This window comes from Crotalus tigris, unplaced genomic scaffold (genome assembly GCF_016545835.1).
Source record: "Crotalus tigris isolate CLP2741 ecotype Arizona unplaced genomic scaffold, ASM1654583v1 scf7180000023675.2660513, whole genome shotgun sequence".
NCBI lineage: Eukaryota > Metazoa > Chordata > Lepidosauria > Squamata > Viperidae > Crotalus > Crotalus tigris.
Window position 1 is genome coordinate 1,551,179 of NW_024100112.1, and position 72,089 is coordinate 1,623,267.

The 72,089-nt window shown below is 39.1% G+C and overlaps 1 protein-coding gene across 1 annotated transcript; it reads left to right on the top strand.

The window, feature by feature from the left end:
* Nucleotides 1-38,477: 38,477 nt before the first annotated feature.
* On the top strand, nucleotides 38,478-56,793 carry AGA (aspartylglucosaminidase). The gene is made up of 9 exons (XM_039320635.1): nucleotides 38,478-38,793; nucleotides 40,285-40,438; nucleotides 43,736-43,848; nucleotides 45,702-45,814; nucleotides 49,905-50,022; nucleotides 52,105-52,180; nucleotides 53,251-53,358; nucleotides 55,473-55,606; nucleotides 56,235-56,793. Exons 1-9 carry the CDS (start codon nucleotides 38,493-38,495, stop codon nucleotides 56,333-56,335), a joined length of 1,218 nt encoding a protein of 405 aa, XP_039176569.1. The 5' UTR covers nucleotides 38,478-38,492; the 3' UTR covers nucleotides 56,336-56,793.
* Nucleotides 56,794-72,089: the final 15,296 nt, after the last annotated feature.

Sequence of the window (72,089 nt, forward strand, 5' to 3'; positions counted from 1 at the left end):
TTAGAATTTATAATTGTAATTATAGTTATAGTTGCCTACACAATCTATATGCAATAGCATATAGTGGAACATACATATGTATGGATATTATTGCAGCTATTGTAAATTGTATAAAAAAAGAGTGCAAATGGAGAAATTTGAGTCTAACTAATCTGTATGCTATTCAATAGTCCAGCAGTTTGCTTCTGCTCACTTGTGAACACTAAACTGAAAAGTTCCCAAATTTAAATGCTATTCTCTTTGGTCAATTTATTTTGGAATTTTGTGACTAATGTCCAATATAGCTCATTATTGTATGAAAAATAGGAAAGTAGTTAGGTATAAGACTAAAACAAAGCATCTGACCAACACATTTAACTTATATGAAAAGTTTTAAAAGAACAGCAAAGAACTATTTGTAATTAATGGAATGCAACCCAGGTTTAATTACAGCAGCAGTTAGGCTATGTTTATCTAACCTACAAATGGACATGTCAATACCTGTAATTTTTAAGTAGGTTTGTGTTTTTTTGTATTTTATGACTTGCCCAGCATAAAAAAACATGTTGTAATTATGCCTGTGGTGAAAGGTAAAAGCTCCCTTGGCTCGGACTCCTTATGACACGAGATTTACTTGCAATTGCCTTCTTCCACAGATGTTCATGAGATTTTCTAAAAGTTCAAGATGTATCTATTATGCCCATTAGCGAAGAGATCCAGCAAAGAATCATTCCCAGAGAGAAATCATCCAGATGCCCCAAACTCTATGGTCTCCCCAAGATACACAAAGAAGGAACCCCACTCAGACCTATAGTCAGCTCCATAGGCTCACGTCTACAAAACCTAGCCAAATTTCTCGCCAAACAACTACAGCCCTATGCAGAATCCATCACCTCACACGTAAAAAACTCATTCCAGTTTATAGAGATCATAAAGAAACAAAACTTACAGCCCAGCGACCTACTAGTGAGCTTCGATGTCATATCCCTCTTCACCCAAGTGCCTATCAAAGAAGCCTTGACAGCTATCCAAAACAAATATAACCCCCCCAAACACATCTTAGATCTGACCAACCACTGCCTATCCAACACATACTTCATCTATAATGGACAAAAATACAAACAAACAGAAGGAGCACCCATGGGATCACCCCTCTCACCTGTCATTGCCAACCTCTACATGGAACACTTTGAAACCCAAGCTCTAGAAAAATCGGATCACAAACCCAAACTCTGGCTCAGATACGTAGACGACACCTTCATAATCTGGCCACATGGGAAAGAAAAACTGGACAACTTCCTCACACACCTCAACAGCCTACACCCCAAAATACAGTTCACCATGGAAACAGAAACTAACAACCAACTTCCCTTCCTGGATGTCTTAGTCTACAAGAAATCCAATGGCTCCCTAGGACACACCATCTACCAGAAGAAAACACACACAAACCGCTATCTGCACGCTCTCTCACACCACCACCCAGCACAGATCAACTCTGTAGCCAAGACACTCATCTCCAGAACAAAACGCTTAGCTGACGAACAACACCTAAAACCCGAACTACACACTCTCACCAATGTACTAACATCCAATGGATTCCATAGAAATAAGATTACAAACCTAATCCAAAAAGAAACCCCCACTAAAATCCAAGACAAAGAACAAGAAAACGGCAAAGCCCTCCTCCCATACATAAAAGGCACCACAGACAGAATCAGTAAGATCCTCCATAAACACAACATCAAAACAGCATTCTGCACAAACAGAAAAATATCCACCATCCTTAGAAACCCCAAAGATAAAATTGAATTAGAAAATCAAGGAGTATACGAAATCCCATGCACCACTTGTCCCACCACATACATCGGACAAACCAACAGAAGAATAAGTGCACGCATTGAAGAACATAAGAACTCAGTCAAAAAAGAGGAACCAACATCTTCCCTGGTCCAACACCTTAAAGCCACAGGACATGAAATTGACTTTAAAAATACCAGAACCATTGCCAAAAGTGAACATTTTAATAACAGAATAATCAGAGAAGATAGAAAAACGCCCACACAGCATGAACAAGCGAGATGATACCTCCCGCCTACCAGCCATTTGGAAACCCGCCCTTATTGACAAACGACTCCCTAACACAAAAAATGATACCAGACCCACACTCACAAAAACCACACAGGATGTCACCACCACACATCCACGCAAAAAACAAACCCAAAGCCACACCGATGATGAGGCACGACCACAAACCAGAAGCCAGACCACAGCTGCATCATTAGCCACTTTAAACCCCTCCAATCCATACATAAAGCAAACTGACACCCTCCATGAAGAGGAGGCACGACCACGAACGCGAAGCCAGAAAATAGCAAGGCAGCCCAAAATCTTAAACCCCTCTGCAACTCAGACTAACCTGAGCACAACCAAACAGAACACTCCCCCAGCCAATCAGAGCACAGCCAAGCCCCTAACCATTCAGAACACACCTCCACCCAATCAGAACACAGCCAAGCTCCCACCCAATCAGTTCATACCCCCACTGGCAGTTAAAAGGAATAAACAGCTAAGACCACACATTGCTGCTCAAAGCACGAAGCTGAAAGCACCAGCCTGAAGATGACGAATGGGACTTCGTCGAAACGTCGCCAAGACACTTCCAATTTTACGCGGGAGAAAACCCGAACAACCAAAGACCTATTTTATTATTTAACATGAATCTACCCAGGAATCACCGTTTTGTTTTTAATATTCTTAAGAATATATATATATATATATATATACATATATATATACATACATACATACATACATACATACATACATACATATATATATGGCAAGAAATAAAATGCCTTTGATTTGAGTGCTTTTCAAAAATCGGGCTTGAGCTGCGCTAATCGGTTCCTAAGACCATCGGAAATATCTGTTTTCCGATGGTCTTAGGCAACCCCTGTGAAAGGATCATTCAACCCCCAAAGGGGTTGCGACCCACAGGTTGAGAACCGCTGTACTATATGATCTACTTTGGAAGTCACTTTTCAAGAAAGAGTTGGGCCAGGATAAAATAAATTAATATTAATTGAATTAAGAGCCACTGAATAAAATTAACTGATTGTGAAATAAGATATTGTGTTTATAAAATTAATTGATTCAACCATCTGTGCATAGATTCACAAACTATTATCTTTTTCAAATGCAACCATTTTTAGACACATGCCCACAAATATACACCCTCCCCTCTTCCATAAAAAATAGCAAAAGCAGAGAATAGAAAAGGGTTAAGGGAGAAAGGTAGCTGCCTGGAACAGGAAAGACAAAGTAAGGGACAAAAATGAATGGACAATAGCATGGTCCTTGATAGACAAAATAAAGCAAAGTAAAGCAATGTCTTTACAGTTAAGATGCTGGGTTTGTCAGCTGGAAGGTTGGCAATACGAGACCACGTGATGAGTTCCTGTTCTTGCCCCAGCTTCTGCCAGTCTAACAGTTTGAAAGCATGCAAATGCAAGTAGATAAATAGGTACCACTTCAGTGGAATGGTAAAAGTGTTCCATGTACTTTGGTATATAGTCATGCTGGCCACATGACCACAGAAGTGTCTTCGGACAATGCTGGCTCCCTTGGCTAAGAAACAGTAATGACCATTTCCCCCTAGAGTCTGATATGACTGGACAGGAGAAATCTTTAACTTTTTAAAGTGTGAATATTTACTCTGCAATAAGTCTAAGTTCAGCAGTCCACTGCATTAAGTATGTTTTAGTACTATTTTTGATTGATTGATTGATTAAATATGTTCCATCAGGTTTGTAGAGACTCTTAATTTCCATATAAATAGATCTTCTCCGGAAGGATTTCTTTCCAAACTAGTACTTTTGGTCTTCCAATGGGGCACCTGTTCCTGTTCATCTTGCTGTTTGTCATCCTCTTCCTCTTCTTATTTCTATTTTTTCCATCCTTCTGGGCTTTTCCAGAGAGCTTATTCTTTACATGATGTGTCTGAAATAGAATAATTTGAACCTAATACTGTGTGCCTTGAGTGAGATTTTTGGATTGATTTGTTCAATGGTCCATTTTATTTATTTATGTTTCCTTATGTATCAATGGTATTCTTATGAGTTTGAAAGCATTAATACTTTATGGAAGCTTTCACTTCCATAAATCACCACAAGGAAAACCATTATATGCACAATTCTGATCTTTTAGTTCTGTTTAGTCATTATGAAATACTGTAAAATCTCTTTGCATTTGGCTGGAGAAAAATAGTTTATGAACGAATGAAGAAGCCTTTGTGAGTGACCTTTCCCAACTGTATCCTAGCTACAGTATTTGCCACCAGATTACTCTACTTCCTATCTCTTCCTTCCAATACTGACTGCATACATTTGACAAATTAAGATTCTTGTCCAACTTCAAAGTTAATTCTTATTTGTGTGTCTGTTAGGGAGATTTTTTCCCTTTTGAAATAAATAAGATAGATCTGAACATTAAAAGAAATAAGACAACGGTTAATGAATCAATTAGCATGTAATTTACTTCTTCTTCCTTAGCTATTTAGTAGGAAAAAACTTCAAAAAGTGAAAAATATTACTTTATCTTGGGAACGTGGGTTTGTGGAGCAGAAGCCTAAAGAAAGTTTATATTTAGAACACTGCATTAGAACACTCTTCAAGAGAGTAGGCTCCCACTGCAACACTGCTAAGGCTAGGATGGAGGAAAAGAAGCACTTTTTTAAGGTATGCAGGTACAATGGCTACCCCATGAAGTTCATCAGGTGCCATGGACTACCATCCAGACCCCCCCTCCCTGTTAGGTCTCAAATAGAAGAACATACATCACAGAGACTTCGCATTACTCTCCCTTACATTAGCAACATCTCAGAAGCCACAGCTAAGTTATTGGCACCCTATGACGTGAGTGTGGCACATAACCCCAACCAGACGTTGCGATCTAAAGTGATGAGATTGAAAGACCCACTCCCCACTATAGAGAAATCCAGTGTCATTTACAGGATCAACTGTGAAAGTTGCCCTGCTCATTATGTGGGGGAGACCTCCAAATGTGTCAAAACTAGAATTCACGAGCATAAGTTGGCGGTAAGGAGAGGTGATCAATATTCCCAAATCGGAGCGCATATGCTGGAATCTGGGCATAGGTTCGATTTTAATAATATGCAGGTGATGGCCAGTGACAACACGAAGGGGGCCCGGCTCCTTAAAGAAGCTTGGCTCTCCAACGAGGAATCCATCAACTGACATGTGGACCTATGCCCAGCACACGTAACATTAAGAGCATGGGCAATGCATGACCGTTCCTCCGGAGGAAAAGAATGTAATATTATAACATGCCTTCAGCAAAGAGGGTTGACGGAGGAGACGAGCCTTGGAAATGCCCGGATAGGGAATAATCAGCAGCTGAGTAACTCTCCGCCTGCGGAAACATATGCTCATCTCCCATGGGCGCAGGAGCGTATTGACAGCCAAGAGCCAACTGGCGATGAATCGAGGGTCTCCCCAGGAACAACGAGGAATTTGGCAAAGAAGCGATCTTGTACGGACTCCGGACTACTAAACAACCATGAATTGAATGATCGGAATGTCACGTGCAACTCCACCGGGGACTCTGCAACTAACTCCGCCCACGACATTTCCCTATTGAGTTGCTCTCATCTTGGGAATGCAGGAGAACTACGGGAAGATGGGGAGGCTGTTTGTTATAATCTTAGAGTCTCTACACGCTCCCACAGACATTTGAGAGGAACGAACCCCCATAGGAATGTACAAGGAGATGCAAATCATGATCGCAAGGACCCGCCTCTCTCCCTTTAAGGAGGGTTGCGCACCCCCAAGTAATGCATGAATGTATAAACAGCAGTAAGGGGACAGCCCCCTTGGGAGAAGAGGTTAACAACCAACTTGTGGGTGCCACGAATTCTGGGGAGGATGTTAACATTACCCCCGTTGAAGAGAAAATAGAAAGGGGAGTTAACAGAGCGATACAAGAAATCGGGAAACAGGATGATACGAACACAATGGAATCCTGGGCTACAGAGATGAACAATGAGGATATAGTTGTGAAGGAGGATCGTAGACAGAGAGATAGGGGGAGGAGAAGATAGGGAATACTAAGAGGGAGGATGAGGAGAATAAACAACATAAACAGTGCACATTTAACTATGTAGAATTAAAGGTTCCCCCCGACTTACGGTTATACGAAGAAGGGAGGGAGAGTTGTGGCCAAGCAAGGAAGGTGAGGAAATTACAGCTTGCAATACAGAAACTACGATCAAAACGCAGGTGGATTGGCTGGGACCTATGACGAGGTCAAGAAGCCGGGCGCAAAGAGCGCCACATTTATAAATAGCTTCTCCCATCGATTGGACGCTACCTTGATGATGGTGGCAGTAGCCAGCGAAAGCTTGGTTTTATTCTATTAAAACTTTTTATAGTTTTATAATTTCCTGGTGTTCGTATATTTTATTATTTAACATGAATCTACCCAGGAATCACCGTTTTGTTTTTAATCTTCTTAAGAATATATATATATATGTTTAAGAAGATTAAAAACATGAATCCTGGGAATATTCATGGCAAGAAATAAAATGATCACCAGGATAACAAAAGTATAAAATTTATTTAAAAAGCGCCTAGCTTTCGCCGTCACCTGCCAGCATCCTCAGGGCTAGTGCGCCAGGGAGTGAGAATCGCTTTTAAAGGTGTGTCAAAGTCTGCGCGCGACTCCTCAGCCTCATCATCGGGCCCAATTGGTATGACTGCGCACAAATGGTCTGTTCTTTCCTATTGATTTCAATTGCGTGTTTATCATCGTCCATCCTTCTTTCTCTTGGTCTTAAGGTGGGTGGGTGAATGTCTCTCTTATTATGGTGGTCCCTACGTTTTAATCTTTCCTCCCCGGGTTCGGATAGTAATAAACCTTTCATGTTTGTTTTATAACCCTCCTTCGTCCCATTATTCTTCCTACGGCAAGTTTTTCCTTTGATTTCAACACTTTCACTCCCTATGCAAACGTCATCTGGATGATCTTGTAAGTCCTTCCGAAGTGGATGCAAACCATCGGTGGTCTGGGGCTGGAGGGTAAATTGTTCAGTTGCAGGAAGAGGGGGTGGTTCTCTAGCTGTCATCGCATCTAGCTGCTTAGCGCGTGCTATACAGTGTTTAGTCAGCCCGGGGGTGGTGGTAATTAGCACTACCAAAGCTAAGAGAGAGGAGAGGAATTACCTCTTTCAGATGTGTAAACGTAATGGGTACCCGGCCAAGTTCATTAATTGGGTCAATAAACCATCTGGACCCCGGAGTGACCCCACACCTCAAGGATTGGCACCTCAGACAACCACACGGGTTGCCCTCCCCTATATTCATAACGTCTCAGAGGCTACTGCAAGAATTTTAGCACCGCATAAGATACAGGTGGCCCATAGACCGAATCAAACACTGCGGGCAGCTTTAATGCGCCCTAAGGACCCACTCCCCAACATTGAAAAATCGGCAGCCATCTATAAAATCAATTGTATGGACTGCCAATCTAATTATGTTGGGGAGACAGCCAAACGGGTTAAGACAAGGGTCCATGAACACAGATTAGCAGTGAAAAGGGGAGACCAGCATTCCCAAATATGGGCACACATGGCGGAGCTAGATCACAAATTTAATTTCAGTGAGGTTAGCGTACTGGCTAGCGACAACACCAAGGGGGGCCGCCTGCTTAAGGAGGCATGGCTCTCGGACAGTAATTCCATCAACCGGCACGTGGACCTGTGCCCGGCATATACGGCTTTAAGGTTGTGGAGTATGATCAATCAACAACAATACCCCCGACATCCCAGCAACAACCCCAACGGCATTAAGGAGGAGCAACCAACCCCCCAATTGATCAGGGGCAGTCCGAATGAGGAAAGACAATTGGAGAACACCCCTACTACATCTGTAACACCATCACAGCCCCAAAGAGTTAAGGAGGTGGTGGAAACCAAAATCCAGACTTCGGGCACTATGAATACCCGAGATGGTGCGACTTGTATAAAGGAGGACATAACCAATGGAAGAGGAGAGGGAGCCCTGGATGTGACAGTTCACTCATATACGGGGAAAAATATGATGACCGGTTCGGAAAGAAAGAAAAAGCCCCCTTGTGGGATTAGGATGGCCGGATTGAGAGAGAAAGAACTACAGAGCGCAGCTGGAGGTGGATCCACGAACAGTATTAGAGAGGGGGAGAAAACACAGGAGACCGGACCATCACACCCCCCATCTGCACATCCCAGAGAATTCCGGAGGACTCGTATAGATAATAACGATGTAAAAGGGAGGAGGCGTATCGAAGAGAGACGCTGCGATGATCAAATGGAACATGATCCTACTGTTACCCTCCCCGGACCGATCACCTGCAGCAGGGGGCGTATAAGACAGCTGTGCGCAGTGACGACCAAGGAACCACCTCCCCCGCCCATGGTTGAACAATCTAGCCCCCAACTTCAGATCGTCAGCAAATTACACCCACCCCGGAGGGATTCACGAGATCGCTCAGACGGGGTTTGCAGAAGTGATGAAGCTAAGGGAGGGGCCCTCCGTAAGAGGAGCCATAGGATGAAGGGGGAGCGTAAGACAGGGATGGGATGTGTATTGCCATCTGAACCCAGGGGAGACGAGCGAAAACACAATTCTACCACCACCCCCGGGCTGACTAAACACTGTATAGCACGCGCTAAGCAGCTAGACGCGATGACAGCTAGAGAACCACCCCCTCTTCCTGCAACTGAACAATTTACCCTCCAGCCCCAGACCACCGATGGTTTGCATCCACTTCGGAAGGACTTACAAGATCATCCAGATGACGTTTGCATAGGGAGTGAAAGTGTTGAAATCAAAGGAAAAACTTGCCGTAGGAAGAATAATGGGACGAAGGAGGGTTATAAAACAAACATGAAAGGTTTATTACTATCCGAACCCGGGGAGGAAAGATTAAAACGTAGGGACCACCATAATAAGAGAGACATTCACCCACCCACCTTAAGACCAAGAGAAAGAAGGATGGACGATGATAAACACGCAATTGAAATCAATAGGAAAGAACAGACCATTTGTGCGCAGTCATACCAATTGGGCCCGATGATGAGGCTGAGGAGTCGCGCGCAGACTTTGACACACCTTTAAAAGCGATTCTCACTCCCTGGCGCACTAGCCCTGAGGATGCTGGCAGGTGACGGCGAAAGCTAGGCGCTTTTTAAATAAATTTTATACTTTTGTTATCCTGGTGATCATTTTATTTCTTGCCATGAATATTCCCAGGATTCATGTTTTTAATCTTCTTAAACATATATATATATATTCTTAAGAAGATTAAAAACAAAACGGTGATTCCTGGGTAGATTCATGTTAAATAATAAAATATACGAACACCAGGAAATTATAAAACTATAAAAAGTTTTAATAGAATAAAACCAAGCTTTCGCTGGCTACTGCCACCATCATCAAGGTAGCGTCCAATCGATGGGAGAAGCTATTTATAAATGTGGCGCTCTTTGCGCCCGGCTTCTTGACCTCGTCATAGGTCCCAGCCAATCCACCTGCGTTTTGATCGTAGTTTCTGTATTGCAAGCTGTAATTTCCTCACCTTCCTTGCTTGGCCACAACTCTCCCTCCCTTCTTCGTATAACCGTAAGTCGGGGGGAACCTTTAATTCTACATAGTTAAATGTGCACTGTTTATGTTGTTTATTCTCCTCATCCTCCCTCTTAGTATTCCCTATCTTCTCCTCCCCCTATCTCTCTGTCTACGATCCTCCTTCACAACTATATCCTCATTGTTCATCTCTGTAGCCCAGGATTCCATTGTGTTCGTATCATCCTGTTTCCCGATTTCTTGTATCGCTCTGTTAACTCCCCTTTCTATTTTCTCTTCAACGGGGGTAATGTTAACATCCTCCCCAGAATTCGTGGCACCCACAAGTTGGTTGTTAACCTCTTCTCCCAAGGGGGCTGTCCCCTTACTGCTGTTTATACATTCATGCATTACTTGGGGGTGCGCAACCCTCCTTAAAGGGAGAGAGGCGGGTCCTTGCGATCATGATTTGCATCTCCTTGTACATTCCTATGGGGGTTCGTTCCTCTCAAATGTCTGTGGGAGCGTGTAGAGACTCTAAGATTATAACAAACAGCCTCCCCATCTTCCCGTAGTTCTCCTGCATTCCCAAGATGAGAGCAACTCAATAGGGAAATGTCGTGGGCGGAGTTAGTTGCAGAGTCCCCGGTGGAGTTGCACGTGACATTCCGATCATTCAATTCATGGTTGTTTAGTAGTCCGGAGTCCGTACAAGATCGCTTCTTTGCCAAAGTCCTCGTTGTTCCTGGGGAGACCCTCGATTCATCGCCAGTTGGCTCTTGGCTGTCAATACGCTCCTGCGCCCATGGGAGATGAGCATATGTTTCCGCAGGCGGAGAGTTACTCAGCTGCTGATTATTCCCTATCCGGGCATTTCCAAGGCTCGTCTCCTCCGTCAACCCTCTTTGCTGAAGGCATGTTATAATATTACATTCTTTTCCTCCGGAGGAACGGTCATGCATTGCCCATGCTCTTAATGTTACGTGTGCTGGGCATAGGTCCACATGTCAGTTGATGGATTCCTCGTTGGAGAGCCAAGCTTCTTTAAGGAGCCGGGCCCCCTTCGTGTTGTCACTGGCCATCACCTGCATATTATTAAAATCGAACCTATGCCCAGATTCCAGCATATGCGCTCCGATTTGGGAATATTGATCACCTCTCCTTACCGCCAACTTATGCTCGTGAATTCTAGTTTTGACACATTTGGAGGTCTCCCCCACATAATGAGCAGGGCAACTTTCACAGTTGATCCTGTAAATGACACTGGATTTCTCTATGGTGGGGAGTGGGTCTTTCAATCTCATCACTTTAGATCGCAACGTCTGGTTGGGGTTATGTGCCACACTCACGTCATAGGGTGCCAATAACTTAGCTGTGGCTTCTGAGATGTTGCTAATGTAAGGGAGAGTAATGCGAAGTCTCTGTGATGTATGTTCTTCTATTTGAGACCTAACAGGGAGGGGGGGTCTGGATGGTAGTCCATGGCACCTGATGAACTTCATGGGGTAGCCATTGTACCTGCACACCTTAAAAAAGTGCTTCTTTTCCTCCATCCTAGCCTTAGCAGTGTTGCAGTGGGAGCCTACTCTCTTGAAGAGTGTTCTAATGCAGTGTTCTAAATATAAACTTTCTTTAGGCTTCTGCTCCACAAACCCACGTTCCCAAGATAAAGTAATATTTTTCACTTTTTGAAGTTTTTTCCTACTAAATAGCTAAGGAAGAAGAAGTAAATTACATGCTAATTGATTCATTAACCGTTGTCTTATTTCTTTTAATGTTCAGATCTATCTTATTTATTTCAAAAGGGAAAAAATCTCCCTAACAGACACACAAATAAGAATTAACTCTGAAGTTGGACAAGAATCTTAATTTGTCAAATGTATGCAGTCAGTATTGGAAGGAAGAGATAGGAAGTAGAGTAATCTGGTGGCAAATACTGTAGCTAGGATACAGTTGGGAAAGGTCACTCACAAAGGCTTCTTCATTCGTTCATAAACTATTTTTCTCCAGCCAAATGCAAAGAGATTTTACAGTATTTCATAATGACTAAACAGAACTAAAAGATCAGAATTGTGCATATAATGGTTTTCCTTGTGGTGATTTATGGAAGTGAAAGCTTCCATAAAGTATTAATGCTTTCAAACTCATAAGAATACCATTGATACATAAGGAAACATAAATAAATAAAATGGACCATTGAACAAATCAATCCAAAAATCTCACTCAAGGCACACAGTATTAGGTTCAAATTATTCTATTTCAGACACATCATGTAAAGAATAAGCTCTCTGGAAAAGCCCAGAAGGATGGAAAAAATAGAAATAAGAAGAGGAAGAGGATGACAAACAGCAAGATGAACAGGAACAGGTGCCCCATTGGAAGACCAAAAGTACTAGTTTGGAAAGAAATCCTTCCGGAGAAGATCTATTTATATGGAAATTAAGAGTCTCTACAAACCTGATGGAACATATTTAATCAATCAATCAATCAAAAATAGTACTAAAACATACTTAATGCAGTGGACTGCTGAACTTAGACTTATTGCAGAGTAAATATTCACACTTTAAAAAGTTAAAGATTTCTCCTGTCCAGTCATATCAGACTCTAGGGGGAAATGGTCATTACTGTTTCTTAGCCAAGGGAGCCAGCATTGTCCGAAGACACTTCTGTGGTCATGTGGCCAGCATGACTATATACCAAAGTACATGGAACACTTTTACCATTCCACTGAAGTGGTACCTATTTATCTACTTGCATTTGCATGCTTTCAAACTGTTAGACTGGCAGAAGCTGGGGCAAGAACAGGAACTCATCACGTGGTCTCGTATTGCCAACCTTCCAGCTGACAAACCCAGCATCTTAACTGTAAAGACATTGCTTTACTTTGCTTTATTTTGTCTATCAAGGACCATGCTATTGTCCATTCATTTTTGTCCCTTACTTTGTCTTTCCTGTTCCAGGCAGCTACCTTTCTCCCTTAACCCTTTTCTATTCTCTGCTTTTGCTATTTTTTATGGAAGAGGGGAGGGTGTATATTTGTGGGCATGTGTCTAAAAATGGTTGCATTTGAAAAAGATAATAGTTTGTGAATCTATGCACAGATGGTTGAATCAATTAATTTTATAAACACAATATCTTATTTCACAATCAGTTAATTTTATTCAGTGGCTCTTAATTCAATTAATATTAATTTATTTTATCCTGGCCCAACTCTTTCTTGAAAAGTGACTTCCAAAGTAGATCATATAGTACAGCGGTTCTCAACCTGTGGGTCGCAACCCCTTTGGGGGTCGAACGATCCTTTCACAGGGGTTGCCTAAGACCATCGGAAAACAGATATTTCCGATGGTCTTAGGAACCGATTAGCGCAGCTCAAGCCCGATTTTTGAAAAGCACTCAAATCAAAGGCGGCGACATCACGAAAGCAAAGGTGGTGGGAGGCGGGAGAGGAAGAGTCAGCGAGCCCCAGCCAGCGAGTAAGCCGAGTCAGCCAGCCAGCCAGCCGAGCTGAAAAGAAAGAGGCGGAGCCTCCCAAACCCCAACTTTCTCCCCCTCCCCTCCTTTCCTTTGCAACTTGCAAAGGAAAGGGACCCCAAGACTGAAGCCCGGGAAGGCTGGAGAGCTTTGCGCTGGATCCTGATTCCCCTTTGCTCCACTACCAGCACCGCTGCCAGACCAGCCAGCTGCTGGGGAGAATTTCCCCTTTTTCCCCCTTCCCTCTCCCTCTTTTTTTAGTGCAAAAAAGAAAAAAGTCCTAGTCTCTTTTTTTTATCCCTCTTCTCAGCTTTTTAAAAATAGCAGCCGGGGGATCTTCAAGCCAATAGTTATTGCTGGGGAGAGCTGATTGGGGGGGGGGTCCTAGGAAGAAGGGAAAGACCCACTGGAGAGGTTTGGCTGCTTTTCTGCTCAAGCAGCCAGCAAGGAAAAAGCCCCGAAGGGTCGGGTGTCCGGGTTTTTTAATCCCTTATTAAATAGGCAAAGGCTTGGCCGTTTAATAGTTTGCTCAAACTTTTTAACCTCCCAGATTTATTACCTTCAAATATCAACAAATAAATGGCATATTAAAAAAAGAAAGAAGTAAATCATAGGAAGATCCCATTTAGGAACGCAAGAGAAATAATATTCAAGAGGAGAAGATCAGGTGAATTTGATGCCCCCTAACAGAAGGTGGGGGAGAAAAGTTGGAGACCGGTTTGTTTTATTTGTAGGAGGCGGTGCTATGTACCTTTTTGCTAGGCTCCTGGAAGAAAGGCAGAATATAAATCAAATGAATAAACAATAAAATAAACATATGTAACAATGGTGCCTTAGATCTGATTTTGTCTTGGAATTGAGCCAAAGTGAGTTTGACAAATGGTGGCTGTCTCTGTCTCTTTTACACTTTGATTCACCTTGACAAATATGGGAGTCTCATTCTAGTCCAAGTAAAACATGCACTGACAGGAATCAAGGAGAAGCACATAGTTAGTATAAGCTTTTATTCCCTTATATTTTGAAAACTATTGATCAAATGTGCGGCTGGTTTTTCTCATCAGTTCTACACCTTCTACTTACATGCCTGACATTTTAGTAGCTGCTTTTGTTAGAGATGCATGACATCCTAAATAGATTTGTTTGCATACTGTGCTATACTGCTCCATGAAATGCAGAAAAGGGTTTGCAAATTGTGTTTCTAGGTGCAATATGCCATGACATCCAAAGATACTTTTCCTCCCAACACACTCAAAGAGAAATCATATATTTCATTAAATATGTCCTGACAAGCTTGATCAGCAGGCAAGCAAAAACAAACTTAAACAACAACGCACTTTAGTCCTGACCTCAGATCAATGACAGACCTGACATTATGCTTTCTGTTGGTAAAGTGCATTCTAAAACTGCAGGGAAAAGCAATGTGGCACCGTGATTTATAATCATAGTTCTGAGCAAATGAAAGCCCACCACTTTTACATTTGAGTAAAAATTGGGCTGGGACAATGGGGAACCAAAAACTCATTTGGATACATGTGGAGTTCAAAAACACATCCCCTGGATCTTACAATCAATATGGTATCTAATTGGTAGGCAGTACAAAGATCTTTGTGCTAAAACATGTGATGACCAGCTACTGTGCATACTTAAAATTACAGTACTGAAATTACTCTCAATGCCATACTCCTCAGGAGAGTGGGTCAACTGATACTTGCAAACTGTGAATTACAGTCATTTAAACAGTCACAACAGCAAGAATTAACATTTTGGTATCTCTGCAAGACAAAAGTCTCAAACTTGCCACATTTCTAAGCTAATAACAGGAGTTTTCTTCTCCTAGGATGCACATGATCTTTAAAGAAAAGCCCTCAATTAAAGTTTACTCCAGAACAGATCTAGAATACAGCCAAAAAAAGAGAGGGGGAGGAGATGGGGATTTTAAAATAATATACTTGAGCTTGGGTTTTAGATTTTGGCTATGGTTTGTTCTCCAAGATTCTTTCAACATAATTACTGAACATTTCGTTACCAAACTAGATAACATCATCAGCAGGATTTTCTTGTCCTATTCTCCTTAGCTTATAAATGTCTTGATTGTTTGTTTGGAGCTATATTGGGGACTTTCTTTCTGATTAGCTGTAATCTCAGAAAAAAAATTAACAATAAACATTTAATAAGATACATGCTTAAAGCAGTAAGAATTTCACTCAACATGGGAAGGAAGACACAATTCCAACAATATATAATTAGCAACATAAAACTGGAAAATATGCAACAATGGAACTGTATTTGTTCATATTTATATGTGTAAGCTGTATGTGTGTAGGTTGAGAAAGAGACAGAGAAGGAAAGAGAGAGAGAGAAATACACGTTTAACTAAATTTAGGCAAGAATGTTTCCATATATACAATGCATCACACAGTATTTCAAATATAATCACTTCTAAGGAGATCTCAGAAAGCCAATCAGTTTTTTCTCTTTTCCTAATTTTTTTGTATTTAATTATTGTTAAATATGCTTGATTTATCTATTTTCTCTCTCTCTCTCTCTCTCTCTCTCTCTCTCTCTCTCTCTCTATATATATATATATATATATATATATATATATATATATATATTACGTAATGTGTCAAGATTGAATTGCTATGAGACCTGCTAACAGTATTGCTAATCAACTTGCCATAGAAAAGGGAGGAGGGATAGAAAACAAGGGAGGAAACAGGATCCCAGAAGCCATCTACAGACCGTAAGAGCCTGCAGGAATGCCAAGTTCACTAATGCAGGTGGCCTGATGGAGAAGTGGACCATTCCCATAACAAGCCGAAGTTCTATGATTGGACAATGGGAGCAGCTGGTGGGTGGGGCCAAAGGAAGCTATTGTTTAACTAAGCAATCTTTTGTATGGGAAAACCAGAGCTGGTTTTGCTTCTTCAGGTCCGAGATGTGTATTCAATAAAGTTTTATCTTTTATGGCATTCCAAAGACAATTGACATAATGTTTAAGACTGAAACTCTATTATACAGCAAATATTTCAATGTGAGTCATTCTGATCTTTTTTCAATTTTATACTCAATTTTTGATGAAGCCAAATAATTTTATTTTTGTAATAATGACATCCTAAATTGTAACTAGTATTGACAGAATATTTTTCTTTCTTTTCCTTATTCTCAGTACTTTAAGCTATCTGCATAACAGAATGATAATAGTATATAATCATTATAAACGCCACTGTATTGAAACAATACAATGTATCAAGATTTCTAACAGCATAATTATAATTTTAAAAAACTATTAAGGCTCATCTTTTCCTTTGTTGAGGCTATTCTCAGGTACAAAGAGCCTGAAGTAGCCAGTCTGCACAAGATAAGGGAACCAGATGCCACTACTACTTCTGTAGCAAAATAATTATTATTATTTCTAGTACCAATGTCAACTTTTCCACTGGACTGTCTATATCTTTTCCTCCTCATCTGTCTCAACTATAATACCAAGACAAAAATATAATAATCCAAAATTATAAAAAGCATGCAATGAAGGTTTCATTATTCACTATTTTTTCTAACAAAAGATAGCAGCAATTACATTATTCTGTGAAGTCTAGACAAAATGTCACCAGAAGAACAAATATTGAAATGAATATTTCCTAAGCAAATCTGTATTTTGTCACTTTCTCAATCACATACACAAACTTACTAAAATGCATATACCGTAAATGCCGGCGTATAAGGCGACTTCTGCGAGCGCTGAAATCGGCGCCAAAGACGGGGTCGTCTTATATGCCAAGTCATCTTATACGCCGGAAATACTGGTAGTTTCCGGCGTATAAGATGACGTTCTAGGAATGCGGCCCGGCTATAAAGACGGGGGTCATCTTATACACCGGGTCGCCTTGTACGCCGGCATTTACGGTACCTTTGCAGGACTGGGAAGATTTCATTAGGCAAGAGAAACAAACTTTTGACCTGAGTGCTCTTATATAGTAATTTATGGCAGAAACTATTTGCAAAACAAATTTATCTAGTCACATTTATTTGGACCCAATTTGCACAACTTGGGATTAAAACTCTGGTCCATCATGTGAAAGATGATGTTCTAACCATTGTAGGAAGAAAGAAAATCTCTTATTCCTTCCAGACGGGACGATGTGATCAGCTCTGATGAACAAAATGAGAAGCCGGAAAACAAGCTGCCAGAAAGGAGTTTTTATTTTGGAAGGCAGAAAACTGTAGTGCAACATTGGGTTCTGGGCCAGCTGGCTGATTAGAAGGGTGAGTAGAATGATTGTTATACCCTTCTGGACCTTTGTAATTGAGATGCCAGATGGGGGATTTGATTAGTTTAATAATGTGTTTTTGGGAATTCTGATTGTCCCTATCTGGTTTTCTGGGTGGTGGACGGGGTCAAGTCTAGCCTTTGGGAAGGGAGGAGAATGCAAATCTAATGGATTTTTATGTTCATCTAGTTTAATCTCTTCAATTCAGCCTGGCTCACTTTAAAGTGGGGAAGCCACTTCTGGTTGCATTCTTGCAGTTTTGTTTCTAGTCATTGGATACAATGTATCCATTTGTGGAATGCTCTTATTGGGTTACCTGAGGCTATTCCGCTTGGCTGGGAGACAGGGCTTTTCTTAACCTTTGTGAATGGTTCTTTTCCTTTTTTATTTTCCTAGGACTTTGGAATATGGGAGGGGGGTGTCTTAAAATTCTTTCTACACCACTACACCATACACCTGCTGCCTCTATATAACAAATTTGCTTTGTGGGAAGAATGAGTCTGCGCTTGAATTTAATCTCATTATCATTATTATTATTGAAGGAAAGACTAAAAACTTTCTCTCCTAATATCTTTATATTAAGAAGCTAAAATTTAGAAGCATGTAGGCCTTGATACTTAGTAACCTGCTAGTGTGAAGATGGTACTATCGATGGAGTGCCCTTTGCACTGGCCCAATGGGAGTCATTCCCGCTGTGTCCTTTTTGTGTGCAGAATAAAGCCTTTGCAATTTCCACCTCGGTGTGTATTTCACTGAGTGTGGCACACCAGGTACGAATCCAGCTTTTTGGTAGGCATTTACCCATGTGTAGCATACCATGACAAACTTGAGCTTCATATGCAGGATATTATGATTTTAGCAAAATTAGTGCCCAAGCTGAGCTGTGTAGCAAGACCTCTTCTGCTTCCTTTATCATCAATCAAAAAACAAGATCTGTATTAGGGCTGATGCTCTTTACCTGTTCAAAAAAGATTTCAGGTTTAAAGATGATGTTTTTAGGAATAGAAAAAAAATGGAAAAAGCTCCATAAATCTGTCCCTCAATTGGGCAGATAGACAAATACAATATTATTTCATCTTTCTGTCTAAAGTAATGTAATATATAATTTAAGTATGTAGTGCAGTGGTTCTCAACCTGTGGGTCGGGACCCCATTTGGGGTCGAACGACATTTCACGGGGGTCACCAAACAAGGCTGTCCGCCATTTTTTCCCCCTTTTCTTTGGCCACACCCCTGGCACCCGGTGATGTATAAGTGGTTGGGGGTCACCACAACATGGGGAACTGTATTATGGGGTCGCAGCATTAGAAAGGTTGAGAACCACTGATGGAGTGATATACATGGGAATAGCTATCACAAAAACAATCCTACCTATTATAGATAAGATAATGAATCAGATGTGACCTTTCATTTGGTTGCTCATGCTATAAAAGAGGGCATTAGATAACTAAACCTTTGGTATTTTCCAGCAAGTTCTGCTTAAGATCTTAATGGATTTTTATGATGTTTACCTTGTCTTTCCTTCAAGAGTTCAAGACAAAATGAATAGTCTTCCTTTTTTCAAATTAAATCTTCACATCAATCATTCTGAAACTGGCCCAATGAGCCAGAGAGCTTCTATAGTTGAGTATGGAATTGAACTTAGTCCAACATTCTTACACTCCATATTAAATATTATATCATGAATATTTAAAACATGTAAAAATATTTTCCATTGGACTGGAATTTACCAAGCTAAGAATCATCCAACATATACTTGTGCTTGGGATTTTGGATCCCTAACTGAAGAAAATGTATCTTGTTTCTCTTAAATCTCAATTCTACTAGTTTCTGTTCATTTCCTAATCTATCAGATAACTTAATTTAGTTTAGGTTATTAGATTTGTGATCTAGTTTTTAAAAACCCACATTTTATCAGGAAGGCAGCCAAGTGGAGATATGGTCATATTAGTTTCCACTAAATAGAAGGTACATCATAGCATTCTAGCTTTATTTAAGACAACATTAACAGTCCTAATAAAGTGTAAATCCTCTTCTTGAGCTAATGTTTTTTTTAAAAATACAAGTAATCATTATTTAACTTAAGTGTCACTAAGTGACATGGTCATTAAGCAAATTGTCACTTAGCAACAATTACGGCAATCCCAGTTGCTGTCATTGAGAGAATCCCATGCAGTCATTAAGTGAGGTTCTACCTAACCCAAAGTAGTTCTTGGAAAAAGGAAAGGGACTGCCTCTACCTATCTCCTGATCTCTGCCCTTCATTGACTTTCGCACTGCTACCATCTGCCCTTACTATCCAACCCTATCTGCCACCACACTCACCAGGCTACTGCACTGTGTGCCACTATCAGTCAATCCTTTTGTGCTGCCTTTTTTTTTTTTTTTGTTCCAGCTTGAGTCCTTCTTTCATACCCTGCACAGTCAGGGCCTTCTTTCATAGCTGCCTTCTTTCATGTACTGTTTGGGTGTTTCTTTTGCAAAAGGAGGATCTACCCAGCATGTGAAAGGAAGACCCAGATGACATGTTTAAGAAGTTGGTGTACGAAAGAAGGACCAGTTGTGACACTTGACATGGTTACTGAATGAATGGACCTTGAATGAGGATTACCTGTATCAACTGCTTTATTTAGGGTCCATGCTGAATCCATACTGAAAAGTTTTGTTTCAGAAGCACTTTAAATATATGATTGCCATCCAAAAGGAAAAGCTGCTTGTGTAGCCTGGGCTCAGCTGATAGTGACAGGTAGGATGAGATTCTGCCAAATACCAGAAGACAAATTGTCATCATCATCACCATCATCATCGGCAAATTAATCTTTTTGACTGTACTGTGGAGAATAGAGTTCTCCACAAAGCACTGTTAGATTTTTTACGCTATTTTCTCATACATTTTTATTTATTCTTTTATCTGTCTTATTGTATTTAATCTGATCGTTTTGATATGCATATTGGGTTTGTGACCTGTAATAAAAAAATTGAATTGCTTAGCTGGTTAGTTCCCTTATGGATCATCTGCACATCTGCTCAGCTTTCCATCTACCAAATAACCCAAGTTGTTAATAAAAAATATTAAAATGTACAAATAGCCATCCACAAGTATAGCAATTATACAGGGAGAGAGGCTCTATCTCCTCAGAGTAGTCATTGAGAAAAATACATTTTCCACATAATGTCAAGGAGCAGAACAACCCAATGAGTGATCTTTTCTCGCCCATTCAGTCCCACCCTGAGTGAATGAGGAAATAGAACAGTACAGGGCCAATTATCATTCTGGCAGAGTGAGACCTCCTTCTTGCAAGAGTATGGAAAAGGACCAAGAAGAATACTAGAATTTTTGTTTATTGATGTCATTGAACTGCTGAAAAAGACTATTCCTGAGTTTCCTGAGCCAAAGGTAAGATACTTTTGGAGAGGGTTTCCGAAGCAGGAGAGGGAAAATGCTAGGTACCATTTTAGTCATACACAAAAAGGGCAGATACTATTGTGCAGGTACACAAAAGAATGACTGATCTCTTTGTCCTCCATCAATCCTGCAGATTCTATAACTCACAGAAGTGGAAATATATTTGTGAAGTCCTAATAAACCTTTTAAAGTTACTCTTCAGGATATTGGACATTACGGGCAAAAATGTTAGTGGAATTAAAATCCAGAGTACTCAGAAACTGCATAACTTTTATAAAAGGTTAAGTACAAATAGCTTTAAACCATTATATTTCTAAAAGAACTAATCAATAAGCACTAAAAACTTGATCATGTACCACAGGCCCAGTCTAACAGTAATTAAGGGGCCAGACACATCAAGGCCACTGAGGAATTAAAGTTTCATTTGACAATTTTAATAGGGGCTCAATTCACCAATGTAATATAGGCCTAATGGAAACAATTTGACAAAGCATTAATTCCAAACTAACACTGGGACAAGCAGAATGGAAAACCAATGTTGTAAAGTCCTCAAAATAGCTTCTAAACATAAACACTATGTTTCTTTTGTCTTAGAATCAGAAATGTGTAATTTAAAACAACCTTTTAACCAGCAAAATCACATATTTCAGAAAGCAGAAAAATAGTTACAGAAGCATAGGCAGTCATTTATTTGCCTACAAATCTAAATTTAAAACAAAAACAACCTACAAACAATTTTTACATCTGTTGCTCCTGCAGCATTTTATATTATACATAATATCAAAATGGGATCTTGGAAAATAAATCTGCACTTTAATGCTATGGTGTAATAATCTGGATTATAGTGTAATAATCTGAAGAGCTCAGGAAGTTGAACCATTGCAGTCAGAAGAGTTTAATAAAATTCAAAAAAATTAATTTCCAGATGAGCACATTATAATTATGGGATGGACGCACACTCACAACTGAATTACATTTTTAGCCGGCTGTACTTCTTTTTCAGGACGTTCCTTTCACTCTACCCAGTTTTATCATTTTTCTTCCTAACAGATTCTATTCTTTGTTATTCGCTGACCATGTGCAGCCTTCAACAGGTTATTTCTTTAGCTCAATTCTGTTCCTTAAATATTACACACTTCTTGCTTCTCAGAAGTCTGTTTTTATAGAATAGCTTACCCTGCCAATGTTGATGGGGATGTGGTTTTCTCCTTGGTAGTTTCTTGATTAGAGTATTGATGTCCTGTTCATTGAATAGGGAACCGATTCAGTGAAAGGGGTATTAATACCCTACTCAATACCCTAATCAAAGAGTTACCAAGGAGTTATAAAACTGGCAGGGTAAGCTACTATATACAGTATAAACAGAGAGGAAAGCCTATGCTCACTCACATTGATAATGTTACCTAGTTAGGTAGTAAAATGTCCGCATGCAAACAACCAAGCTCAAAGAGCATCAAGGATTTCACAGTTTCTTTGGTTGTTGTCAACTATATTTGTAATTAAATGATAAGGTAGTATAAAAGCATAATTGTGTAATGCCAAGGATGATCAAAGCCCTCAAAGGAGTCATGCCCAGGTTTCATCAGTCTGGAGCACTTTGGTGGCTCAAGCAATGGACTTGGTGGAACATACCTAGAAATACTAACAACACAAGCCTTATATATTATGAGGATTATTCACCCCAATGATAGAAAAATAGATAGAATTATAGCAGAATATTTTTATTTCAAATGCTATTTGTTTTTTTTTAATTTTTATTAAGTACAAAGAAAAAAAAGGATTAAAAACATTGAACATGGTAAATCGTCTTTGACCGACATCTCAGTCCATATTGTACATTAATTACATATAATATTCCTATATACAACTATACATTTCTAGTCTCTATCTCAGTTTATCTCTTTACTGTGACCTCCATTTTTTCCCTCCATCTATAAAATATATTCCATATTCAATAAAATTCTGTTTCTTCCTGATTTTTTAATCTTTTAGTTATCCTATCTAGTTCTGCGCAGTACATAATTTTCTTTATTAGTGCTTCCCCACTCGGTACTTCCATTGCTTTCCACTTTTGAGCAAATAGTATCCTTGCTGCTGTGACCACATGGATAATTAAATATGTCCTCTTTATTTACATTTTTCTCTAGCATTCCTAATAGTAATGTCTCAGGTTTGTATTGAATGTTTTGCCTAGTCATTTCTATTGCCCTGTGCTTCTCTACATGTCCACCGTACATGAAAAAAGGTGCCCTTTTCTTTTTTACATTTCCAACACATAGATGAATATCTGTTATACATTTTGGCTAATCTGGCCAGAGGGAGATGCCATCTGTAAACCATCTTATACAGGTTTTCTTTATATGATGTCGCCACTGTGATTTTGTTATTTCGCTCCCATACTTGCTGCCATTGATCCATATTTATATTATATCCTAGATCTATTGCCCATGTCACCATTGTTTCTTTAACCTGCTCCTCATATAGCTTATGTTCCAACAGGTGTTTATAAATATTCTTTATTTGTTTTTTCTCCGGGCCTAGCAGTATTTTATCTAACCCCGTATCTTGTCTGTTAATTCCCCATTCTTGCTTATCCTTCATGTATCTTGCATGTATCTGGAAATAAGACCACTACTCCATGTCTATTCCTTGTTGTTTTAGCTCTTGTTTTTGTTTTAAATAACCTTCTTCTGTCAAGATGTCTTTATATATAATAGCTTTGTCTATCCTGTACAAATTGGGGTATGTGACTGCCTCCAATGGCGATAGCCAAGCTGAGATCTTTGTGTAATATTGATGTTTAACTATATTCCAACTTTTTATTAATTCTTGCCGAACCTTATGTCTTAAAAAATATTGTTGGTTTCTGCTTTGCCCCATCCATATGTGAGCATGCCAGCCCTGCTGGAGGTCATAACCCTTTAAATGTAAACATCTTTTATTTTCTAAGGTTATCCAGTCTCTAATCCATGTTAGGGCCGCTGCTTGGTGATATAGCTCCCAATCTGGGAAACCTAAACCTCCCCTCTCTTTGGCATCCTGTAGTGCCTTTAATTTTATTCTTGTATTCTTACCAGACCACACAAATTCTAAGGTTAATTTATTCAGCTCCTTGAAAAATTTCTTGTCTAATTGAATTGGAATATTCTGAAACAGGAATATCATTTTAGGTAAGATGTTCATTTTCACTGCGACAATTCTCCCAAGTAATGAGAGATATAAATTTTTCCAGCGATCTAAATCTACTTTTATATTCTTGACCAATTTGCCATAATTGCTATTTGAACCAACCAAACTGGGGAGAAATTTCTAGAATAAGAGTAATATACTATTTAATAACAAATGCAGCAATAATGACTGAAAAAAATGCATAGAAGTGTAATGAGCTTCATTGTGTCACACAGCATTATACTGTCTCACATATGTATATGCCATTCAACATAGCATTATGGTTATATGGATTTGGGTGTAAATCAGTTGGATATCTAAATAACTTGTGCATATATAGCCTTTATTATTTTCATTAATGACAACTAAAATAATTTTTAATTCAGCAGGTTTTCCATGTTATATTATCCCCATATTTAAATAATCTAAGATTCAGTTCCAATGCAGACAACTTACTCTATTAAAAGGATGAATTTCCCTCCTTCCCCATAAGTAACATTTCTGAAGCAGAGTTGATTACTAAGTTTTTTATGAACAATGAATGGAAATATTCAGCCAAGCAGAGATGCACTTTCTGTTCATATTAAAATGCCACTCAATGAAAAATCCCAGTGGGGTGATTTCAGTGGAATAATATGCACCCCTCTATTTTAGTTGTCATGGGTAGATATGAATTCAAACTCTCCAGCTGAGATTCAGTCAAGCAGAACCAGGCACCAGATGGTTATCTGTGTAATATCCTGACATATGTGTTCCTGGTTACACAGCTGTTCTTGAAATTTTAAAGGAATACTTAAAAAGCACAAATATAGAATATTAAAAAGGTAACTAAAGAGACAGACTAGTGGCTATCCTACAAGTCCTCAATAATAATATACCTACTGGTCCTATCTACAAGGCTATTTCCCATCATAGAAGTGTACTAAGTCATATACTACAGCTTCCATTTGCAATGGTCCCTCTGGGTAATCATTATGCTATGGTTTCCCCCACAGATGAATGAGAAGAGTGCTGCTTCTATTTTAAAACCTGAGTGTTTTGAAAATGAATCCTAATAGATTTCAAAGCCGAGTTGCAAGAAGTGAGGGGATTTTTCAAAAACAGCATATAGGCTACATTCAATGATTTTGACGAGCCTGTGGGCTTTTTCTGAATCCCTCATGATGAATACCCAAATATGTATAGCATTATATTTAACCATTTTTAATCAATAGATTTTTTTGACCTTAGTTGCATAAGAAAATAGTTATAGATACAAAAATCCATTTTTTGAATAAAAAGAAATTATTTGTGGTTTCCTTCAGACACATCCAAGCTGCTTTCCTTTCAGCAGATGGCAAAGAATATTCTATACAGCACTATAACTGGCATAATAGTAAATAAGTATTGTATGTATTCTGTCTCCATGCGTACACAAAAAGGGAATGAATCCTTCTAGAAGATACTTCAGAAACATGGTGCACAGCAAATTGATGTGATTACAGTAAGCCTAAGGCTGAAATTCTAAGCATAGTTATTTAAGAATATTCCTTACTGAACTCAGTGACACTTAAAGACAAGATGCTTAGAACTGAATTGTATCATTATGTCAAGTAATTGTCCTGGTCTTAAAGAATTTTCCTTACAATCTATAAGCAAGAGAAAAAAAACAGGTGCCAAACCAACTTATCATTTATCAATTCAAAATACTCCTATGTGTCAATCAGATTTAGCCTTTTGATTTTGAGAGAGGGCAGAAAAAATCAAGCCCTATGAAACTAAATATCAAATATATCACCAGGGATAGGAAGATCCTCTCTAAGAGAGTTTTTAAAAAGCAGGGGCATCTCCTTTTGGCCTCTTTTAGCCTTTTCTCTCATGACAGGGACTAAGGATTTTTTTCCTTTCCAACTTATAGGCAAATAAGCAGAGCCCTAGTCCCCTAGAACCAGAGCATGGAGATCTATTAAAAATATAGCAACCTGGGGAACAGAAGAGCTAGATGTGAAATACACTTGGGGGAAGGGGGATTTTTATTTTATGAAAATGATTTCAATTGTATGCTTTTGTTATGCATTGCAATTATTTATTTGCTCTGCCTTTGTTTCCCTGATTTTTTCCCAATAATAGATCTTGGTTGAAGTGTTGTCTCTGAGAATTTCATTAAATATTTAACAGGCTCCAATTTTATAAAGGGGAGCTGTCCTTTTTGCCTGCTATTATGATACTATAAAAGAGCAAGCTTCTGTTTTCAGAAGAAATTAATGAGATGAAAGTTCATTTTACCAGTTCAAATAAAAACTGGCTAGATCAGTCCAAATGTTTATTGTAACTCATTGCAAGTTTTATTAGACCCACATTATTACCAATTCTACAGCCTCAGAAAAAAACGGACTGTGTCCATTATCACCTCTCTACATATATCAATTTGCTGTACAGTAAGATTTATCTGTAGGAACTGCTTGGGCAATGGAGAAAACAGAAGATATTGTTCTTAGAAGATGAAGTTAATACCTGAGTAAATATTTACACAAGCATCTAACCACAATACAATCAAGTCCTGCTAGCCACTTTTATCTTCTGTTTCTTGATGACATACACTTCATCTTATCATCTTACCAAATTGTCAGGACCAGATGGATTACACCCCAAGGTTCTCAAGGAACTGGTAGATGTGATCTCAGAACCACTGAACTATATTTTTCAAAGATCCTGGAGCACTGGGGAACTACCGGAGGACTGGAAAAGAGCTGATGTAGTTCCATCTTCAAAAAAGAAAAACAAATGGACCTAGGAAATTACAGACCTATCAGCCTGACCTCAATACCTGGGAAGATTCTGGAAAAGATAATCAAACAATGAATCAGCAAACACCTAGAGGCAAACAAAGTCATTACTAAAAGCCAACATGAGTTTGTCAAAAATAGATCATGCCAGACAAATCTTATTGCATTCTTTGACCAAGTGACAAAATTAGTGGACCAGAGGAATGCTGTGGATGTAATTTACTTGGACTTCAGTAAGGCATTTGATAAAGTAGATCACAACCTACTACTTGATAAGATAGAAAAATGTGGGTTAGACAGCATCACCACCAGATGGATCCGTAGCTGGCTAATCAGCCGTACTTAGCGTGTTGTCCTCAATGGAAACGCATCTACATGGAGGGAAGTGTGTAGTAGGGTGCCCCAGGGCTCTGTTCTGGGCCCAGTACTATTCAACATCTTCATCAACGATTTGGACGAGGGGATAGATGGGGAACTCATCAAACTTGCAGACCACACCAAGCTGGCAGGAAGATGACAATTTGCAGGAATAGCCAACATTCCAGAAGACAGGCTTAGGATACAGGAGGATCTGGACAGACTTGAACACTGGGCGCTATCTAACAAAATGAAATTCAATGATGAAAAAGTAAGATTCTATATTTAGACAAGAAAAACCAAATGTACAGGTATAGTATAGGGGGTACCTTGCTCAATAGTAGTAACTGTGAGAGGGACCTCGGAGTCATAGTAGACATCACTTAAATATGAGCCACCACTGTGCTGCAGATGCCAAAGAGGCCAACACAGTGCTAGGCTGCATTAACAGAGGGATAGAATCAAGATCTCGTGAAGTGTTAATACCACTTTACAATGCCTTGGTGAGGCCACACTTGGAATACTGCATCCAGTTTTGGTCACCACGATGTAAGAAAGATGTTGAGACTCTAGAACAGTGGTTCTCAACCTGTGGGTCGCGACCCCATTTGGGGTCAAACGACCATTTCACGGGGGTCGCCAAACAACGCAATCCGCCATTTTCCCCCTTTTCCTTAGCTGTGCTACTCCCTTTTATTCTATTGGCTTTTGAAAGCCAATAGAATAGACTCTCTTGAATAGAGTCTAATTCTATTGGCTTTCAAAAGCCAATAGGAATTGTCCAGGCTGTCTCTGCCCTGCTGAGTCCGCCAAAAGTCCCATTCTGCAAACGGTGCTTCAAGTTGTCTGCAGCGAAGGCAATATGTCTGGAAGTTTCCACCCCTCCCTGCTGAGCAACTACTAAAAATGTAAGTAAAAGAGGGCCAGGGGTGGGAGGTGGGAGGCTGGCAGGTGTAGGGAGGGTTGCTGGCATGCATGGGGCCCGGCAGGTGCCTTACCTCCCTTGGGCTGGGCCAGCTGGTGGCCCAGCCGGTGGTCGGCTTTTTCCGTCTCTGCCGCTTGCCAGCTATGCCTTGGCCGGCGCAGGCGGCAGCACCACACATGCGCAGGGCTCGTGGGCAGGGAAAGTCCTCAACCTACGACCAGTTGGGTAGTCCTCAACTTATGACCAGTTGGGTAGTCCTCGACTTACGACCGGTTGGGGATCGCGGCATTAAAAAGGTTGAGAACCACTGCTCTAGAAAGAGTACAGAGAAGAGGAACAAAGATGATTAGGGGACTGGAGGCTAAAGCATATAAGGAACGGTTGCTGGAATTGGGTATGTCTAGTAGTTTAATGAAGAGAAGGACGAGGGGGGACATGATAGCAGTGTTCCAATATCTCAGGGGCTGCCACAAAGAAGAGGGAGTCAAGCTATTTTCCAAAGCGCCTGAAGGCAGGACAAGAAGTAACGGATGGAAACTAATCAAGAAGAGAAGCAACCTAGAACTAAGGAGAAATTTTATTTATTTATTTATTTATTTATTAAAATTTATAGACCGCCCCACTCCCGCAGGACTCCGGGCGGCTAAAAATAAAAACACAATATAACTTAACAAGACAAACAATACAGTAACATTCATCCAGGGGGCAGATGTTATAAACCCCAGGCCTGCCAGAAAAGCCAGGTCTTAAGCAGCTTGCAGAAAACCAACAGGGTGGGAGCGGTCCTAATCTCCGGGGGGAGCTGGTTCCAAGACATGGGCGCCATCACAGAGAAAGCCCTCCCCCGCAGCCCCGCCAAATGGCACTTCTTGGCCGACGGGACCTGAAGGAGGCCCAGCCTGTGGATCTAACTGGACGAAGGGAACTATGAGGTAGTAGGCGGTCTCACAAATAGCCTGGCCCTGAGCCATATAGAGCTTTAAAGGTAATAACCAACACCTTGAATTGGACCCGGAGACCAATAGGCAACCAGTGCAGCTCGCGGAGGATAGGTGTAACGTGGGTGTACCGAGGAACACCCACTATCACTCGCGCGACTGCATTCTGGACCAACTCTAGTCTCCGAATACTTTTCAAGGGTAGCCCCATGTAGAGCGCGTTGCAGTAGTCCAGACGTGAGGTGACAAGGGCATGAGTGACTGTAAGGAGAGCCTCCCGGTCCAGTTAGGGTCGCAACTGGTGCAACAGACGAACTTGTGCAAAGGTCCTCCCAGCCACAGCCGTCAAATGATGTTCCAATTTCAGCTGTGGATCAAGGAGGACACCCAAGTTGTGAACCCGCTCCGAAGGGGGTATATTTTCCCCTGCTATAGTCAACACTGGACAGTTAACATGATCCTTGGGAGGCAACATCCAAAGCCACTCGGTCTTGTCAGAATTGAGCCTGAGTCTGTTAACCCCCATCCAGACCCTCGCGGCTTCAAGGCAACGGCCCATCACATCAGCCGCTTCACTGAGAGAGCTCGGGGAAGAGATATATAGCTGGGTATCACTGATGAAACCTCACCCGGTGCTGGCTGAGGAATTCTGGGAGTTGAAGTCCACAAGCCATAAAAGGACCAAGTTTGAAGACCTCTGCTATAGGTAGTAAAAGTTCAGCAGAGGTCTGAGTTGTAAGGAGCCACATTTATCCTTTCTCTGCCAATTCACAATATCACTTCCCAGGCTTTTGATGCTAAACAAATAATAAAGAAACCAGAGATCAATGGCAATTCCCAAGTTCTGTTCTTTTGATCAGTTTATGCAGTATCTGCCAAAGAAACAAATTCCCTTCCTCCATATTTATTTAGCATGTAAATAAATAAATCATTTGCACTAGGAATTTTCTATTTCCTCATATTTCAGTAAAGCAAAGATACTCAGTCATAGGCTGGATGCAGCTGCAAAATCCTTTTATTTGATTCAGACTTGCTCAGATTATGCAGTTCTGGTTTGGTAGAAAGACAGAAAATTATGGGGTATTAATTAATGGTTTAAGACTAATAGAATTTTAAATTTATTTCCCTAATTATTAAAAAATGATTAATAAAACATAGGTCCACCAAAAGCAGGAGTAAAAGAAATACCCAAAGTATTCTCTGGTAGGTTTACAATGTAATTATCATAATCTCTCTAGTCCTTGCAGACTATTAAAAAGAAAGTGGCTTTTTGTGGCCGTAAAAACATTAATTTGCCCCAAGAAATATACCCAGTCTAGTGAATGGCTATGGCAATTGTATGCACAACAGACTTAAGTGTGGTTTGGAGAATATATATAATACATAAATTTTATATTGGGACAATGGTTTGCTGTGTCACAGGTACTTTCATGAATAGGGCTTTATAGAAGTCTCTGATTACATTGCAGTTTACTCTGGGTCTTAGAAGAAACTGCTATAGAGCTTACAGTAACTAACTGCTTTAAGCAATTTTGTTTTTCAATCAAATTTCAGGCAACACTTAAAACTACTTTCTTCATTCAAATAGTATAGGAAAAGATCTTAACAAACCAGAAGATCTTAACGGCAAATGTCCAAGGGTCAGAAGGAAAACTCAGCTTATACTAACTGGTATAAAATCAAGTTTAAACTTTCACTAAATATCAAAACTGTCTTACAAATATGAATGTATAAATTGGATGATTCAATTAAAAAAGTATTCTCCAACTTGAAAAATAATTTTGAAGTCAAAAGTTATGAAACAAGTTGCAGCAACAGTCCAAAATCCTTATTATTGTAATGGATTACATTAAAACTTTATTAAGTTGTAAACAACTGTAATAAAAATAATCAGCTGCAGCAATGTAGAGTGCTCCATTAGAAGTTAGGTATGAAATGGGCTATTCTTACAATTATTAAAGAGAAATATATTAAAGACTCTTGAAGCAAAAAGGCAAGACATATTAAAGTACTATGATAAAAACATATTTTTCTGAATATGTAAATAATTACACAGAACAGTTCTCTATATAAAAAACACCAGTATATAATAACAAATACAAAGTATTATTCCTTATTGCAGTTCAAGGTTTTTGGCTACAATCTTATATTCACTTCCCTGAAATAAAACTAAGTTGAAGTCAATATTACAAATTTTATAATAATAAATATTCCAGTTATAAAATAAATCACGTGGCAGCACTTTCAGAATAAACATATCTTTGAATTTAAATCATGTAGTCTTTTCTAAGTACCAGCATGGTAGAAATTAATGTCCCTGATACTTCTCACAGAAAAAAATGTTAATAAAGCACATTATTGCTGAAAAGCTCTTATCCTAATGGGGATCAGTCTTGTTTTCACAAATTACCAAACCTGCACATATTCTTATATAGAATGAGAGTTAAAGTCCACTGAATAATGACCAGACAGAAGAAACTGGCCTAAATATTACATTTCTTTCACCTCCCCCATTTCTTGTGACACTGGTTAACTCACGGATTTTTTTTTAATAACAAAATTATTCCCACTTTTAGTTTAAAACAGTGAAATTCCCACTGGATCCTAATACAATTTTACTTCTTTGGAATAAATTATACCCAATATCTATCACAAAATATTAAGCTAATAGCTAAATACAGCTACCATGACAATAATTCTCAAGTATGAATTGGATTAAGTTGCAGATTTGAATAACTGTTTATTGCTTAGAAAGTCAAACCTTACATTTCATTTTTAAAAACTATTATTTAGATCTCCTATTATCCATTAATGTTGTACAAATCATCGTTCAATCTGTCCTTGAAACAGCTGATGAGGATGTTCTCTGGCCAGTTGTTGAATCTGCACACCAAGTCATGGAATTCCTCAGTGTACTCCACTACTGCTCTGTGGCCCAGACGCAGGGTCTTAATGCGGTCCCTCGCTTTGTAGTCAGCTAAAGAGTCTTCAAACCACCGACGGAGAGCTGTCATAAAGAGAAGTTCCTCAGTTCAGATGCATTCACGATGTGAAGCGTCACCATCCACTGGGCCACGGCTCCTTGGCAACTTCAGTGGGAATCTCCAACCCATATTCTTGCATGTAAGTTAGTACATAGGCTAGGAAGAATCCCAGCTGCAGGGAGTTTCATGCCGAGAGGTAGAGTCTTCCAATGCTTTGGTTTTGTCTGGCCAGCCCCCTCCAGGGTAGCTGTCATGGCAGCCCCCCTCAGTACTGCGCCCGCACCTGCAGCAGCTGGGATCAGTGAAGCTCTCGCCCTGGTGTCTAATGCCAACACTGTCCCTCATCTTCCTCCTCATGGTTTTGTCGGACTTTGCTGGCAGCAACAGTGGCATGGGGTTCATGTGCTTTCAAGGTTTGGAAAGCATTCATCATGAACTGCTTGGCTTGCCTCATTAGCAGGTCCACATGATCAGATTCTCCACTTTCCTCCTTGAGCTCTTCTAGCTCTGCCTTCCACTCCTGTCGTTGTCCACCATGGCTGCCCGATGAGGGTCACCACCTTGGTTCTTACTTCCCAATCTTTCTTCTTTCCCAGGTACCACTTGGGTCTCGATGAGTCTCCCATGCCCCAAACCTCCTCCTTCCATTTGGAGAGGTCCAGTTCAGGGGGAGTCCAGGACCACGCTTTCCCCCAGCACTCAGCTTCCTCCTAGTCACTGTCTTGGCTGACATCGTGTGCACGGTCTCCACGGTAGGGCTGTATGCCTCTCCAGGTTGACTGAACTTGCAGATTCCACTTAATGTGAGGACCTGCCCTAGCTGGCCCCTCAGGAAAGCAAAACTCTTGATCCATTGAGTTGAATCAAAAAAACTTTTACTGAGAGAAAGGGGTTGCAGAAAAGTCAGGCAGAATCTGAGAATGCACCAAGCAATTCTTCCATTTCCCCAAATTCTGACCAGTCCACCGGCAGCCAGTGTGATGCTGCAAGGTTGTTTTGAGAACACTGAGGTACTGGGCAGATAACAAGTTGCTCTCAGGGCATGACAATCTTGGAACCAGGCTGAAACTGGCTGGGAAGGCATCTGCTCCATCTCCGAAGACAATCCCCCTCCCTACTTCTCAAGCAGTCATAGCAAAAGCGAAAGCATGCAAAAAATGCCAGTAAGCCTTCCCCCCCCACACCTCAACACACACTGATGGACACAATGATGGACCTGACAGCAGTATTACAGGCTAATTCAGTTCACTGACAGATGTTCGATCCTCAGCACTCAAGGTTGACTCACCCTTCCATTCTTCCAAGATCAGTAAAATGAGAACCCAGATTGTTGGGGGCAATATGCTGACTCTGTAAGCTGCTTAGAAAGTGCTGTAAAGCACTATGAGGTGATATATAAATCTAAGTACTATTGCTCTTGCTATCTCTTTTACCCCAGTGGGCTGTATCAGAGATTAGCAAAAAAAAAAATGTCTCCTCATTCTGCAATTGCTGCACAAAGGCTAACAAAACTAGCATAAATAATTCATAACAAACTTTGAATTAAGCAGCGTCAAATATATTAACATTTGAACAAGGAGATTTAGCTTGTGCTCATGCAATAACACATGATTAGGTGGTTCCGCTCCAGGCGTTTAATGGACCCGGAGGGGTTCCAAATAGCGCTTGGGGGTTTTCCTGATTCCCTCCTCCACGAACCGGCTGAGTCCTTGGTCACTGCTTGGAATAAGGCGGCATCAGGGGTGTTAGACCGGATCGCGCCTTTGCGACCTCTCCGTGATTGTGGATCCCGGAGGGCACCTTGGTTTACCGAGGAGCTACGGGAGATGAAGCGTCAGAAGAGATGTCTAGAGCGACGCTGGAGGGCTAGTAACTCCAAATCCGACCAGATACTTCTAAGAGCCTATATTAGCACTTATTTAGTGGCGATACGAGCGGCAAAATGTTCACATTTTTCCGCACTTATTGCGTCTGCAGAATCTCGCCCCGCCGCCCTGTTTAGGGTGACCCGTTCCCTACTTAACGTTTGGGAAGCCGGGGAGCCCTTACAGGGTAGAGCGGAGGAATTTGTGCAATTCCTATCAGACAAAATCGCTCGGATTCGGACAGACCTAGACTCCAATTGGGCAGGGCCTTCTGAGATGACTGGGGCAGGTCTTAGCTCAGTTTTATGGGATGAATTTGAGTCTGTGACCGCTGAGGATGTTGACAGAGCAGTGGGAGCAATGAGCGCCTCCACTTGTTTATTGGACCCGTGTCCTTCCTGGTTGGTCTCGGCTGCCAAGGAGGTGACACGAGGCTGGCTTCAGGTGTTGATCAACGCTTCGTTGAGGGAGGGATCTTTCCCGCAATCCTTGAAGGAGGCGGTTGTGAGGCCCATTCTCAAGAAGCCTACCCAGGGCTCGGCTGACTTAAATAACTTCCATCCAGTCTCCAATCTCCCCTTTGTGGGGAAGGTTGTAGAGAGAGTGGTGGCATTCCAGCTCCGACGGTCTCTGGATGAAGCGGATTATCTAGACCCTTTTCAATCTGGCTTCAGGCCGGGCTTCAGAACAGAAACCGCTTTGGTCGCGCTGATGGATGATCTCTGGCGGGCCCGAGACAGGGGTTATTCCTCTGTCTTGGTGCTACTTGACCTCTCAGCGACTTTTGATATCATCGATCATGGTATCCTTTTGCAACGACTTAAAGTGGTGGGAGTGGGAGGTACCGTTTTATGGTGGTTCTCCTCCTACCTCTCTGGCCGGTCGCAATCAGTATTGGTGGGAGGGCAGAGGTCAACCCCGAGGCCCCTTGAATGCGGTGTGCCGCAGGGTTCGGTCCTCTCCCCCCTCCTATTTAACATTTATATGAAGCCGCTGGGTGAGATCATCAGACAGCACGGGGTGAGGTTTCATCAGTATGCTGATGATACCCAGTTATATATCTCCTCCCCAAGCTCTCTCAGTGAAGCGGCTGATGTGATGGGCCGTTGCCTTGAAGCCGTGAGGGTCTGGATGGGGGTTAACAGACTCAGGCTCAATCCTGACAAGACCGAGTGGCTTTGGATGTTGCCTCCCAAGGACCATGTCGACTGTCCAGTGTTGACTCTTGCAGGGGGGAAATATACCCCCTTTGGAGCGGGTTCGCAACTTGGGTGTCCTCCTTGATCCACAGCTGAATTTGGAACATCATTTGACGGCTGTGGCTGGGAGGACCTTTGCACAAGTTCGTCTGTTGCACCAGTTGCGACCCTACCTGGACCAGGAGGCTCTCCTTACAGTCACTCATGCCCTTGTCACCTCACGTCTGGACTACTGCAACGCGCTCTACATGGGGCTACCCTTGAAAAGTATTGAGAGACTACAGTTGGTCCAGAATGCAGCCGCGCGAGTGATAGTGGGTGCTCCTCGATACACCCACGTTACACCTATCCTCCGTGAGCTGCACTGGTTGCCTATTGGTCTCCGGGTCCAATTCAAGGTGTTGGTTATTACCTTTAAAGCCCTATATGGCTCAGGGCCAGGCTATTTGCGAGACCGCCTACTACCTCATAGTTCCTTTCGTCCGGTTAGAGCCCACAGGCTGGGCCTCCTTCAGGTCCCGTCGGCCAAGAAGTGCCATTTGGCGGGGCCACAGAGGAGGGCTTTCTCTGTGATGGCGCCCACGTCTTGGAACCAGCTCCCCCCGGAGATTAGGACCGCACCCACCCTGTTGGTTTTCCGTAAGCTGCTTAAGACCTGGCTTTTCCGGCAGGCCTGGGGTTTATAAAATCTGACCCCTGGATGACTGTTCTTGTACTGTTTGTTTTGTTATGTTTTATGTGTTTTTATTGTTAGCCGCCCAGAGTCCTCCGGGAGTGGGGCGGCTTATAAATTTTAAAAATAAAATAAATAAAAAACAGCATTTTCAATCACCTTAGGTTCCCTGCTTTTAGAAAAGGCATCTAGAGCTATATTTGCACATGATTTTGCAGGTTCTTCAGACTAGAACCACAAGTTTCCTTCCTAAATAAAATGGTTGCAAATAAACATTGTACAACTATGGAGGGAAGTGTGTAGTGGGGTGCCCCAGGGCTCTGTTCTGGGCCCAGTACTCTTCAACATCTTCATCAACGATTTGGATGAAGGGATAGATGGGGAACTCATCAAATTTGCAGACGACACCAAGCTGGCAGGAATAGCCAACACTCCAGAAGACAGGCTTCAGATACAGAAGGATCTGGACAGACTTGAACACTGGGCACTAACTAACAAAATGAAATTCAATGGTGAAAAAAGCCAGGTTCTACATTTAGGCAAGAAAAACCAAATGCACAAGTACAGCATAGGTGGCACCATGCTCAATAGTAGTAACTGTGAGAGGGACCTCGGAGTCCTAGTAGACAATCACTTAAATATGAGCCAGCAGTGTGCGGCAGCTGCCAAAAAGGCCAACACATTGCTAGGCTGCATTAACAGAGGGATAGAATCAAGATCACGTGAAGTATTAATACCACTCTTCAATGCCTTGGTAAGGCCACACTTGGAATACTGCATCCAGTTTTGGTCACCACGATGTAAAAAGATGTTGAGACTCTAGAAAGAGTACAGAGAAGAGCAACAAAGATGATTAGGGGACTGGAGGCTAAAACATATAAGGAACGGTTGCGAGACTTGGGTATGTCTAGTTTAACGAAGAGAAGGACAAGGGGGGACATGATAGCAGTATTCCAATATCTCAGGGGCTGCCATAAAGAAGAGGGAATTAAGCTATTTTCCAAAGCACCTGAAGGCAGGACAAGAAGCAACAGGTGGAAACTAATCAAGGAGAGAAGCAACCTAGAACTAGGAGAAACTTCCTGACAGTGAGAACAATTAATCAGTGGAACAGCTTGCCTCCAGAAGCAGTAAATGCTCCAACACTGGAAGTTTTTAAGAAGAGACTGGACAGCCATTTGTCCGAAATGGTGTAGGGTTTCCTGCCCGAGCAGGGGGTTGGACTAGATGACCTCCAAGGTCCCTTCCAACTTTACTACTATTACTATTACTATTACTATTACTTATTCAGTGGACTTCATTGAGAAAACAGGAATGAAACAAAGGTCAGATATTATATACAGATAGCCCTTGACTTATGACCACTATTGGTACAAAATTTCTGTTGCCAAGTGAGGCATTTGTTAAATGAATTTTGCCCCATTTTATGATCTTTCTTGCCACAGTTGTGAATCGCTGCAGTTAAGTTAGTAATATGGTTGTTAAGTGAATCTGGCTTCCCCATTGACTTTGCTTTTCAGGTCACAGGTGATCACATGACCCTGGGACACCGCAAATGTCATAAATATGGAAAGCATCTGAATTTTGATTCTGTGACAATAGTAGTGCTGCAATGGTCTTAAGTGTGAAAAATGGTCATAAGTCACTTTTTTCAGTTCTGTTGTAACTTTGAACAGTCACTAAATGAATTGTTGTAAGTCAAGGACTACCTGTCTGCTATAACACCAAAGATCACAGAAGTCATTACATTTATGCTTATGAACTTTGAGAAAATTTTATAAGGGGGTGATGCCTTATTAAATAGCACATTCTTTATCTGAACCATGTTCAAACAGGAAATATAAACAAGGTAATGATAGCTAATAATTTGGTTGTATTTTTAGGTGTCAGTTAATCAGTTACAAAATTTATTTTAGAGTTGTTTCAAATTGGTTTCTGTAAAAGATATCTGGCTATTTCATCACATAGACTTTTGGTGTCTTCTCAATAATGGTTTCTGTTTAAACAGGTAGATAATTTTAGTTGGTAAATGGTATCTTCAGCTAAAGTAATTTTTGAATAGAACAAACAATAGATCTCTATAGAAATCACAACATATTATAAGCCTTTTTTACAGACCAAGACTAGAAATCTATGGATTAGGTGAAACTCAGTACAGCCAAAGGGGATATCAAACTACTCCAGACTCTCATTAAGCTAATTCTGCACATGAACTGACTATAAAATATAACTAATATGCAGATAATCCTCATCTATCAACCTCAATTGGAACCCACAACTTGGTTCCTCAAGACGTATCGTTAAGTGGAAAATCAGATGTCAACAACTGTGCTTATGATTTTACTCACTCAGATGGTTGGATAATTAATAAAAAGGAAAATAAAGTTTGTATTTATATTCATTAAGAGAAAAGAATTACAAAAGAGTAGGCAGGCATATAGTGGGGAATACACATAGAAAGGAATACTACTAGCACCATCAGTTTGTCTAAAGTGCTCATTTGTGAGGCAAATAAAAGCTGAAAGAATGAAACTGATGAAAATCTTGTCAGTTACAGACAACCTAATTAAGGTTACAGACTGAGCTTGTTAATTTATAGTTAGCACTTTTGGGGGATTGAATTAAACCCAAGCGAGCCTGCAAACACAGCCAATGAGTTCTACAGATAGTTTAGAGCCACATTCTCTCAATTTCCTACCCCCACATCCTCTACAATCAGCTTCTTCCTTTCTGAAAACTTCCTTGCTCGCTCCCAAGACTCATTTCCGAACTAGGCTTCGCACAACCCCAGGCTACGAAATATCAGACGGAACCCAGACGCGCTTGCGCCCTCCGACCTAGGCCCGAAGCGGCTGCCGATATTAACATCCGAATGCTTAGCTCTAGCGAGCTCTTCCTGGTCTATTGCCTGCGCATGCGTCCCTCTTGGTCCTGGTCACGAGAAGCGGGAGAAACAGAAAGGCTATACAAATTTGTTTGTCGCTGCGCGGCCGAGAGTCGGCATTCAGTCGTCGGGTTGGTTCTTGCTATGGGACGTGACAGCCGATGGCGTGAATGTTACTGGTTCTTAGTGTTGTTGCACAGGGTGGGGAGCCTGGCTGCAGGAAGCGCTGGGAGGCCTCAGCTGCCTTTGGTCGTCAACACCTGGGCATTTAAGAATGCTAACGAAATAGGTGCTACTTCTTTTTCTTCTGTCCTTGGTTGGGGAGGCATCAACGTGGTCGAAATTTGTCGCCATAATCTGGGCTTTCCAAAAATTTTGCATCCTCATTTACCCACTAGCTCCTTCCTACTACATTTAGGTTCCCTCTGGGCTGATGCAGTTAATTCTGTAGTATAACGTTATCAAACTGCCTTATAAGTGATTACCGTATACTTAGGGGAGAATTTTTTTTTATTACTTGGCATGTGTTTGATTTGCACTGAAAACAGATTTCAAGTTTAAGCACCTGCATCTTTACATGCTGAGCAAAATACTACTGATTATTGCTCTCTTTACAGATTATTTGGTTAGTGGTTAAGACATCTGGTTAGAAACTGGGAGACTGCCAGTTCTAATGCTGCCTTAGGCACAAAGCCACCTGAGTAATCTTGGACCAGTCACTTTCTCTTAACTCTAGGAAGGAGGCAAGGGCAAATCAGTTCTGAAAAGCCTTGCCAAAAAAACTGAAGAAACTTTCCAGGCAGTCTTCAAGAATTGGACACAATTGAGGGGGGGGGGGGAATGCTCTCTTTCTATTATGGTTTAAAGACGATCAGTGTTACACAGATTAACAACTCCTAGGAGTAATGACTCCATTCCCTAGCAGTTGTTAAAACAATGTTAAATAAACTAATTTGTACATTAGATGTGTAGACATTTTGGTGAAATAAAATTGACCTCGGTTATTCTAAAAAGATAAGCAGCTTATAGAATGTGCTTAATTCTTAAAGGGGAGACTTTTAGAAAATCTTATTGTAGGATTTTAAAACACATCTCAGGAGATAATGGCATGTCATTCCATATACTTTTGCCAAGAAATAAAATTGCCAGGAATTGAGCTTCAAGAAAACTTCCTAAAGATTTTACATTTTAATGAATTCAGCATTTTGATTTCCAGGTTTTGCTAATAGTAATTAGCAGAGAAAGCATAACTACCTTTGTAAGTCTTAATAAGTATAATGAGACCTACTTTGGGGTGAATATCTCAATGATTGTGCTGTTAATATAAGTAATGTTGGAATGTTCCTGGATCCAAATTTAGTTTAGCATGTCTTCTGTAACAAAGCTGAAAGAGAAAAAAAGTGATTCCATAAAATCAAATAGCCCATTTTAATTCTAGTTTACTAATGCTAGATTTTAAAGAGAATATATAAGTAAGCAAGAAGTTATAAAAATTAATCTTTCTCCAATTAGGTTACTTTTTATGATACAAGACTAAACTGCTTTGAAATAGTTATTCCTTAGATTCAGACTATACGTTTGTGCTTACTTACCTTGGAATAGTACATGTCAATAGAAATGTACAAGATTCTTATAACTTTTGATGAATTCGTATGATTTTTAACATATATACCTTTATTGAGCCAGTTGCATGTTGTAAGAATGGGTGTGAAATTTGTATGCATTTTTCTTGTTAGAAAAATAATCTGCATAATAACTGTTTACGTGCTTTTGATTGCAGCTTGGAATACCTTACAAGCAGGAGGTTCTGAACTTGATGCAGTAGAAAAAGGTTGTGGGCAGTGTGAAATAGAGCAATGTGATGGAAGTGTAGGATATGGCGGAAGTCCAGATGAACATGGAGAAACAACTTTGGATGCCATGATTATGGATGGGTAAGACATCCTACAAACAGATATTTTTTTCCCAGTCCAGTAATTTCTTAAAGCAGGAGAGCTTCTACATGATGAAACAATTTCCTGTCATATTAAGATGGAAACACTGGAAGACTATAATGTAGGCCCTAAGACGGGTGTCAAACTGCTGGCCCACGGGCCGAACGCGTCATCAGGAAACCGTGCCCACCCCATTGCCGGCAGTGGGAAAAAAGCTCCAATATGTTGCATGATGTCGCGAGTTTGACATATCTGCCCTAAGACAAGCATATCTCAATTTTTTTAAAACAATGAAAATCCTCCATGGCCATTATCCATGAGAGTGATGTGGTCCCACCTACTTTGTGGCCTTCTGTAAACATTTGTTAAGCAAATGTCTTTTGTTCACTAATAGGTTTCCCATCTCTGTTTTACAGTTTTACAGTTAATGGCCAACTCCATTAAATAGTATGGTAGCAAAAGCTACTGAGATAATGTGTTCATCTAAGAATCAGGATAATGTTCTTGGTATTATGAAAGTTAAAAGAAAACTAGAGGACAATTGGATAGATGAGACTTGCTGCTATTTTTTTGACATATGCTTAAATTAACATGCCAAGGGGAATATTTAGGTTTTATTTATACTGTATAATAAAAACCTACTCTTTTCCTAAACTTTGATTGATTATATGCCATCAAATTCAGTGTAGAGTCTTAATGACCACATAGATTTTTCCCCCATGACAATCTGTCCCTAACCTAGTCTTTCAGATCTTCAAACAGTGCTCATCACTATAACTGAGCTTATCTTTGCTGTTGGCCATTCTCTTTATCCTTCCAACTTTCCCAGCATTACAGCCTTTTTCAAAGTAGGGATATCCAAAGTAGTATAACATGAGCCAGGTCATTTGTACTTTGAGTGAGAAATTTGTGCTGATTTGTTTGATAATCCTTTTTTCCCCTTAACTATCCATGGTGTTATAATGAATTTTCCTCAATACCCAGATTTTAAAAGCATTGTTTTTCTTTGTCCTGCTTCTTCAAAATCCAACTTTCATTTCCATAGTGTTATAAGGAATATCATTGCTCATAGTATTCTGATCTTTGTAGATATAAACACATCACAGTATCTGTATATTTTTTCAAGGCCTTCATATGTACTGTACCAAGTGCTATTTTTCAGAATATTTCTGGACTGCTTGTTCTTTTACGGTCAGTAGTTCAGCAGTTCTTCCAAAAAGGCAGAGGTTATGTATCTGTTTTATATCTGTCAATTCTGATTATTCTACCTGTTTGGTCTTTATATTTTAGTCTCGTTTATTCACTGCCCTCCTTGACTTTTATTATTCTGCAGATTACTTAAGAGTTTGCAAATTCTTTGTATTTTGGGCTATTGGAGTAATCTATTCAGCAAAGTATAGGTTAGTGAAGTTTCTTTCTCCAACTTTAAAACCATATTCATCTTTTTAAAATCCTGCTTCACTTAATGTATATGTTCAGTATATAGGTTGAATAAATAAAGAGAATATATATCCATGTTTGACTCCTTTTTCAAACTGGAATCTCAGAACATATAATTGTAATGCAAAACCTGTATACAGGTCAGGGAGCCCAAATATGGGTAGACAATGGTGAAATATGCCCTCCAGTTTGGCAAAGTTTTCTTGGTAAAAATGTAAGACTGATTTATCATTGACTGCTCCCAAACAGTATAAATTGGTGTCCTTGCAATTATCATTAAATGTGATCACCTGCCTCCAGCATCTTCCTATATTATTCCTATATTATTGCTATATTAGTGCTTTAGGGGGGACATGATAGCTGTGTTCCAATGTCTCAGGGACTGCCACAAAGAAGAAGGAGTCAAGCTATTTTCCAGAGCGCCTGAAGGCAGGACAAGAAGCAGCGGGTGGAAGCAAGGAGAGAAGCAACCCAGAACTGAGGAGAAACTTCCTGACAGTTAGAACAATTAACCAGTGGAACAGCCTGCCTCCAGAAGTGGTGAATGCTTCAGCACTGGAAGTTTTTAAGAAGAAACTGGACAGCCATTTGTCCAAAATGGTATAAGACTTCCTGCCTGAGCAGGGGGTTGGACTAGATGACCTCCAAGGTCCCTTCCAACTTTATCATTATTATTATAAGAAGGCGGTGAATGTTCCTTCCTTTAGCAGTGCTGCTGAGTCGACCTCATGCCTTGGATGATCCTGGTGGGATTATATATTCTGGGCATGTACGACTGGCTTTGCTCAATCCTCCTTCCCAGAAGCAAACGTCCTGCTATGATGAAGTAGCACAGCAGGACTTGGGGGAGGGAGGCATCCCAAATTAAACATTCTTCAAATCTATATTCCCTCATACTACTCTTTGATCTGTGAAAGTGTAACAAGAATATATTTTATTCTTCAACAACCATATAAAACTATAACTCTTCAGCTTTTGCTATGTAAAGTGGTTTGACCATCTTTAACTTATATCTTTGAAAACTGTTTCCATAAAAAGTTTCATAGTAACACAGAATTTCACGTAAATATTTTGTAGCATGTTATGTGGTTTTATATTGTGGTTACATTACGTACTGCATTCCATCACCATCCATGTTGGGACAAGATGGTTTTTCACTACAAAATGATTCCTCCCCAAGTATCGCCTTCCATAGTACAGTATAAGTAATATAATAATCTGAATTCTTGTTTTTTGACCCAAACTTCCTTAAATTCTCTCTAGGTATTTTAAGAATTTTGAATATTACCCCACAGGGCAAAAATCTTAAGTATCTTAAGGAGATAATCAAACAATAAGAGTATCTAGTTTAGAGTGCTTTGAAATGGATATTTACATCTTGGGTGGTAAATTTATATGTGAGAATACACGTGGTGCATAGCAAATATTTTTTCCTCTGATATATGTACTGGTGAGTTTCTATAAAGTATTCTAGAGAGGAGAAAGATAAACTTGTTTCATGGATGGCAGCCTTGCAATTTTGAAAAGATCAAAAAAACCTGCTGCTGATACTAGCAAAATACTTTTTAAGTTAAATCTAATGTGGGCTTTGTATATTCTGCTGTTAAAACTTTGTTTGGTTTTAGTTTATCAAAATCCTACCATATGGTTCCTAAATGTGTTTTGTACTTGTAGCAGATATCTGTAGCATGCAGTTATTCAGATTGCAGCCTACAAGCATAAGCTATTTATTAGTTAGCAGTCTAGTAGGCTGAAGATGATTATTGAATATCAATGTATCTATATATATATTGCATTAATACCTACAGTTTGATATAATTGATTTTGTTTTGTTCCTTGGGTTTTTTTGTGATCTAGTAACACAATGCAGGTTGGAGCAGTAGCAGATCTCAGACGCATTAAAAATGCTATTGGTGTTGCACGGAAAGTGATAGAACATACTAAGCATACTTTTCTAGTTGGTGAATCAGGTAATTTTTTTTGTTGTTGTTGTTATCCTATTTGTAAATATTAACTACTGTGTAGTGATGAGAGAGGCTCACAACTGGAGCCAAGAAGGTCTCACAACCCAGTGGGACAAATGAATTGAACCTAATGATGATGATGCTTTGATTTTTGTTCCAGTTTTCTGGCCAGATGACACACATAAAAATAACAACAACCGTAAAATACTTGTTCTTCTAGGTGAAAGCAAAATAATGAAAAAAGGCCACAAGTAGTTTGGGCTACTAATACGTGGTATTAATTTGTTTGAATAATGATATTATTAAATTATTATATAATTTAAGACAGAGCTGACAGAAGAGATAAGCTTCCCTTCCCAGGTGGATCTACTCATATGGACACCAGTGCTATGGAGTGTGGCAGGCTGCTTCTGGGATTTTCAGATGATTAACTGGCTTGTGGGAGCTTTGAACTGTTTGAACTGCTACTGGTCTCTATGTGCCAGGGACTTCAGGGGACATTGTAGGACTGCACAGCTGTAAGAATACTTAGTGCAGTGTAGCATGCCTTTCGGCTGCTCTTCTGACTATTTCTTGAAATCTTTGGAATGATTCATAATCTGGCCTTGGGGGACTCTGGGGCTGTGGGGGGAAACGGTGCAATTCAAGGTGCTGGTTCTCATCTTTAAAGCCCTTCATGGCTTGGGACCAGGTTATCTCAGGGACTGTCTCTTGCTGGTCACATTCACCTGACCCACTGGAGCGGGAAGGCAAGGAATGTTGCAGGTCGTGTTCCCTAAGGAGGTACATCTGGTGGGATCCAGAAGAAGAACTTTCTCTTTGGATCATCTTCACTGCAGAAGTTAGACTAGTCCCTACTTCGACAGTCTTTCAGAAGGCCCTGAAGACTTTGTTTTGCCAGGGGGTCTGGGGTACCCACACTGAAATGGAGCCCATCAAATGGCTTATTGAATCATGCTGTCGCTGGGGGGCGTAGGTGTCTGGGTAGTATTTCTTTTCTTTTTTCTATATTATTATTTATTTATGAGACCTATATTATACCGCTTTAAGTGCAAGCACTCTCTAAGCCAGTGGTTCTCAACCTTTCTAATGCCGCAACCCCATAATACAGTTCCCCATGTTGTGGTGACCCCCAACCACTTATACATCACCGGGTGCCAGGGGCGTGGCCAAAGAAAAGGGGGAAAAAATGGCGGACAGCCTTGTTTGGCGACCCCCGTGAAATGGTCGTTCGACCCCAAATGGGGTCCCGACCCACAGGTTGAGAACCACTGCTCTAAGCGGTGTACACCAGTAAGCAATGTATATATATATTTACATTGCCCCCAACAATCTGGGTCCTCATTTTACCTACCCCGGAAGGATGGAAGGCTGAGTCAACCTTTAGCCGGTGAGATTTGAACCGCTGACCTGCTGAACACAGTCAGCTAAAGTGGCCTGCAGTACTGCACTCTAACTGCTGCGCCACCTCGTACACCATATTGTACTTTTATTATTTGTAAGCCACCTGGAATCACTGTGAGTGAGTAGGCAGCTATATACATTTTCTAAATAAATAAAAATAAAAATTATATTATTAAATAATAAGCAATGAATGGGTTTAGTTTAGGCATCCATGACATCTCAGGCATGGTCTGGGTCTGTAAAGGGATAGCACATAACCTTTTGTTGTGTCTTTTCTGGGAGGACAGAACATGTAGTCTCTCAGCCTCTATTAGTCTATGACCAATAGGTGACAAGAAAATGTACAAAAGTATAACTTCAAAGTTCTATACTATGGATTCATAGGATGTACATATGATTGTAGTCAAATATTAACTGCCAGGAATACTTAACACTTCTTGTTGTTTTCTATAAAGCTTCACTCTTTGCAGAAAGCATGGGATTTCCAAGTGAAGATTTAACTACGCAGAATTCTGTTTCAATGTATGTAAAGTGGCTCAATCAAAACTGCCAGCCAAACTTCTGGAAGGTAAAATATTTAAAAATAAACCTTAGTGACTGTTATTTATCATTAAAAAATCTGCATATTTAATAATAATGATAAAGTTGGAAGGGACCTTGGAGGTCATCTAGTCCAACCCCCTGCTCAGGCAGGAAACCCTATACCATTTTGGACAAATGGCTGTCCAGTTTCTTCTTAAAAACTTCCAGTGTTGGAGCATTCACCGCTTCTGGAGGCAGGTTGTTCCACTAGTTAATTGTTCCAACTGTCAAGAAGTTTCTCCTTAGTTCTAGTTTGCTTCCCTCTTTGGTTAGTTTCCACCCGTTGCTTCTTGTCCTACCTTCAGGTGCTTTGGAAAATAGCTTGACTTCTTCTTCTTTGTGGCAGCCCCTGAAATATTGGAACACAGCTACCATGTCCCCCCTCGTCCTTCTCTTCGTTAAACTAGACATACCCAATTCCAGCAACCGTTCCTTATATGTTTTAGCCTCCAGTCCCCTAATCATCTTTGTTGCTTTTCTCTGTACACTTTCTAGAGTCTCAACATCTTTTTTACATCGTGGTGACCAAAACTGGATGCAGTATTCCAAGTGTGGCCTTACCAAGGCATTGTAAAGTGGTATTAATACTTCATGTGATCTTGATTCTATCCCTCTGTTAATGCAGCCTAGCACTGTGTTGGCTTTTTTGGCAGCTGCAGCATACTGCTGGCTTATGATCGTCACTGGGAGACTAGATGACTGACTGCAGTCCACTTTGCTGAATATAATATTTCTGAGTCACCAGATAATATATTAAAATATATTAATATTTTGTAGTAGTTTTTAAAATTTCAAACACTGCATATGAGAAACACTGCATACGAAAAGGGAAGCTAGTGCATTTAAAAGTGAAGCTAGTGCATTTAATATTTCTTAACAACCATGTATCATATCACAAAATCTATTTTGTATCAATTTTTAACAGTAGATGATCAAGAAGATGAAATGAGAAGGGGGCAGGGATAAAAGATTTATTCATTCAAATAATTGTGTATATGTCTAATACAGTTTGCAATAGTTTGTTGTGCTTGGTATGAACCAATAGCATTTCTGTTTCGTTTTCTTTAATTTCATGTTTCCCTGAAAATAAAACAGGGTCTTTTTTTTTTTTTTTTTTTGCCTCCAAAAGAGGCATCAGGTCTTATTTTTGGCTGGTGTCTTTTCCACTCACCTCTGGCACCGACAGCCTCACCCGGCTGGTACACCTCTTCTGCAGCCAAAGAAGCAGCTTCATTCTGCAGCTGCATTCCAGCCTGCATTTCATAGTCAGGCCTTTCCGGAAGGCCTAAGCAGCCATGTACCAAGCTACGGATTAAATCCATAGCTCAGTTCTGGGCTTAGTGGCCTTCTGGAAAGGCCTCTGACTGAGAAATGCACGCCTGGCTGCAGAAAACACCGCAAAAGAAATGGGCCGGCGAGGAGAGGCCTGGCTGCAAGGTAAGTGGGTGCAGGGCATGTGTGTGCTTCACGCCAAAACTAGGGCTTATTTTTGGGGTAGGGCTTATATTAGGCCCACCCCCAAAAATCAAGCTAGAGCTTATTTTGGGGGTAGGCCTTATTTTGGGGAAAACAAGGTAGCAGGAAAAAGAAAGAAATTAAAAGTATATTGGGAAATTTTAAAGACTGAATGCGATAGAAGATTCCTGCTGGACCAAACAAAGGCCTATCTTAGTTTTTTCTTATCCTTGCGCTAAATTCTCATACTCTTGAGCTATCATGCTTGCTGATGATTTTGATTATTGTCATCCAGTGGACATAAGAGCCGAGTCTGTCCTGGCATTATCTTTCTCACTAATAGGTAAAACACAAGAAAAATTAAGATATAACCCAGCTTTTTTTTCCTGCAATTAGCATTCAAAGTTCTTTTACCTTTGATATTAAAGGCAGAGTTTTAATTTCCTGATGAGGGTCATACAAAATGAAGTCAATACTTTAAGTTAATGAATGGAATATAAATGGTAATTTAAATTCAGGAATTTTTCTGTACCTTCTCCATTTCCTATGAGCAGGACAACAGCATCAGACCATTTCAGCTCCCAAATATGGTTGCTTACAGAAATTCTGTTTTATTTGGCAGTAGTAAACAATATAACCATATGGAAAGCACTGGGAGGTCAGTCTGTGTTCACAAATGAGCAAACACTTTATTACCACTTTAACATGGAAATGTAGAATAAATGAGAATGGATGCCTTGAAGTTGGCGTCAGACAATATCTCCCAATTAGTTGGCCATTATGATCCTTGTAAGAGTTGCAGACTTTTACTAGTCTTTCAGTACCAAGTAAAAACATCTCCCAGCAACAGTATACAGGTAGTCTTCGACTTACAGCACTTCATTTAGTGACCGTTAAAAGTTATGACATTATTGAAAAAAGTGACTTAAATCATTTTTCATATTTGTGACCGTTGCGGCATCCCCATAGTCACGTGATCAAAATTCAGACTTTGGCAACCAACTCATATTTATGACCTTTGCAGTGTCCTGGAGTCACATGATCACCTTTTATGATCTTCTGACAAGCAGTCAATGGAGAAGCCAGATCTACTTAACAACCGTTTTACTAACTTAACAGCTGCAGTAATTCATTTAAAAACTGTGGCAAATAAGGTTGTAAAATGGGGCAAAACTCACTTAACAAATGTCTCACTTAGCAACATTAATTTTGGGGTCAAATTGTGGTCATATGTCGAGGACTACTTATAACTAGAAAACTCCCTAAATGCATAATGTTTCCAAAGAATTAAGCAGATTTAAAATAATTTATAGGAGCCAAAGTTTTGGTGGAAGCTTTTTTATATGATCACGTGGGAATGAGTGGAGGAGCTTTAGATCCCCACATACATTATTTTGCTATAATGACCAATCATTTCCAACCAGATGGCAGCACTTAATTGACTTTTTGTGTACTCAAAGATGGCTGGATGCTTTTAATATGTGAATGGGAAACCAAGAGGCAGCTAGAAGATTTTTAAAAATCCAGAACAAAACAAAATTCACCTGTATTTCTCCCAAGAAAATAACATGAACATTTTAAGAAATCAGTTTTAAAAAGTGAGCATTTCTGAGTTTTTATATCTCTACCCCAGCCCATCTCTTTCATTCTGTACAACTATTTCAGCAATGCCAGCTTCATTAGGCCCTGTAATACAAACTTAGGTTTGGCAGTATATGCTATGCTGTACATGTATATGTTATAACTATGTTTAGTGGATGAATTTTAACATACCCTTATGATCCTAAATATTACTAGGATAATACCTGAGGACCTTTTACGCTCTTGAATTAGATGTCTTACATTTAATAAGCTCCATTAATAATCTTAGTCAATATTGTTGAGTGTAACAAATGTCATGGCCATGTTCTGTAAGTTACCCTTCAAAAAGCAGAAAGCAGTGCTGTATGGTGGAAATCTAGGACAAATACTAAGGAAGTTAAGACACAGCAGCTTATAAATGTTGCAGGAGAACTTTGTGATTAAGCTAACCTCTTCATTACCTTCCTTATGAAAGCAGGAAAGTGGGGCATTGTATTTTGCATTTAGTACCTGAATTGCATGTAAAGTGGGAATAAAATATGCTGAATTATGAGATTTAAATCTTTCAGAAACTAGCACTGTAGTTATACATGAAGTTGTCTCATCACAATCAGTAGGGATGCTCATAAGATCTGGGAGGAACTCATTTTAAATTACCGTTGTAGGAGCAAGACATATCATGCTGAGGTTTTTTTGCACATAGAATCTTGATATATTTCGTTTCTCTTCTGGGTATTCGTCTTAGGACATATTTGCAAATCACAAAACAACATGAGATTTGAGCGTTTTTGTAACTGAAGAGTTTTTAGTACTGAGTTGCTCCTATGGAGATATATGCTTTATCTGTTCTTTGTTTAATGCCTCTGAACTGCAATAATTTGCTTTAGTTCTTTGTCCTTGGCATATACAAGCCTATATTTTTCTTTTAGCAAGGTAATTTAGTTCTTTTCTCTTTTTCAAAGTCTAGGAAAAATATCCATAGGTTTTTTTTTAATATCTCTTCATTAAAGATTTTAATGTGAATAAAACTTTGATTACAGAATGTTACACCAGATGCTTCAAAATCATGTGGTCCCTACAAACAGACTGCAGAGTTCAGTAAAAAAGAACAAAGCACTTCAGACAGAAGAATTGAAGTTCATAACCACGATACTATTGGTATAGCAACTAATCATACTTTAATACTTGTGTTTGTTGCAGCTAAAATCCCATACACAATTAAATATCAATTGTATATGAAGTAATGGACATAATACAAAGGACATCTATCAGGAAATAGATGGTGTTATGATTTGCTATTTATATGTTGAAATCTGCTTGATGCTTATTATACGCATCTGGCATATTGTTCTTCAATTAGTTTTAGAGTATTATATTCATTTTTCAACCCTTAGCCTTCTCTCCTCAAATATAGTGATAATGGACTTTAGATCCACTTATTGGGGTATACAGATGCACACAGCCTAAAGAGAAGCTTTTATTAGCAAAGCTGGGTTGTGATCTTAAAATATGAAATGTGGGTTCATTTTGAAGAGCAATTTTGTTTTTGCCTGCTTAAAACATTCATCAAGAGTATCCTTTAAAACAAAATGAAAGATTTCTTATTGGATGTACTGAAACTCTGCAGCCAAATGAAACTTAGGGATTTGGACAGAATTAACTTCACATTTTAAAAAAATTCACTCAAATGAGTAGGAGGGGAACTATCTATGTGTTTGGATTTAGTCTCTGCCATCTGTGTAGCAATTAAATATGGAATTTACAAAAGCATTGGAGTGACTTGGGAATGTACATCTCATTGCCAGACACTTAAGGCAACACTTCAAGTGTGATGATTACATTCGTCATCATTTAGCAATTAGCATTTTTAAAATGTCAAATGCTAAGTTTCTTACCAAGCAAAAGGTATGACCTCGTAAGCACTTCCACTTTGGCAGCTTACCCGAGCCAGATATATTTTTCATTAGGTACAGTGATGTGCAGGAATGGGATTGCTAGTGTATCTTAAATTAGATACTTTGTCTACTCTAGGCAAGTTGTCCACTTGGCAGATAGTATGTGATTAGATTCTTGTATTCATTCAGTAGTAAGACATGATGCTCTCACTGCTTGTTATATGAGCAACAGAAATATTAGTAGAAATGAAGTAAGTTCCTTAAAGTCTGTATTTTCACAAGGAGGTAAAGAAAATTATTAGAATGGCTCTTTGAAAACAAAATCATGACTTAAATCTAATGCAGAGACATTGGCCACAATGTGAATTTCAGTTGTCTGTTAGAGGGGAAAAAAATTCAAGCGCTACACTCATATCTCGCGTGCACTTTAAAACTATTTATAGAACAGAAATAAGAAATATCAAATGTATTTGAATATACAAAGTAGACACATTAAAAACCTAAGCAGCTCTACCTTGCCGCATCACTTGACGTGTTGCATGACTTTTTTTCCCATTGCAGGAGCTGGAGTGGGCACAGCCACCGCATGATGCAACCAGCCCACGGGCCGGCAGTTTGACACCCCTGCTATAGAGGAATAGCAAATTAATAATCACTTTACAACAAAAAATAAATTAGGCCCTACAAAGCCTAAAAATATACAACAAAATTATACAATATGCATCAAAGAAACCCATCATCAGGATGACACCAGAAATTACAAATTCCCAATTCACTTTATTAAAATTTAATAATTATTTCAATCTCCTTTCTCCCCTCCCCAAGCCCCGGATAGTTTCTAGAGCCACTTCCAACACTTCCCTATTGGAGCAGAATATGATTTATTTAGAGAATATAGAATCATCTAATCATTCCATTGCACCTATAATAAAATATTACAAACATAATAAAATATAAACAGAAATCTATCTTCAGATAATTTTGATGGAGCTAAATGTTTCTAATGTAATTGGGCAGAATTTGAAGACGTAACAATCTTAATGGTCATGTCTTCTCTGATGGAAGATTCCCTTTTGGCTAATGGAATGTCTCTTGAACAAACTTATTTCAAAAATAAAATGTTTTCTGCCTTCTTTTCTGACAGGCCTCTGGAAGAAAAATAATTTCCAAGTGTAATCAATCCAGTCAAACGTTGAAAAAAATTTAGCTGCCATCCAATGTTCTGTTATATAGCTCATAAAATATGGAAGTCCCGTCCATTTTGAAGGATGGGCAAGTTATTATCATTAAATGAGGAAAAGCTTCCTCAAAATGCTTCTAAATGTCAATTCTTTTTCATTTGTAGGCATGATTGTAATTGGTCAGAGTGGAAATATTGCTGTAGGGACATCTACAAATGGTGCAAATCACAAAATCCAAGGGTTTGTATAATTGTCTATAAAACTTGGCCCCATAAATGTAAAATATGATTTATTTAATGTGATGCAAATATTTTCCAACAATGTGTTTATTAACTATTTGTGCAAGAGGGATCACTTATTTAGTGATCTAAGCTAGAGGTTGGGTTTGTCCTATGTTGTTATATTTTATTTACTTCTTGGTAACAAATTTTTTTCAATAGTATTTTGAATAAAACTGCTATTCCCTAATGATGAATAAGTACTTGAGCTAAACATCTCCAGTTCTCAAGCCTTGGCATTTTTAGATCAGCATGACCATAGAAATGTTAGTGTTTTTAACCACAGACCATTCACCTCAATATGCTTTTTACTGAAATATATATTTTAAATTTATTTATGACAATTGAGTTTGAAATAAAAGTATACTGCTGTCAGGATTTGGTATTGCTGTTGTAAAATAAATTGTGTGATATAGTCAGATGATGATACATTATTTATTTATAAAATTTATTGGCCGTCCATCTTACAATAGGGTAATTCTGGGTGGCTTACAGTTACATCTAACCTAAAACATAAAAAGTTAAAATCAAATTTTATAGCCAACGACACATTGGGAAGGGGGGCAGAGTGGGTGGAGGTGGGATCTGTTATTACTCAATTGACCACCTCCATTGCACTGTTCCCCCACTGGAGCCCCAAGCTGAGTGGCAGAGCCACATCTTACAAAAAGATAGGGTTGGGGCCAATCTCACATCGGGGAGGGGCAAAATGTTCTACACAGATGATACCTTATACCTCTTAAATCCCAGGACCACATATGCTGCTCTGACCTCTTTCATGAGTCATAGTAGCCTGCTGTGACCACACTTACTGATTAGATATTTATAGATTTTAAACATGAAATGTCCTCCTTAAAAATGTATTTTAAAATATACTGTACATTCTAAAATGGGTTGGAATAATATGAATAAATATCCCCAAGTGCTTTCTAAAATCTATGATTTTTCAATATACTAGTTGTTTCTTTGCTCAGAATAAAGCTGCTATTATATTTTTAAAATGCACTTATTGCATGTTATTTTCCTCCTTAGACGTGTAGGAGACTCTCCAATAGCTGGAGCAGGGGCATACGCTGATAGTACAGCTGGAGCTGCAGCTGCTACTGGTAATGGAGATACCATGATGCGCTTCTTGCCCAGGTTTTTATACATTATTAACTTTTTAATATAGTTTTGAATATACTTGAATACTTTTGCATTTGACTACCGGTGTAAAAAAAATAAAAGTGGAAAGGAATCAATCATGTTAATTTACAAAGTTAGAACATTTCAATTAAGTTTTAATATATTGTTTTTAAAATGGCATTCTTTATTGATCACATTTATATCCTGCCACAATCTAAATTAACTTTGGGGTATGTTTTAAAGTGAAGCCAACCTAAATTGGCTTGTTATAGTGCTGTCTCTGCACTGTTCATCTAATTCCCTATTCTATCTTACTTTGGAAAGAGGCATATTTAATGCAATACTTGCGATAGTTACAGCACTATTCTTTTTCATATTATATTGAATTATTCCTTCATTTTCAATGTTATACCACCATTCTTTTTCATATTAAATTGTTCTTTCATATTCAACTTTTGTGGAATGAAATGGCCTAATTTATATGGATACAATATTTTGGTCTATTGCAATGAATGAATTACCCAGTTTATATTAGATTAGGACTATATATTATATTAAACATATCATAATGACAGTTTAAACTCCCGGAATGTTCCTTTCTCCTATGCAAAATTTTGGAAATTGTCCATGTGCCTGTGGAGAGTTTTTGTGGCATACAGTGCTTTATAAATGCAATTGTTGAGTTTCAGCTATTCTTCAGGAATTTGATTAAAAGCAAGAGGCATTTTAAAGAACATTTAAAAAGCAATGTTCAAGGGAAACTGAAAATTATGCATATTATCACTGCAAGTCTGCTGGCATTTATTTATTAATATCCCACCTTTCTTCATTTTGCCCTGTTCTAAGCCTTCTCTTTTTGAGGACGGTTGTTGAGAAGTGGAAGGAACCAAATACAAAGGATAATTTCCTATAAGGAGCCAATTATCTTGGTCCCTTCCAGTTGGTATTCAGGCCTAGAGAAGGGATAGAAATAGCATTAGTTTCTTAGGTAAATTACCTTTGTCAGAATCTCAGTGAGGGAGTGCATGTTTTCTGGTCATTTTACATATCTTGGCAATGTTAGATAGCCTATATTTCCAGACTATCTACAAGGGTTTGGAATTGGAGGCACTATTTTATGGCAGTTTTTTTCTTTAATAAATGAAAAGATTCTGCTAGTATTCAAGGAGGGAAAGGCTAGAACCCTTGATTGTTCCATTGTGGGTTTTAAAAGATTGGTGCTTTTTTTCATATTATTTAACTTCTGTATTAACTTTCTGCAAAGGTTGTCATTGGTTGGCTGGATGACCTGGAGATTGTTAGAGATGGGAAGTAGTGAAACAAGCTTAGATTAAATTGTAGGAAAACTGAATTACTGTCATCATTAAACATCAATTTAAAAATTGGGTGCGGTAGTTACTCTTAATGGGGCCCCCACTAAAAGAGTTGGTTTAGGATATGTGATATACTTAGAAGGAAACTGCTGCAGCAGGTAGAAAGCAAGGACAAAAGTCCCTTGCCCAGCTTTTCCTAGTGTGCCAATTATGATCCTCACTAGTCTGGCAATAGTATTTAATGCCATGATAGCCACTCAGCTACAGTACTATAAAAATTGCTCTCCATAAAATTGCCTTTGACATGGAACAAACAACTAATATAGAATGTGGTAATAAACACCAGGTTCTTTCCAAGCAATGAAAAATGAAAATGTATTATAAATACTATCAATAATAAAACCTAGTACAATTGTACTTATACCTTAATATCTTTAAATACAATAATATTAAAACAGTTACACTGAATTGTTAAAAATAGGGCAGATAACTACTGTTTATTGATTTAAATACTGGTAACAATAAGATGTTAGTTTATTTAAAAATAGTTTGAAAAACTGCACATATTTAACAATATTTCTTTGATGCCAAAATGGGTGGATGTTCCAAGGATAGAATACCCATGCAAGTTTAGGTGTAATTCTGGTTGCTATTGTTTCATATCTCAGAAAAGCAGAGGATTGGAAGAAAAATCTCTGTGTAATAGGGGGAAATTCTCAATGAAGAAACATTTTTAAATATTCTTTTGTCAGCTAAAAGGCATTTATTTGGACACTGGAGGATATGGATTGTCAGTTCATTTTTCTGTCTTTGTAGTTATCAAGCGGTGGAATATATGCGAATGGGAATAGACCCGACAATGGCATGTCAGAAGGTTATTTCTAGAATCCAGAAATATCATCCCTATTTCTTTGGTGCTGTTATTTGTGCCAACACAAGTGGAAGCTATGGTACTTCTTTTTGTTTCTCCTGCATGTTTTTCTTAAAATAGAAACATTTCTGTTCATATAAGTATGATTCTGTTTACAATATCTATTGGTCACGCTAGAATTGATATGAATATCTTTCATATGAAAGTGGCTAAATGAAAGGTTCACATTCTTTTTCAGAAAATATCATCAGACCGAGGCCCACTTCAAAGCAATCAAAGATCAGTCATGCTGGGTGTCTCATTAGTAAACCCTTGGATCACTGAGAAGTGTAATTTTGCTAATCAGTATGGCTTGTTGGGCTAGGTTGCTTAGTGCAGTTCTTTTATCTCTGATTTCCCACAGTTCATGTTTGAAAGATTAAATATACAAAGGTTCATTAAATTCACCAATATTAAGATGTAAATTGAAATAAAGTTGCAATTATACTTTTAAGAGATATGAAGTCTAACAAACTGCTTTGAGGCAGATTCCTTTTTAAAAGTGAAAAGATTTATGAGAGAAAATTCAATGATGATATAACTAAGTCTATAAAGAAATTATTACATCACTGTAGAAAAGTAGAATCCCTAAATGTTAAAAGTACCAGGAGGTGGATTAATGTAATAGCCATTGTTTATTCTCTCAACTTTTGTTTTTCCTGCCATAGGCGCTGCCTGCAGTAGAGTCCCAGGATTCACACAGTTCCACTTTATGGTTTCTAACCCTATTCTGAAGCAGCCATCTGAGCAAATAGTAGACTGCATTTAATTTTTTCTCCATCTCTTCTCTTAATGGAAATCCCTAAACTCAACCCAGCAGAAGAAATGAAGACTCACAATTTAATCCTAATATACTCTTGGAATTAAACTGCACTGCATTCAGTAGAAATTATTTCTATCTAAGATTGTTATACAAATAAATGACTAGATTAGGTTCAGTCAAGTTGAACAAAACCATAAAACAACTTTTCTCAATGACTTTCTGAGCTACTTTTTGCAATAATATTAATTTTTAAAGATACTTTGCAAAATTAGAGAGCTTAATGATTTTTTCTCCTAAGTTAATCTCAGTTCTCTATTTTGCATAATATTCTAATGTAAAAGAAGCTAATACTCAAATTCACAAAATATAGCCATTGCTTAAGTTGTTTACTGTTTTATCCTTAAAATAAATTCAGGTGTAGACTTCAAAAAACAAGATTCAATAAATTCCATTTTTCTTTACAATACTGTACAAAATATTTTTCTGCTGTTGAAGTTGAACCATGAGCTCCATAGCATCCTACCTCATTCCCACTCCTCTCAAATAACTATCAGTGCTTTCTTTAAACATGGTTTTACCACAGTCTATTTAATTACCATAATTTGTGTTGAGTAACCATGAATGTCAAGATTGCTAACATCGGATGTTCTTGCTTGCCATATATGAAGAAGCAAACCTGTTTTATTTAGCCTGTATAGCATTTCTAGAGTTAAGGCAGATAGTAGTAGTCTAGGGGATGGGAAAGTATGCAAGTTAACCATAACAATGTCTGAGCACAATGTGGCCAAGGTCAGCTCAGCTGCAATGGGAGGGTCACCTCACACTTCACATTAATTGGAGAATGTGATTGATGACTGTAAAATGAAGGAGTGAGTTATGCTTTGTTACGGATGTTTCTGGCTTAACTTTGTTAGTGCTGAAGCTATGCAGAATAATAAAAGATTCTTTTAGAGGAATAAGCCTCAAAATTCTTTGAAAATCTGCTTTCTTTCGGAACCATGACAATGAACTAGTAATTATCGCTCAGCTTGACCTAGACTACAATAATGGGCAACATCAACTATGTTGGCTTGTGGCTTTCAAAAGAAAAGTATAACTTAATTGTGAGAGATTGTGGGCAAACCAGAAAACCTGGGAGAAGTCAATTGAGATATTATATCATAAATGGTAAAACTCCTAGGAGATGTCTGAGAAAAAATACTCAAAGAGATTTAACCATAATTCCAGATAGATTAGAAAATGGGCTTTGGTCATTCTCATCCAGATGAGAAGGCCGAAGTACTAGCCTTTGTGTCACTCACCAATTATGAGCTAAACCTGAGGGAATCACTTTTTTCTCCAGTTTCTACCCATCAAACTAGCATGCTGCAGATCCTGTAGCCAAAGAAGGTTGGGCTGATGGGGACTAGAAGACGAGCTTTTCTGCAGCAGCCTCTGCTCTATGGAACATCCTTCCTTTGGAGGTTAGAATAGCCCCAACTCTGTTAGCATTTCGTAAAGCTTTAAAACCTGGTTATGCTTCATGCACCAAGGGCCCCGCTTTCTGGCTATATTATTAATTGGCCAGATATTTTGCTCTTGTATGTACTTTGAATTAGATCTATAAATATTCTCTACTGTTTTTAATTTTTTTACTGTTCTTATTGGTTTTTTAAAAAAATAATTTTAATAGTAATATATGTTTTGAATTGTAAGCTGCCCAGAGTCATTTACTGAGATAGACAGCTGTAGAAATCAAATAAATAAATAAAAACATTAGATCCAATAGTGGTTGGGTTTTTGTTTTTTGTTTTGTTTTGCCAATCAGTTGAATAATATATTATAAATATCTGCTGAGACAAAAAAATAGAAAAGAGATTGCGTTAGCGTCTTGCAGGAATTTTTTCTCTTCATCTTCTCAAATCGATCTTTTAAGATAGGTTTACTGATATTTCAATAGAAGAAACTTTATTCTAAGGTCTTTGGGGACTATCAACACAGGCACTTAGAAACATTCGTGCTAAAAGACATTATACGATTTTGGCCCAAAGTGCAGCTACATCAATGGAATAATTATTTTTATTTTTTAAAAAGTAGGATCACATGCTTATAAATAAAAAATTGTCAAATATTGAATGAGATTGTAAGGTATAAATAAATTGCATGCTGCTTCCCTCAGTTCTTTCCCATTAATTGTATTTATTGGAGCTAATATGAGCTTAAGTGAAAATACCTGGATAATACTCAGTTACTGTCTATCTTTAAGACTACTAAGTTGGAGTTGGAAATGTGGCTTTTGTGGCCCAATTATATCTCTAAATGGTGTCCACTAACCCTCAACATTAAAAATGTATTAAATGTTCAGTTGAAAATGGCTGAAAAAAATCACCTTATACAATTTTAAAGAAAGTTTAGTTGATTGTTACATTTTCCCTTTCATCAGTATTATGTTTCAAATGAGATCAATTCAGTAATTTTAACTAGGAGTTTTTCTATCGGATAAAGGGTTTCAAAAGTCAGTGATTCTGCTATATAGCTGATAAGTGAATCTTTAACACAAATTCTGTTCTAACTCCGATTACTATTTACAGAGAACTGTAATAAACTGTAAAGAAGGAATAGAGAATGTTACTTTACATATTTATTTAGCTAGCAAAACAAGGTCATGATTTCCTGAAACAAATTTAATTTAAAAAACTCAAATTCTTATAATAAAAAGGTTATTTTCCATTTGTTTCAAATTTTTAACCAGATCCTGAGCAGGTAATCACATTTTATTACACTAAACTTTAAAGGATACACTCAGATTTTAAAAACAAAAAACGCCATGGTTCAATATATGTATATTAATATTACCCAGCATGGCATTCTCTAGAAGTATTGAGACCACAACTTCCATTGTGTTAACCTTTTGACCATGACCTGATAAATCCATAGTTTTCAATGATTTTAGACAGCATTATCTTGTTCTAAATCAGGTCCTGTATTTTTGCTTTTTTGCTGCAATTTTATAGTACTTTGATGCCTTGGGGAATCAAAAAGGTAATTTTGAAATAATAATCACTTTAACCATGTATTGACTTCCAAGATTTTGATGAATGTTAGCACATTGTAGAAATAGGTCATAATAGCCTGTATACATTTTTTGGAATTTTTCCTTTATGCCACTTATGTACAGCAAAACTATTTGTAATAGTAGGTAAGCACAATCTTTTGAATTCACTGTATAGATTTGCCCTAAGGAGCCAATCTTGTCAGTTACTTTTAGGTTCTCTTGCATTAAAAAAGAAAAATAACAAAATTGCCCTGTGTAATATACTGAAGAAAATTGTTCATGAAGGCTTTCAGGATGAGAAACTACCAACTCTATTATTACCTTATTCCTTTTAACCTTCCTGAAATAAGTACTTTTCAAGTAGTACTTCATATTGTGGAACAATACAAATTTCTATATCTCTTAATGGACTTTATGCCACAATTTTCGCAATACTACATTCAGTGATAATAATTTTGTCTTTGCACCATAATTAATTACATTAGAATTTTGCTGCAGTGTGCTTTAGGGAACCAATTAAAGGAAAATAAGAATGGCTAGTGAAGTTATAATTTGTTTTAATACTAAAGAAAAGCAAAAGTTTTATAACTCAGTGGTAGAATAGTTTGTATAAAAGAAATGCAGCCCTCAATTTCTGTTATTCCCACACCAGGCTAGAAAAAAACAGAAATGTACTTATTTAGCCATGAAAACTAAGGGACTTGTCCAGACAATCATCAGGAGTCAAGCTTGATTTAAAGATACAATCAATTATCCAATCTCATTTAGTGTACACAATTATTCGAATCATTGGTCTAACAGTGTGATGTTGATTTTCATAATGAAAATATTTGATATGTACCAAGTACTGTGTATCTACATGCATACATAGTTAATTTGTAAATACATTTTAACATGTTCTTCAAATGTGCATAGTATCTCAATCCTACCCACCATAACAAAATGAGACTGTGCTCGTGGTGGCTGTCCAAGGTTTATGTTAAATCTGAAAATTAATGGAGATTTGAACCAGTTATTCTTAGTCCTATTCCAACTTTGAAAGGCATTGCCAAATATCATGTAATTGAATTTAGAAAATGAGTTATTTGATGAAGCAAAATATTCATTTCTGAATTCAATGTATTCAACACTGCAGTACTTACTGTACTTATATAGATTTCCCTTGAATCCAATGAGACTGAGGTGTAAGTGTTGGAAAAGCTTGTGAACACAAAAGGACTAACAGAAAGTTTCAATTATGCATGACTAAAATTGGAGAAGTCACAAGATGTGTGGAATTTTTATACTGGATACTTTCATATATTGACTGCAGGTAAAATCATTAATATGAGAGAGACAAGATTTTTCTTCAGTTGAAATAACATGTTTCTTCAAAAACATGTTAAATGAATCTTCCTCAGACCTTTTTCCTGAAGCTGTTGGCATTTCTAAACTACTTTTCAATGCTATTTGAGGAATTTGGGGGAGTAAGATTGGGAAAAAAAAATATAATTCCCATTTTAAACATTATAATCCCACTATCGTTTTCCAGACAATATTTTTTATAAAGCTTCAGTAAACCAAATATCAAGCAAATGTATCACTAAATTTCAACAAAAACAATTCCAGTTGGTACCCATACTTTCTTAGATTTTTTGTTTTGTTTCATTATACCTTTAAAGCAGTGTTGACTCTGGACAACAGTTTGGCTAAGTCCTTGCAGTTTTTCTTAGCAAGATTTTGGAAGTTTCTTGCCATTGCCTCCTTCTCAGGGTTCAGAAAGATCAGCCCAAGCTCACCCACCTAAGGTGGGATTCACAATCTCCTGACTAATGTGTTCAAACTGTCTCACTTATCTTAGTTCCTTAGATTTATATAAAGCTATAATAAATATGATCTTATATTTCTAGAAACCCTGAATGGCTAGATATTATGAAATGCAATTGCATGAATGCTGTTGAAGGAATGACATCATTGTCTCAAACCTCTCTTCAATTTAAAGGCATAGTCTGTGGGATGCAAGAACCAGTACATATTTTAATTCCCCTGTGCCTTTCAATATTGAAGCAAAAGAGATGTTTTGTCAATTGTCACTTCTATGTCTTTACCAGTGATTTTATGCAGCTCTTAAAACTGAAGAAAGGTGTTCCGACAGGCAGCCTCTATGAGCTATGATTCATTTAAAAAAAATAAGTTACATCACTGGATAAAATCTACCTCTGATTTTGGGTAGCTTTTCTGAATTATTCAGCTCCAAAATGAACTTTAAATTAATACAACTTTTACTAGCATGGTTGTCCTTTATTAGGCATAATATAGACCTATAGTAAACTATAGGAGCTTAAATTCAACTTGTTCCTAGAAAATTGGAAGGGACTTCACAGTTGTTTCCTAGTTAGTATAGATTGCACTTATGGATTGACGGCATGCTTATTAACATGTCTTATTCACATTTTTAATAATATTTGCTGAAATATTAATAATTTTATCACATTTAAAATAGCAATTTAGAGAGATAAGCTTAATTTTCTTGGAAATAGTTTTCTTAACAGAAAAAATCTAAATGAAGGAAAGGACTAGAAATGCTCTAAACTATAATTGAATCAATCATTTTGTACAGCTCAACAGGCATTTTAAGCACAAAAAAGAAAATGGTTATATTTCATGCCAAGGATCTTATTTCTAGCAGTGATTCCTACTATTTGGATGACCATTGTTAAAATCATACTGGTATTTTAAGATGCCCCATTGTGGACAGAATGAACAGGTTGGTTGTACAAAAAGATATTTTATTTCCTTAAATAAAACTAAAATAGCTCCACCTAAAATATACATTTGTAAAATTCTTACATTTTTTTTTTTAAATTCAAGTTATTACAGTAATTGAACTTAAAAACCTCAAGGCTGTATTTTGGAAATTCAAGTATGATAGTCCTCATCTAATGACCACTTAACAATTTAAAATTATGACGGTCTTGGAAAAAAATGACTTACGATCTATACTTGCACTTACAACCTCTGCACCACCTCTGTGGTCACATGATTGCAATTTGGGTGCTTAGCAACCAACTTGTATTACAAGTTACAGCATCTTGCTATCATGTGATTTCAATTTGTAACCTATTTTGCCCATTTCTGACAAAAAAAACCCAGCACAAACCACTCATTGCTGAAGATGGATTTGCTTAATGACAATGAGGATTTGTTTAATGGCCACCATCAATTTTGTAAAATCAGATCTGACTTAACTTACAGTTGCAACAAATTATGATGGAAATTCCAGTGCCAATTGTGGTTGTAAACAGATGATCACCTGTACAATAGACAGATATGAGCATTTAAAATTCTCTAACAATTTCTGAAGTTTGTCTGTTTGATACAAAGACAGTACTCAGAGATTTGGGTTTGTTTAAAATTCTTTTGTCAACTGGCAAAAATGATTTACAATAATGGCAAGCATTTTTGCAAATTTGGTCAGTAAGCTTTTGAGCTCTGCATAAAACAAATGCTAAAATGGATGTGCAAGTAAAATGAAAGCCAATCCCTGTCCTGGAGGAAAAGTTGATAAAGCAAATTGATTTGGCTTCAGGGTATGCTCTATATATATTATTATACTTCTTGGATTTTCCTTCCTAAAAGAAAACAATGTGTGTAGTAAAACAAGTATGAGTAAATATCTGCTTGCAACCTGCTTTTCTACCAATAGAGTTTAAAAATGGCCAACATGCATTTTTCTTCCTTTAAGTCACCATATATAACCCAAATACAACCCAGGGCTGCATGTGCCTTGAAAACCTTTAAAATTTGCTCCCAATCCGTTTAAAAATTGTTAAAAAACATATTTTAATAATATGATAGAAATACTCAATATATGGAACAATCATTTGTTTTATTAACTTTATTCCATCAAAATCATAGATTATTTTTACATAGTCATTGACAGGTCACTATATTGCAGATGGGGCTGTTGACCCAAAAAGGTTGTGCAAACTGCTTCAAAGTATTAAAAAAATAAAATTCCTCCAATAACATTTATGTATAGCTACCATACGAGGACAAATTATGCACTGTAAAGATAGCTTGGAGGTGGAAGATACTTCCAACGCAATCTACCATCCTCTGCATGGATTGTCCCTGTGACTATGTAGGACCACCAAACTGCAAGGACACAAGCGAGTGGTCAGACAAGGAGACCCAAACTCATTGCAATAAATAAGGACATACATTTAATTTTGTAGCTACTAAGATTTTTGGAGGAGCAGCGTCAAAAGCAGCCAGAGAGGTGATTGAAGCCTGGGAAATGGGCCCCACATCAATCAATAGGAGTGCTGCTTTACCCCCAGCTTATCAAGTATTTAGGAGGTGGAGGCAGCACAAGGAAACAGCCAATGACTGTATAGCCAGACATCAGCACACTAATCTACGGCTTAAAAGCTACACATAACAGCCACCATATAAATATATCTAACAGCCCAGAACACACACAGAAGTTCCCTGAGGATGGGCTCCAGCATGAGTCTAAAAGCTCAGAAGAAAACTTCTGGTCCCCTGCAACATCTTGGGACATGTATATTTGACTTCATTAGTTACATCTATTTTCAGTACAAGAAGAGTGGGAGAGAAAAACATAGGAAGGGTGGGAATAGATTGGCAGCCATTGAGTATGAAACTCGGAAGCAGTTGGGCTTATGAAGTGCATAAAAAGAAATAAAATTCTCTTTGGCAAACATTGAAGTTTTTTATAATCCCAATAGAATTAATTTAGATAGCAGGAAAATAGTTCAGGTATTCTCTATGCTAGGAAGATGGCTTCTCTTATGTATTTCTCTGTAAGGAATATTTTTCCTGGGGAGATGTGGCTGGCCTTCTCTTCCAATAATTAGAAAAACATGTAGAGTATGTGTAGAAACTGTTCTAAATTATTTCTTCCATTTTTCCTTTGCTCCTTTTATCTGATTTCAACCATTTCTTATTTTAAGTCTTTTAATCTTTCCACAATTCACAAATTCCTCCATGTTTGTCATATATGTAAGCTCCTGAACTTCTGCTATAGGTTTAGGGAGAGACATACCTGTGTAGGAATATTTCTTTAACATGGAGTAATCCCTTATCTCTTTTGCTAGATTACTAAAAGCTCTCAAAGCCTTTCACATTAAACATGGAGTTATTCTGGCTACCCACTCACTTTCATGACATTCACAAGTGGCAACAATTCTTTCAAACGTGATAAAATAGTCTTCCATGTCTCTGACAATTTAGGAATTTTTATGTCTTTGGAGCCACCTCCCCTCTCTGTGTGCCTTCTGGTGACTGGACCCCTTTAAGCTGGTCTATCAACCCCTTAAACTGTTCTTTTCTTGCCTCTCTTTCACTCTTTCCCCATTCCAGCCTCTTTCCTTTCTGGCACCCCCCAAAGATGCTCTTCTTCCTCTTTAATTGAAACTTTCTGTGTCACTGTTCCTTTAATATTTCTGTAGTGATATCTGAGTCTAGCCCCTTTTCTGGCTGGTCTATCATTTTCTTTGATTTAACCACAAGCACAGGGAGAATATGTCTCTTCTACCTTTTCCATGTCTGATTGGTGTAGGGTCTGCAAGAGGTCTGGTTTCTGCAGTCAGATGTTGGCCATTTCCTGCAAAGTGTGAGCTCTGTGAGGACCAAACTCCATTCCCTTTGCAATTGGAATTCGTTTTCATGAAGTATTTAATGAACTCCTTGAGTTTAAGCCACCTCCACCTATGCAGCTGCCACCCTAGATTGGATGTCACATTATTGCCAAGTACTTTTGTCATGGTTTCTTTTACCTATGAATTACCTAATTCAGTGGGCTGAAGACACAAGAGAGCCAACAAAAGTATTCACAAGTTATTACTTGCTGCTCACCACTATTCTACTTTTCCCCACTGCCACTCCTACTGCCTTTTGAATCCTACTAGTTCTATTTCTTGTAAGTATTGTTATAGAAAATTATCTCTTTCTAGCTGCTTCATTTGCATCCACCACAACCACACCCAGTTCTCTCTCAGCACAGCTTTTATAGCTAATATTGTCATGGCTTTAAGATATCATAAAGAGACAGGACAACAGCATAGGTGCTGGCCATTTTCTGGACACTCTGTTCTCTCACAATATTATGCATGACATACATAAAAAGAAATGAATTTCTCTTTGGCAGACATTGAAATTTTTTATAATTCCAATATAGTTTTCCTCCACAATATGCAGATGGTGGTATTGAACTTCAAGCTTTGAACAGCTCAGAGCTTGACTCTCTCAAAGACCACCTTTGCTGTTTTGCATCTGTTAACTTAGATGAGCAGGAAAAGGAGAGCTCAGGTATTCAAGGCTAGGAAGATGGCTCCACTTATGTACTTCTCTATAAAAATACTTTTCTTGGAAAGTTGTGTTTGGCCTTTCTTTCATCAAAAGAATGGCAAAAATGTATCTTTTTCACCAAACCTACTGACTTTAACGAAATGTCATGTTTCCAATAAACGAGACCAGAAGAAATAAGAACTCTGAGGCAATTGCTTTCCTCAAAGAACATTTTTAATGGTTACATAACATCAGCACAAACAAACCTGAAACCAAGACTGAAACTTACCCCCTCCCAAAAGTTTACAAAGTAAAAGTTGAACTTCCCACCCATTGATGTGTCATAAATCACAATCCACAATTAACACCTTTGGCAAGCTTCCTAACAGTAGCTCCAGACCGCCAAACATTTTAGCTGCTTGACCTTGGTTCCCACAAGAAAGTTATTGTTTTGACTAAACTATAACAATGCAGTCTCCCCCCTCCCATTGCTGTGGCAGCCGAAAAATGAAGAATCATGGCTGTATTCAGACTGTTTGAAGGTCTGACAGTCGGCTCCCCTAAAGAAGAGAGAAATCCTGTTAAAGAAAAGATTTAGAGTCAGAAATCAACCCCTAGACTTATTTGGATGCTTATCATAAAATTTACATTTCAATCTATTAGCTTTTACATCAGTATTTTTCACCCAGGTGACCTCTGATAGCGGGTAACCTTTTCATTGCACTAGATATTGCAACCTTCCCTTATACAACCTAGAGTCAAGGATTCGTTTTATTTCATAATGAGTCTCTCCCTCCACAACAAGAGGATCAGGTGCTTGCTTGGGAGGAGGGAGGAGGTCTCAGCGTGGATTCCCTGTATGGCTTCAATAGGCTGCATGGAACACAGGGTGAATTTTCCCTATAAGGGGAGGAAGTTTTAACTCCACAGTCATTGGATTTATAATCCACACAATGGGGAAAGGTCCGAGGAATTTAGGTCCCAATTTTTTACTAGGCAATTTGAGTCTTAGATATTTGTAGAGAGGTAAGCCTTTTCCCCCACATGAAATGATCTCAGGGGTGCCCTCCTCTTGTCTGCCTGTTCTTTGTAACTTTTTGAAGTTTTTTCCAAAGCTGTTTTTGCATTATCCCACACAGTTTTCCAAGAAGTCACCCACTAATCTAGAGTTTGAGAAACAGGAGGATCCTGAGGGAGCTCAGGCATGGGAATGAATTCTCTCCCAGTAGCTATTTTAAAAGGAGTGAGTCCAGTGCTGCTATGGACTGTGTTATTGTAAGCCATCTCAGCGAAGGGGAGGAGGTCAGCACAAGTGGTTTGTTGGCAATCTACATAGCACCTAATACAGATAATCCCCCAGATATGAGTGTTTATTTAGCGATATTTCACAAAAAATGAGGTTATTCAGAAAGAGTACTTGGCATTTAGCAGCTTTTTTAGTACTTCATGCACTAATTTAACATGTTCATCCATGGTCTCAGTATAGATGAGGATGTCGTCAAGGTAAACTAACCTCCCCTTACATAGGTGATTATGCAGTACTTGATTTATTAATTGCATAAATACAGCAGGAGCCCCCTGCAGGCTGAAAGGCATGACTTTGAATTGGAAGCTTCCTAAGGAGCTGTTAAAAGTGGTTTTCCATTCATCTCCTTTCTTGATTCTTACTCAGTAATACGCCTTTCTTAGGTCTAATTTGGTAAAAACGTTTCCTTTTGACAAGTGGGCTAACATGTCCTTCATCAAGGGGAGGGGTACATGTTCTCCACACTAACACAATTAACCCTTTATAATCAATGCACAATCTTATCAACCCATCTTTTCCTTAAACAGTACTGGAGCGGCTACTCAGGATTTTGCTGGTTGGATAAGTACCTTCTCTAAGTTTTTATCAATGTATGATCTTAGCTCCTTCAGTTCTCTAAGGGTCATTGAATACATTTTTGGTTTGGGTAATTTTGCTTCCAGTAAAATTTCAGTAGCACAGTCTGTGGTTCGGTGGAGTGGCAGGACATCACGTTCTGCTTTGCTGAACACTTCTGCTAAATCTGTTATCCTGGCGAGGAACTAACAGCAGACTTTAAAGTTTCCAGGTACTGCACCTGGCTATCAACTGGGTTACTGATTGGGGTAGGAGGTAATGGTCCAGTCACTAACCTTAAAGTCCTAACTCCATTCTCCAACCAGATCATAGGGTCCCATTTATCAAGCCAGGTCAACCTCAGAATCACTGCTTCAGCCATTTTTGGGATCACCACAAAGCAGATTAATTCCCAATGTTCTCCTATTTCTAGACGCACTAGTTCAGCGAGGTAGGTAGCCAGAGTTCCCCCTATGAGAGACCCATTAGCCTGCTCAAACCTTATGGGGAGGAGTAGCAATTTCGCTCTAATGCGCAGTTTAAGTAGGGTAGGGAGGTTGATTAGGCATCGGGTGCATCCAAAATCGACTAAAATGTTCAAGTCCAATTGAGCCCCTGATCTTGGCACCCTTATTTTGGCGGGAAAGGCAAAAGATGGAACAAGCTGACTGACCATTGGGTCGTCTTCCCATCCACCCATCATCGCTGTCATAAGGAACTGGGCAGGCAGGCTTTCAGCTGGCTCTTTTGCTTCTGGGGAGGGGAGGTGACATGTACAACTTGCCCCTGGCTCGCCCAATTCGACTTCTCTCATGTTGGCCAAGGTTGTCTATTTGGTTTCAACAGAGCTGAAGTCGCACTTTTTGGTGGCAGGAAAGGGACCGGGCATGCTGCAACTCGATGTCCAGGTTGTCCACACCTGAAGCACTTAATTTGGAGTCCAGCGGAGGTTTGAACGGACCCCCTGTGTTGTGATGGGTGGAGGCTGCTGTGACGATTGGCATCTCTTAGGATCTCGCTTTGGTTGAGGTCCCGAAACAGCAGGCTTGTGGTACCACGTCAATTCAATATCCATGTTTATAGCTAGGTAGTACCAATCATGGAGTTAATTAGGATTGCCCCTGCCCCGCTTTGAAATAGTTAATCAATGATTGCTCGGGCCATTGATGGATTCTTCCTGCCAGCCTTCAAAATTCTATCAATATTTTCTTGCCAGCCGACCCCTTTGCTTCACATTATGGAGGTCTTTTTCTGCCTGTACAGCTTGGGATTCATCCTTGAATCTAGCCCTCAGTCCATGTGTGAACAGATCGAAATTCCATAATTCAGGCACTTACTCCTCCCGTAGACCAGCCACCCACTCTGCAGCCTTTCCTTTCAGATTGGCAGCCGTAGCATCAATAATCTCAGCTTCATCCAATTAGGCCCACTCATAATGATTAACGTGAGACCACATCTGGTTTAGAAAGATGGTTACCTTCTTGGGGTCCCCATCAAAAATGAGTTTAAAAGGAGGTGGGTCAGCTGGGCAGCAGTCCCATAGAGCTTGCATCAAACCAGGAATCTGTGGTTGGGGTGGATGCAATCTCCCACTTTGGAAAACACCTGGTGGAGGTCTTGGGCTGGCAGGTCCTGGCAGCAATTGGGGATGTCACAATGTTGATAAGAGCTCCACTGGCCGCTGGCAGTAATCTGGGCTGGCAGGACGCCAACAGCAATTGTGGCTAGCATAGTGCCGATAGCACTCTGGGCTTGCACAGCATCAGTAGAGATCGGGGCTAGGAGACCGACAGCGCCGATCTGGGCTAAGGGGTTGCCTGCATCACTCGTGACTAGCAGATCATCTATATTATTCAGGATTAACCTGTCATTGGAGTTGATCTGGTCTGGCTTGGCATTGGTAGTGATCAGGGCTCTTCCAGTGCACTGGGCTCGATGTCAGGTCAGGCTTCGGGAGTGGGGAGGTGGCCCACTCGATCACCATGGGTTAGCGCTTCGTTGAGGCTGCTGTGGTTCCTACAGTCACTTGCCCTCCCACTTGTAAAAATCTAGGGAATGGCATGTCTCCCTTCACCCATGTCCAGCTGATCAAACTTCTCCCTCAGGCGTTTCACTGAGTGTCTGTGGTTGGCCATCAGATACTTCCATTCACTGGATTCATTCCAGGCTGCTAGCCGCTTTGCCTTCACCGGTACAGGTGAAGGGAGACCTTGCAAGGAAATCAGTGGTGATTCAACCTCTGCAGCCTTCAGTGTGCTCTTAAGCGGCAGCGCAGCATCAGACCACTAGGTTCCCCCAAGGATGATGGCTTCGTCCTTCTGAGTCAGCTTCTCCACCGGGACTTCATGGGCCTTTGGTCTCAGTCCAGCTGTCACAATCAAACTCTCCACGAAAGTAGCAGCCTGCGCCCTATCTGCTGCAGCTGCTCCAGAGCTTGGGAGTAATTCCTCTTTTTTTTTCCATTTCTGCATCTTCCCTGAGTCGTTGTCATCCTCCCAAGGCTTGGGTAGGTGACTGGGGCTCAGGACCCCATAGATAAAAGAAATTTGGAGTCTTGGTTTAATGTCATGGTTCCAATAAATGAGACCAGAAGAAATAAGAACTCTGAGGCAATTGCTTTCCTCAAAGAACACTTTTAGTGGCTACATAACATCAGTACGAACAAAGGTGAAACCAAGACTGAAAGTTACCCCCCCCCAAAGGTTACAAAGTAAAAGTTGAACTTCCCACCCATTGATGCATCATAAATCACAATCCCCAATTAACACCTTTGGCAGGCTTCCTAACAGTAGCTCCAGACCGCCAAACACTTTAACTGCTTGACCTTGGTTCCCACAAGAAAGTTATTGTTTTGATTAAACTATAAGAATGCAGTTTACCCCCCTCATTGCTGTGGCAGCCCAAAAATGAAGAATCATGGCTGTATTCAGACTGTTTGAAGGTCTGACAGGATACTTGTTTTAATTTTGTTAATTGTATTCATCCCATTGCATTTTCTTGTGGGAAGCTGGCAAGGAGCATCAGAAATTCCTTCCTTCCTTCCTGCCTTCCTTCCTGCCTTCTTTCCTTCCTATCTCATGTTGAATTCTATCATTGTGGAATATGCCCGTTCTCTGTTCTGTGCTGTCTTGGGGATCCATGAAGTAAATTTGAATAAATTTGGCATGCTGGTTGACATCTAGCATTAAATGTCCAGTTGAATCATGGATTTGACCTTGAATAAACTCCAAAGGATTCCATCTGGCTTTCATCAGAAAGGCTTCTTTGGCACCAAAGGATGTCATTTGGAAGAGACAGTTACAATGTCTGATGTTTATGCTAAACTTGTTTGCAATAGATCCATAATAGTTATATAAATTGAGGAATTCATTAGATAGAGATTGCAAATTACCTATCCTAACCTTTTCCTTAATACAGCAGAACTTGTTATTTCTCCAGGGAACAGTAATACATGTTAATGAGTGCAGACTTTGACCCTGGCATCAATATCAGCAGAAATATTATGCCATGAAAGTCATGAATTTTGCCTCACTCTTTCTCTATTGAGATCTTGTTGTTGAATGCAGGTATTATTCTCACAGTAATTAGTGCTTGCCACATATTCTCAAGCTGATCTTCCATCTTTTCTTATATCTTTTTTCTGTACTATTCCTGATTCTGGAGATGTACAGGTTGTCAACTCTACAAATGAGCATGGCTGCAGCCATTTTTCCTACTCATTTTCAGTTGCCACATAGAACAGAGGGAGGGGAGTTGCCCAGGTGTTTCACTAGTCAAAATAATATTTTGTCCCATGGGAACCAAGGTCATCGGCTGGTCCTGATACTACAGGCTGGGTGTTGCATAAAAAGCCCACCAAGATGTATTGGGGAACGTAGTTGCTTGCATAGTTTTAGGGGTGGGATTTTTAAACTTTGTATTGGGAAATTGTTATGTGTGTCTCCAGACTTGGTTTCATTTTTGATGTGCCGATACTTTGTAACTAATAAACATGTTCTTTGAGGAATTTGCAAGCCTCAGAGTTCTACTTTATTCATCTGTCTGTCGGAACCATGACATTAAATCAAGTCTCTTTAACACCTCACAGACCAATTTGATGTGTTCATCCATAGTTTCAGTGTAAATAAGGATGTCATCAAGATAAACCAAAACCCCCTTGTATAAATCATCATGGAGCACTTGATTTAGCAATTGCATAAACACAGCTAGAGGGGGCTGCAGTCTAAAAGCCATCACTTTAAATCAGAAGCTCCCCAAAAGGCAATTAAAGGTGGTTTCCCACTCATTCCCCCTACTTAATCTGGATCCAGTGATAAGCCTCTCTTAACTCCAGCTTGGTAAAGATTTTTCCTTTAGCCAGGTGGGCTAACATGTCCTTCATCAAGGGGAGGGGTACAAATTTTCTATGCTGACCATGTTCAGACATTTAAAATCCACACATAATCTAATAGACCCATCTTTCTTTTCCTTGAAAAGCACGGGAGCAGGCACGTGTGACTTGGCTGGCTGAATGAAACCCCACATTCCTTCTCACTTAACGCTTCCGCCAAATCATGGTATTCTGTGGGGAC

Excerpts from the sequence above, each read along its gene's own strand:
- AGA (XM_039320635.1), top strand. The coding sequence starts at position 38,493 with ATGCTTAGCTCTAGCGAGCTCTTCCTGGTCTATTGCCTGCGCATGCGT. Across the intron at positions 40,439-43,735 it reads GATGCCATGATTATGGATGG|TAACACAATGCAGGTTGGAG; the intron begins GTAAGACATCCT and ends TTTGTGATCTAG. Across the intron at positions 43,849-45,701 it reads TTTTCTAGTTGGTGAATCAG|CTTCACTCTTTGCAGAAAGC; the intron begins GTAATTTTTTTT and ends TTTTCTATAAAG.